The 70,112-nt window shown below is 48.4% G+C and overlaps 2 protein-coding genes across 2 annotated transcripts in view; both read left to right on the top strand.

The window, feature by feature from the left end:
- The window catches only part of PTGFRN (prostaglandin F2 receptor inhibitor), a 76,820-nt gene extending 57,783 nt beyond the window's left edge, over positions 1 to 19,037 (top strand). Inside the window, exons 7-9 of the mRNA XM_014947427.1 lie at positions 6,959 to 7,066; positions 13,815 to 14,120; positions 15,390 to 19,037. Of these exons, the coding sequence (XP_014802913.1) occupies positions 6,959 to 7,066; positions 13,815 to 14,120; positions 15,390 to 15,556 (581 nt within the window). The 3' untranslated portion in view covers positions 15,557 to 19,037. The remainder of the gene's footprint in view (positions 1 to 6,958; positions 7,067 to 13,814; positions 14,121 to 15,389) is intronic.
- Positions 19,038 to 30,642: 11,605 nt separating this feature from the next.
- CD101 (CD101 molecule) lies at positions 30,643 to 53,117 on the top strand. The gene is made up of 9 exons (XM_014947260.1): positions 30,643 to 30,801; positions 32,785 to 33,162; positions 33,849 to 34,265; positions 37,118 to 37,501; positions 38,299 to 38,682; positions 39,615 to 40,019; positions 44,618 to 45,025; positions 45,860 to 46,255; positions 48,790 to 53,117. The coding sequence occupies exons 1-9, from the start codon at positions 30,750 to 30,752 to the stop codon at positions 49,035 to 49,037; spliced, it is 3,072 nt and encodes a 1,023-aa protein (XP_014802746.1). The 5' UTR covers positions 30,643 to 30,749; the 3' UTR covers positions 49,038 to 53,117.
- The last annotated feature ends 16,995 nt before the right edge of the window (positions 53,118 to 70,112 follow it).

The raw sequence follows: 70,112 nt of genomic DNA, 5'->3' as shown, positions 1-70,112 counted from the left end.
CCATTCAAGGCAGAACTTGCTGGCCGCAAGCAGGTACCTCCTCTCTTCTTTCTCCACTTGCTGTTGCAGAGGGATGTATTTATTCCATTTGGTTAACAAGCTGAAATGTTAATGTAAAGACATTTGTTTGAAACTTCCTGAACAAAAACATGTAATGTCGATTTTGTCCACTGAATTATATAAACTGGAAGTTGTGGGTGGGGATGATGATGAGAAGCCTAGTATAGGTCGTTAATTCTCAAATAATCAATGGCAGATTGTTCTCTGCTGGATATATTTTAGGACCAGAAAGGATCTTGTGAATCCTCTGGTTTGGCCTTATGAATATAACACGGATTACTAGACTAATGTCATAAAATGAATGCCTGTTGCATGTCCAGTAGCTGTAAAGCAAGCTAATCTTACTTGGGGGGAAGGGGAAAGCTGTCCCATATGAAAACTTCAGTATTCTTCAGTGCTTCTTTTTGGTTTTCCCAGTCTAGAACAGAAGTTTGCTGTCTTTTTCAAGTTTTGCCCAGCAATGTGAGGGACGAGCAGCTGCCAGTGCTTGTCTTGAAATTTTCTCTTAAAAAAATTTCTCTTTCTCTTCTGCTGAAACTCAAATGCATCCTCTCGCCTCCTGAGCTATTGGATGATGTAGGTGTATACAGCCTTTCTTTCAGCCTGGAACACACCTGACTTCTGTTCCTTGCTCTTCTGAAGCCAGTCTAAGACTTGTGATCCTATCTACCCAGTCTGAAATCTCTTGCTTGTCTTCTGGTAACCTGAAGGTGTTGCTCCAGTGGCAATGCCTTTGCCCTGCAAGGGCTGGGCAGTGGATGAGAGGGGCATCTTTTCTTCATGCTCCCCTTTGCCTGCAGCCTTAGCCAAGCTGGGCAGCAAAGGTGGGAGTCAAATAGCTGGGAACTTGATTCAGATCTGAGTGCTTAACCTGATGCAGTTCTGTGTACCAGTATCTGGTTCAAATGGCTCCAGCTGGCCTGCGGCTGTCTTTTTAATGCTGAGGTACCTGGTTTATTCTGGCATCATAAATTCTTCTTCTGGCATTCATCCTTTAATTTTCTACCCCTTTTATCCTGAACCTGGCAACGCAGGTTAGTGTTTAGAGGGTCTTTGCCTGCTATAGACTCACAAGGATTTCCACAAAAGTCACTTATTTTCTTTTCCCTTGAGGGAAGCAGAGAAAAGGAAGCTTTTAATCTCCTATTGAAAAGTATGTTAAGAGAGAGAACCATTGGGAGCTTGGCTGTGCTCTGAGCTGGCTTCCCCCGTGCCATTCAGCAGAGGGCAGAAAGCTCTGGAGAGGCAAAAATAAGAGAGAACTTTAAGGGAAGTGACTCGATGAAATCTTCAACTCTGGATTACATCTGCATGTGAGCTCATTGCACAGTAATGTATTATCCTTCGCTTTGGAAGAAGCTGAGATAAACCGAGAGCTGCTGAAATATGAGCTGAGTATTGATGTTGAACTTGCAATTAAAATGAAACGATGCCCTGCAATGACCCTGAGAGATACTCAGTTTCAAAAAAGGAGACTAGAAAGATTCTTAAAGGGAAGAAACTTAATCATGGAAATGAATGAAGAGCAATACAGTAGAAACACTTTGGCAAGAAAGACTGGTATTTTCCAGCCACTGTTAATGGGCAGGAACATGCTTTGTCATTGTGTTCCTCTGTGCATTAATTTGTAGCTGGAAGTAGAAGCCACAGACTAAACTACTGGGGGCTTTTTCCAGTAACAGCTATTATGAGGCTTGGGGTAAAACTTAGGGAACAGCTCCATGAAGGAGCAGAGAGGGGGCAAGGGGCTGGAATAGTGTGGGTGAGGGAACTCATCTGGAGAAAGGCAGGTCATGGGATTCTCAGTTCAAGAATTAATGATTTGGTGCCAGGGTAGATATGAGTAATATTTTGGAAGACGAACTCGTGGGTTGCATCAGGTTTTTTTCCCCCATTGTGGTCTGTGGTGCTGGCTGATTGCAAGTAGGGAACCTGCATGCAGTGATTGCAGCCTCCCTGGTGATTAATGGACTGGGCACAAATTTATTGGGTGGAATGGCCTGCTTTGGATCTCTGTTGTCAGTCAGGTTACTTGACCTTTCTCTGCTCTACTTTACTTGTCTGGAAAATAAAGGTAACTCATGTCTGTGGGGAGACTCTACCTTATTTTTGCAGAGAAGTGTTGGCTAAAATGGTACAGATAAGACCAAAATGTCACCTAGGTAATTAGGATCTCTTCTGTTGTAAATCTAGATGTTAACTGGTTTTTGGTTATTCTCCCACCTTTTCCCTTTCTTTTTCTTGCAGATTTAAGGTGTTTGGGTTACTGAGCAGGGAAGGAAAGCAGGGAGAATGGGGTGACATCAGGTAAATAGGGCTCAGGATTTTTTATCTTTCTCCAATATGTCAATCCTTAAGCTAAGTAAATTAACTCAATAAACCTAAACTCCTCCTTTCCACCCTGCAGCCTGTTCAGTGTGAATGTGATTGAACACAAAGTAGTAAACCAAATTTGGTGCAGCTTTTTCCTTTCACTTATATAAGTGGAAAAAATTGCAATACGCTGTTTAGATGAAAACTATCACTATAGGATTTGGATCCTGGGTTGCATAAAACCAACACTTTGAGCATTGAGATCTACCATGAAAGGTTTTTATTAGTAAACGTCTACCCTCAGTCTTTTTCACTTTGTTTTCAAGCATTTAGAAGTCAAGAAATGCTCAGGAAACTCTTTTTATTCCTATCTTGACTGCAAATGCTTTTTGATATAAAATTATTATTTTAATAAAGAAGAAAACTTCTTTTAGGGGTTGTATCTGAGCTTACATATGGCCATACTATAGTGAAGAACAGATTTTGGCTTAATTCAAATCAAAGATTTCAGTAGAAGATGGCAATTTAGGGGAAGGTTGATGCTTAGCTCTTAGAATGGTGGTTTGTTTTGTAAATCTGTGCTCTTTAGTTTCCAGATTAGTTGAGGGAATGACACATCTTCAAACCTGAAGTTATTAAAATCAAATTATTTCTCAGTTTTCAAACTCCTGAGCAGCTTTCCTACACTTAACTTTGCTTTGTTCTTGATAAGCTTTACAGGTCATGCTTGAGCTGTCAACCCTGCAATTGAAACTAAATTCTGGTTTGTTTATTCTCCCAAGTGACCAGTAGGTGCCAATAACAGTATTTCAAACTGTTAAATACAGATGGCAAGGTGAGCAAAGCCACATTCTGTTATCTGTACAGTTCTATTTTTCTCAGTGTTAATGTAGCATGAACTCGGATCTCATCGAAGGAGAGTTCATGTCACCTCTCCAACCTTTCCTGTGACACTGCAAGCGCTTGAAAGTGGAAATGCAGAGACCCTGATAGTCAGTGTCAATGGGGAGTTGCCTGTTAGCATGTCTCCATCTCTAAGCTTAGGGTTGAGGGCTTTTTTTTGTGGGTGTGGTTTTTTTTTTTTTTTGTTTCTTGGAGGGTAAAAACTGAAGAAAAGCACTTGGGTTTTATGTGCCAAGGACTGCTTGATTGAGTCTAGATTCAGGGCTTCTTGAATACTGCAGTGTGGTGGCAATGGGGAGAAAAAACAACCCCAACAGGATCCAGAGTGTCACCAGAATACTTATTTAGAGAATGGTGGCATGCAGATGTCTTTTAATGAGGAATTAGAGCCATGTTGTCAGTTTCTGTGAATCTTTCTCAGGCTGTGTAGTGATGACTCAAGCGTACTCAGCTCTGACTCGTGTACCTTATGGTGGAGGGTAGGGTATTAAATGATCTTTGTGGTCCAGCCGAGGCCTAACAGATATCTGTTGAAAATAGGCTCCTGCCTTTTCAGATTTTGTAGTGGGGGAAAGAAAAAATAATCTTTGAAGACCATTTATTCTGTCCTTTCATGCCTGAGGCCCAGGGCATGGGGCATATGGGCAGAAGGCCTGAGATACTTCCAAAGAAGAAAGATGCTCATCCTAGGAGATTGCAACCACACAGTTTTCAAGATTGAATTAAGAAGCTTTCACTGTAAAGAAGCTTGCTTAGGTTTAAAATGTTAAAAAAAAATAATTGTTTTCCTGCTTCAGGTGGAGGGGGAAGAGCACAATCCCTGACACATCTCTCCACTCTCTGTTGAAATCCACTTCTAATGCAGGACAGTGATTTCTCCCTGGAAGTACAGATGGCAATTTGCAGGAGATGTACCCTAGTAGGGAAATAACCAAAGGGGAATAACTGCTTGTGGCTTACCACGGGGAAGTACGATCGTGAAATGACAGAGCAGATGCTGCCTAGCAGCCTTCTAACTGCCCAGAAAGCTTTGACTCTTTATGTGGGAGGCAGGGTAGGGATGTGCTTGGTGACCCAGAACTGAAGAGTATCTAGGGAGTGCTGCATTACCATGATACATGGCCTTTCCTGGCTGAGTGACCAGACAAGCTTAGCTTTTACCCTCGTGACATTCAATGGCCAGGAGTGCTCAGACTCCACTCTGCATTAGTGGTTTGTTGCCATGCCAGGGTTTGAAACCAGTGTCTGTTGAATGCAGTTGATGCCTGGACTTTCACCCTACCTTTCAGGAAACAACCTTTCAACAAATAAGGCCTGAAAAGTCCTGTCTATATGTACCCTCTGTCTTTCCTTGCTTTTACTCTGCCAGGGCAGGGGTAAGGCAGCCCATCCTTAGCCTGACAAAGTTGGGATGGTGCAGTTCATCTCCTTTGCTCGATCACTGCTAGCATCTAGCCAGGACAGAGCCTGTTTGCTGGAGTAAAACTTGTCCCGTATCCCTGACATGTCACCTCACCACTGGAATTTAGGGTAGACCCTGAGCTATAGACAGTACCAGGATTATTATGGTGCTGTTCTGCCTTTGATCAGTGCAGCAGAGGGTATGTGCTGGGAATGCAGGGGTGTTCCTGGCAGATTTTGACAGTCTCTTTGTGTTGCTGTGACAGTTCACACACAGCTTGAGACTTTTCTGGTTACAGTTGGCTGGAGTGCCCTGGTCCATGCTGCCTTTAGTCCCCTAGGATCTTGAACTTCTGTCTGCACAGCTGCAAAGAAAATGAGGGAAAATGTCTTGTTTTATCTGAAGATAAATAATCAAATAGGCTGCAAGGGGAATATCGTTGAGGGGTGTGTGTGTGAATATCAGGAAACGAGTTCACATAGTTAGAATAGAGGCTGAGGAATCAATCAGATTAATCTCTCCCTTTCCCCAGAAAAGCATCCCATCATGCTGCGTTTACGTTAGGGCTGTAGTCTGCTTGTGAAGTCACTTACCTGAACAGCTGAACTTCAAAATGTTCTGTGTCTCTTATTTCCTTAAATATGCTCGAGCAGAAACATAAAGGTCTTTTGGCTGGTAGTTCATATGTAACCTCTATATCATCTCCCCCACCAAGCAAGGATAAAATGGTGGTATAACTTGCAATCTTAAGTTTTAATAGAGAGGACTTAGTGTCAAAATAGGTACAAACCTCTTGTATTATATGTCTACATACTGCCCTTGTGTACAAAGTACAGCTGCTTCTGGGGCAGAGAAGAAGGCTGTAAGAAATTTATGGTATAACAAAGAGTAGTACATTGTGCCCAGTGGAAGTTGTGGGAGGAATTTTGGAGGCCACAGACCTAATTATTGCATTGTAATTGGAATTCATTTCTTTGTGTGCTGTGTAATCTTAATCTCTGCTGACTGCAACAAGTCAGGCCCTTGTAGTCTAGAACAGTTTCACCAAAAATGATAGCTCTAGCTTCATGACACATCCAAGTTTCTTTCCAGAACCTCAGTTTGGAAGTGATGTGATAAATGTGTGCAGTGTGGTGATTTATCAGCATAACTTCCCACAGAAACCTGTTGGGAGAGTAAGGGACAAGTGGGCTGTCTTGGATGATTTCCTTAAATGTTCTCTATCAAAAGCATTGTTTGCCACTGATCTTCAGTAGCATGTAAGAGTGGAAGAGGGCAGATCTTCTAACAGCTTTTCTTTCCTTCCATGCTTGTCGTTGGTGCTGCTGTCCCAGAGGTAGCTGAGCCAGGTAATGACAGCAGTTTAATGGAGTCCAGGGAGGGTTAAAAGGGTTACTTCTTAATCCGAGTCCCAAATTCCTTCTTGGGTTCCCTGGCCCCTTTCACCAGAACCATCCCGGAGGCCACCATTAGCATCAGCATTTATCCTGCTCCTGTCCTTTACCTTGTTTAGTAGAGAAATCACTAAGGGTATTTTGTTATATTCTTCAGTTTATGCCATGTGAAAGAGAGTACTAGCAACGTTTGCGTATTTGAGGAGTTGTATTTTTGTTAACTCCAGAGATGTAGGTGTTTTCAAAATTTGGGGAAGTTTTGTTTTTTAACTTAGGTACCTCAGAAGTCAAACACTGCATGTTGTCATGGTGTCTGATCATTTCATAACAGCGTGGTGGTTTTCAGAAATATCATCGCATTGCAACTGAAGGAGTTACTGTACTCTTGGGCTTTGAGACATATTTTACAGAAGTACAGAAGAAGCTATCTGTGGCAGAGCCTGAAGGAAAACCCACAGCAAAGTGTTATCAGATGCACTTCTTGTATTGTCTGTGTTTCAAAAATACTGGTTTGCACTAACTTGAATTCCTATTGACAGCCTCAGCCAAAAAGATCAGTGCTTGATTAGCCTGAAGACCTGAACTCTTATTCTCTTAGAGGAATCACCAGTGGAAGACCAGTTCCTTTTGTGCTGGGCAGTAGAAGGCAGACTTGGGCAGTTGCCTTTGTGTTGGGTGACAGGTCTGGCAGTTTGGGTACTTTGTCTTAGTGCAGGAATTAATGGCTAAAAATGGGTAATTATTTTGCAAAAACGTACACGCTTACTTACCCTACTTCAGAGCTCTGTCTCCACAAACTAGCAAAGAATACTTAAAACACATGCAAGAAAGCTTTTGGACACTGAAGAAAAGCCTGTCAGTAATAATTGTGGTTACTCTTTTCTAGGTCCTGTGTTTAATGTCTCGGTGCATTCTGACAACCCAACGATTTACCAGGGTGAACTGGCAGATTTGCTGTGTATCGTCACAACGGAAGGAATGGCACTTGAGCCAGGTATTTTAGCAAAATAATTCAATTATTCTACTTGTAATTCATTTCCCTTCACTAGGTAGAACAATACCAACAGTTACAACCCTATGTCCTTGAAGTGAGGCTGGAGAATTGAGAAGCAGCATTAAAATCCTGTAGAAATAATTAAATACAAGAGCATGTTTGGTTTACACAGCCCAATTTCAAACAAGAGTTTTTGTTTAACATTCTGAGGAGAGGGGGGAAAAAGGTGTTCTTAGTGCTAAACCCTCCTGTGCTCTGGGTAACAACTGACCCTACTGCTGGGAATCTCAGCCTAGAATCACTAGATGGGCCATGAAAATTATTCCTGTTTCCTTTAGTTGATAAGAAGGTCCTTTGGCAAAACCTGTTAGGAGGAAATGGTCATCTGTAAACAAATCTTGAAGTCACCTGTCCAGTCAGTTTCACATTTCAGAGCAAATTTAAGACTTAATGTAAATCTAAACATCACAATAATTGACTACTGCAGCATAAATGCCAAAATTTAATGTTTATTGCTGACGCCTTCAGAAGTGAGTCTGCTTTTTTATGTGAAAGAAGAAAGAAACACAGTACCTAATTGCTGTGAAAAGGATAGCGGACACTTTAAAGGCAAATTTTTTTGAAGAGCTGAAAAGTTCAGAGAATTGCGTAAAACCTAGCTGCCTGCCAAGGATTGCCTGAGCTGCTTTTCATCAAAATGCTGTGAGAATAACTGTGGTGGTTATTCCCAAAATTTGGATTTGGAGCGAGTTAAGTTTTAAATCTATAAATATGTAAGTAAATATAAATTTATAAATGCATATACCTAAATATAAAGGTGTCATGATTCATGCAAAACGTAGAAATCTGCATGTAAGCCACTACAAAAGAGGTGCTGTGCAGAAAATATTACTTATAATGTAGTAGCTGATGTGATGAAGTAGCAAGCTTAGTAAAGGCCCATCACTTTGAAATTCCAAGTTGTCTGTTCTATATTAAATCCGAGTGTAACGGGGAAGCAATTTGTTAGATTACAGCTGTGTGCTGCCTGTGGAAAAAAAAAATGATAGCAGTCTGTAAATTGTATTATTGAAATGCTTAGTAGGGAAGAAAAGCTGAGTAAACTTTATTGCTGTCAAAAGATTCATAGCCTGGGATACTGGACACAGTAAATAGTGACGTGTGCCTGTCCATACAGCTCAGTCTGTCCTGTGGTTTCTGCTCAGCAGGAACCCTCTTCTAAGCTGAGGTGTGTCCAAGCTCTTACAGGTATTGTTGTGAGACAGTACCCAAAGCAGCTGGCTTTCTTTGCGGAGCAATAATTGCTGGCAGGGAGCAGCTGCTGCTTCTGCTGGTGTTTGACAGCTAAAATAAGCTTGGGGCTGCTTTGTGAAAGAGGCCTCAGCATCCCTGACTCACTTAAAACTTGAAAAGAGGCCACTTAGTTAACAGTGAGGCTCTCCTGTCAGTGCTCTGCTGCAGTTGGGTTTGTGATGGTTTTTGTGTGTTCGGTAGCTTGAGGCTGGGAGAAGCACTGACGAGATAAGGATAGTCAAAGGGATCAAAGCAAAAAGGTCTCCTCTTCAAGGGGCTGCTCATCAGCACAATTAAGCTTTAACTGGGCAACTTCATCAGGGTTCATGGACGTCTGTTGAATTGATAGATGATGCCTGAAGTTGGAAATTAGGCTGCTTCCAGCAGTCATGAGCAGCCGGTGCAGTTCCAAATGTCAGCACTGTAATCTGTTCCATAGCTGGGTAATGTCATCTTGGACATGGCAGATCTCTGCCTCTGGTAAGTTTTTTGGTTTGTTTGGGGTGGGGTTTTTTTGAGTCTGTAATGGGGCAAATGAGGGCACAGGCAACAGATATGTCTAGAATGGAGTAAAATGTGGCATTGTGGCAGGTTTTGAGGGAACCTTTCAGTCCATGCTCTGAGCCTCCAGTTGCTGAACGAGCAGGATTTGGGGCCTAACCAGCCATGCTGTGTGAAGAAATCACATATGGGCCTTTCATAGGGACCTGAGAAGTTGGCCCCTCTCCAGTCCTTGCTGGTCCTCTGGATGAGACCGGCAGAAGAGCTGCAGGGAACAGCTGGAATCTATGCAACACCTGTAGGGTGTACAGACTTCCCTCGTCAAGTTTGTCATCTTGGCCTTGAGATTAAGGGGACTTAAAGCAGTGGGATAACAGAACAGGTTAGGTGAAGAAGGGCCTTACGGGCTCATATGGTAGCAAAAAGATGTAATAGTAATCTTATTTCCCTGTATCCCATCTCTGATCTCTCTCTATGCTGAGTCAGTATCACAATTTAATTCACAGCTGGAATGGAGAACTTGCTTTCTAAGAGTGACAAACATTAGACAGACTATGAAAATAACGGGCTGTCTCATTCCAGTGGGAAAATGAGGCACATTGTTGGGGAAAGCCTACACCAGGTAATCATAAGTGGAGCAAGAGCTGTCAGCATATCTAGAAAAAAAAAAAGATGACAGCAGTGCAGACATGGTCTTTCAGTTTGGGAATGTGATGAGAAAGGATGGCAGAGCAATTGCATTTGACTCTGTTCTGAGGGGCATGATGGCTTTCAAAAGCCATATACTTTCTGTTGTCAGACCTGCTGCAGAGCTGTGTTTTGGGCCCTCTTGCAAGCAGAGGAGGATCAGGGAATTTTATAGGATGTCTTGTTAAATGTGCATCCCAAACACTTTGAACACGTTTGGTTTGCAGGCCAGCTCTGCTCTTGGACCCATAGGCACTCAACTTTGTGAGCATGCACATGGATCACATGCTTCCTGTAACAAGTTTCAGGTGCCACTTCTCCCTCTTTGTATGCACAATCAGAAAAATACTTACAAGGAGCTAAGGAAAAGTTAAATGACCAATGATCTTTGTCAGTGCCCTTCTTTGTTGGAGTTAGATCAATCCATTTGTTTCTCTTAAGCATTGGACCCTTACGGGTTGGACCCTTGTTGGTAGAGGAGTTCACAATGCTTTGTGCTTATGTTTGTGTGTATCCACCCTGTGGGAAATTTTCAAAAGGGTGGAAAAGGTTTTGGCGTGACTGCTGCGTGCTTTAATTTCCTCTGCTTCTTTGAGACCCTGCTGAAATGGAGTGTGTATTACTAAGCTCGGTACATGGCAGCAGCTGCTCCATCTGAAGAAGTGTTCCTTTGCCTTAGCAGCTGTGGTTAGTGTTTTGAATTGATATGGGGGGAGTATGTGTGTGTCAGGGGGGAATATAGTAGTTCTTCTGTGCCCTGAAGATATAAAAGCTACTTCTGATATTTCTGTTGAATACACATATTCACAAACGATCTCTCTAGATTTTCCCAGATCACCCCTTCTTGAGCTATGTGCTTAGGGATTTAAAAGTACTACTTAACTCTGCCTGAAAGGAGATGTTTTTTTTATCTGCTCCAGACAGACCCAGTGGGCACTCTGGAGAATTTAACAAAACCAGCTTGTTTACCTCTTGTATGGCTTGAAGTGGTTTTCTGAGCTCTCTAGGAAGCCCTATTCAACCTCATTTAAATGTAGTAAACAAAAAGGGTCTCAAAATTGTGATTCAGCACTGTAACAAGATGTTGAGAGAGCTCCATTCTAAGCAGTGGAAGTGTATGGTTCCTAAGAGCTGGTCTAGAAATAGGATTCCCTGTTTTGAGGAGCGATTGGCCAGGGAAGCAAGTAAGACCCAGACAGCTTAGTCCTGTGTGTCAAATTGAAATGTGCATAAAGATGTGCTTTACATGTTGATGATCCTTACTAACTGAGGGCAGGAAGCATAGCACCACTATTACTCTGCTGGAAGAGCTCTAAAGCGTCCGGCTCCTAGTGCTCTGTGTTCCTTTATAAAAGCAGCTGAGTTGCATGGGCTGGGGGCACTGAGGTCCTTGATGGCCTTCCAGATTACAACATTGTGGAGCGTGGAAGGATCTTATGAAAACATTTGTAGGTTAAGTGTGAGTGTGGTTCTTGTGGTTGGATTGATGTTTGTGGTTTTTTTTCTAGACTGGGGACAAATATTGTGAGAGTGACTTGCTGACGTTGATGCAAGGCATGTGTGAAGTGGTACAGATGATTTTGGGAAGCCTAATGTGTTACCTGTTTTATGTCACTAAAACTACATATTTACCAGCACTTGGGAGCTGCTAGGCATGTTCATCATGGATCTTTAGAGAGTACCTGATTTATGTTCTGGTTTTGCTAAGTTTTCCTGTGATTCTATTGCATGAAAACCAGAGATAGATAGAAATGAATTGCACGAGTTTGCTGTATTAAGCTGTTTCAAGGAGGATAGTGACAAAGAGTACTCGGAGCCAAATCCTCCCTCTGACTGTCTGTAGTGAGTCACTAATTGCACACTGTGTATACTGACTAATAAAATATGTTGGCACAATATTGTTGTCCCATGTTGTAATCATAGAAGATAGATTCAGCTATTTCAAAGTGACAGCAAGTGCCTGCACTCATCTTTGTAAGTGGAGGGAAGGGAACCTCAAATTAACTGAGACTGAAAAGAAGGAATTCTTCAAAGGTAGCAAGTTGCCTGGGAATCTGAAAGCTAGATTATTTTTCTTAATATCTAAATTGATAGTTTAAACCTTTTTTTAGCAATTGCAATGGCGTATTCAGCGTAGTTGGACTTTAGCCTGGAAGGTGCCCATATGCTCCTGTGGTACCTGGAAGCACAAGAGCTAGTGGCAGTCTTGATGATCTTTGGAAGGAGCTGGTCGTTCCTGATGTGACTGCCTGTGGACCAGTGCTGTTACCGTATTTGGCATAAACAGGCAGCAGAGACAAAGGGTAGTTTATAGAAACAGAGCTCTCTCCAGTAGAGGCCCTGGTTCCCACAGACGGTTGGATGAGTACACAAAGCAGAGGTCAGAGTTTGGTTCTGTTAACCGAACATGTGTTTATGGTAATTGTTATTAACTCTGCTTTCAAGGGAAGCAGTCCGAGAGCTATGCCAAGTAACTAATAGTAGTCCTTGTAGCATGATAGGCAAGAGTGATTGTTGTGAGGACTGCTGGTCCAAAGGATCTGTGCTGACCCCCATGTAGGACTGGGAAACCTACTGCTGCTGTAGGGCTGCAAAACAGGCAAGGTGCTCTCTTGAGGTTCTGTGCTGTCATCCGGAACAGCTGGCCATGGCAGGCCAGGCAGGAAACTGGCTGGTCTCTCAAAACAGCTTGATAGGCCAGCTTCTGTGGTAGTAACATCTGCTTTTTCATCTTTTTGTTTTGATTTTGGAAGATGTGTGTAAAACCAGTGCACCTTACAGGGGAATTAATTATACCCTAACCGGTGGGTGGTTTTTGGCTGCAGTAAGGGGGAATGTTCAACCTGGCCAGCTGATGCTATACTTAAAGTAGCAGAGCTCAGGATGTCCCTTTACTTCACTTTACTTTAAAATAATATTTTAAGATTCTCTTCCCTCCTGAAGTGTTAGCTTGCCTGATAGAGGCTTAAAATCTGTCTTTACTCAGATTCTTTGCAGATATAAAGTACAACAGCAGATTTAGGGCTTTAATTTTTCCATGAGCCTGGAGATCAAATGTGGAAGTTGAGAAGAGCAAACTAAATTAGCCAAAAGATCAGTTTTAAATTTCAGGTTTCTAATACTGTATTTTTCAGATATCTCAGTACTAGCAAATAGAGGCTTGATACATTGCCAAAATCACTGGGACTGTCTTAGGTGTGAAAAGTCAAGCCCTGTGCACACATTCTACCAATACGCAAAACGCAGTACAGAAATAGTAACCCCTGTTTCCAGTTTGGGCCCGTCAGTTTGCTCACGTGCCAGGAAGGAAGACCTGTTGATGAAACAACTGAGCAGGCTTTCCTGTCTATACTCTAGGTCATGTCAGGTTTCAGACTCTGACAGGTGTTGCTGGGCTCACGTTAGCAAAGAATAGCAGTGATTTTTAAAGTAGATTCTCAGCTACATCAGCTTAGCAGGGTTAAGACTGAGATCTGCTAATGGGATCAATAGGATCTTGCATGAACATCAAAAGAGCTAGATGTGTTGATGAACTCTGACTACCTGTCAGCTATGTTAAATGTTAAAGGTGTTGTAAATGCATTTAATAGAGCATCTCCTTGGGTGGTAAAACTTGTACAAGGCGTGATGCCTGATGATGTGTGACAGTAACCCACAACTCTGGGGTAAAAAAAAATGTCAGGTGTTGCTCCTGAGTACTTTGTATTTTTGTAGATAATTTTTTGTGCTCTGTGTAGAACCTCTGTATTCATTTCAGCAGATAAATGTAAGGAAGGAGTCTTTGGGAAAGAGACTTCTGACTTTGTGGTTGTGTAGGCCCTGCATGAAGATAGTGATAGCAAATAACTCTCTGCTAGCAAATACCGAGCTCTTCCAATCCCTTTTCAATGTAGGTTCAGTGTAGTTGTAGAACTTATGATGACATTAGGCCTGCTTGATGAAAACATAGGTCAGAGATAAAATACAAATTTCAGAATGGCAGACAGGAAAGCAAGAAATCTCCGCTTTGTTGTCCCTATAGTAAGTCACCCTTTCTGTGCAGCTGCCTTCTTCATGCCAGTGGATTTCAGAAGTTTGCTGTTTGAATCCTCTTAGAAAGGACATGTTCAGGGTACTCTTCTCTTCTTAACTTCTTTTTTTTTCTTCCGCTGTCAGACAAGTGTTGGCTGTGCTACTTGCAGATGAACCTTTCTGCTGACAAGTGGCACTATTAATACTCCTCAGACCTCACCAACATGTCCAAATTCTTCTTTGTCCATAAATGCAGATGATATGTCCTTTGATGTCTCCTGGTTTGCTGTGCGCTCCTTTGCGTTGGACAGAGAGCCTGTCTTGCTGGCCTCGCTGGACCGGAGAGGGATTGTCACACAAAGCAGGAGAAATGGGAGCAGTGATCTCAGCCTGGAGAGAATCAGCCCGCTGGAATTCCGGCTCCGCGTGCATGGCTGTGAGGACCATGACTTTGGGAACCACTACTGCGTAGTGACCCCGTGGGTGCGATCTGCCACTGGTGTATGGCAGCGGGAACCCGACATCAAAGCCAAACCCATCTTTCTGTCTGTGAAAATGGACGGTAAGAGATTGCAACACGTGTTATGCAATATTTTTTTTAAAACACCTTGTTATGTCTTACTGTGACAAATATTCCCCATGGCTATTTTTAAAGGTGTCTGTGATAATCTCATTAGATTTTGTTATCCTTTTCTAGTGTTTGCAACTTCTGATTCCAGATTCTGTAGACTGGTTAGGCCTGAACAGATCATACTCATAAGACTGGAGTGTTCTCTTTTCTGATGTCTCTTGATGATGTTTTGCATAGCTGGGGCACCTTTCAGTCAAGGCATAGTATTCTCTCCAAGTGTTAACTCTTCTGCTGCCTGCAGGAGGAAGCCTTGGTTTGCAGATGGGGTGTGCTGAAGTAGAGTTGTGTTGTGGTTAATACCAAATCTGAGATCAGAAAGTCAGAGCTCTGACTCCTTCCTCCCTCTCCTAACCACAAGACGTGCTGCTCCCTGCACTTAATGCCTTGTCTGCTTTCCAGCCTGTGTTGCAAGTGTTGCTAGACTTCATCAGAAGCAAGTTGCGTGCTAGTTGCTGCATTCAGCATGTAGCTAAGGAGGAAAATTAATGCAGGAGGGGTTTTGAACTAATTGCTTTATTCTCAGTATTTCCAGGAAAGGTCATATAGGGAAGTTCCATGAACTTGAAAGGAATCAGGTTTTGTTCTCCCTACTGTGCAGATGACTATTTTAACTATACTTTCCAAACTCCTTATAGTTCTTGACGCTGCCTTTTAACTGAGCAGTGGGTGCCTGTGAATTAAATCTCTTGTTTGGGTACCAACTTTAAGGGTTGATTAGGCAGGGTTGCCAAGAGGCAGTGAATATACTGTATGGTTAGTCCTAATTGAGCAAAGTATAAAGCGGTCCACTCCTTGCCATTTGGAAACATATGACAAAGAATGCAGCAGCAGCCTGCTGGCGATGGGGGAAACTTTGCAAGGCTTCTGTTTGGAGTAACCAGGTAATGGAATACTTCTTGGAACTAGCTCTACTTTGCTGTCTCACTCCGAGGTTCCTTCTGGTGCTTCCAGCCTCCCTGAGGCTTTGAAATGGTGGAGGAAGAATTAGGATGATGGGTTAAGAGAGTCCAGTAAGAGACTAATTTTCCAAACCTCAAAAAACAGAAATCAAAAAGGAAAATTACTGTAATTTCTCCTGAAATTATTCAGTCACGAGCAGATTCATTATGTGGGATTTCTTCCTTTTTTTAGGCAAAAACAAATAAAGGGGCGCTCTGAATTTCTCAGTGATATCTAATGACTTTGCCTTCCTTTTTTCAGTTTTGAATGCTTTCAAGTATCCCCTGTTGATTGGCATCGGTCTGGCCACTGTCATTGGACTCTTATCCTGCCTTATTGGCTACTGCAGCTCCCGTTGGTGCTGCAAGAAGGAAGTGCAGGAAACAAGACGAGAGCGTCGCCGGCTGATGTCGATGGAGATGGACTGAGCGCGGGAGCCAGACACACTTGCATTTCAGGAGGGACTCACGGGACTCTCGGACTGTACTGATACACTCGCTCACAGGCCCAGACAAGACAGTGTGTTTCTTCTCTGATTTCAGCCTGGACCTCAAGCTTCTCCTTGTTACACATCATGTCCTGAGAGCATTCAGGCCATATTTAGCAACTCGGAGTTCTCTTTTTCCAGCAGCACTTTCTGCATAGGGATCATGTCCTTCTAATGTGCAAACTGTTGAACGTTCTTTCAGCAGGGCCCTGTGACAAAATTCACTAAGTTTTTTGTTTGTTTGTTTGGTGGTTCCCCCTCCCCACCCCCTTCTTGGTTTTGAAAAGATGTCCCTGTATCAAAGCATGATGGGCAACGTGATGGGTGGGAAAGGGACTGGTAGAAGTGTTAGACTTTAAGTGTATTAACCAATCTACTGTTTCCCTCTACCTCCGTCACACCATCCTCTTCCCTTTCTCTGTCCATCTTGGTATCTCACAGCCTTCTTTGTATTGGACTTGAAGGCTGGAGAAGGTTCTTCTGTGGGTGCCTCATGAGACTGTTCCAGCAAAGAATCGGTTTGTGGTTGTCAGCATGCCTTCTCTTCCCTGACTTTCAAAGGATTTGCAGTTAACTCCAAAATGTAACTTGCCTGGAGGTCTTTGAGACACTTTTTATAAACTTTTTAAATTTTATTTTCAGTGCTCAAAGCTCTTAGCTGTGCTGAATAGAGGCTAACTTGGCAACCCTGAAGAGTCAATCCTCAGACAAGCATTTGTTGGATGTCTGTTTATGGCCACCTTCTCTCCCACCCTTCCTCCTTCTTTTCCCCCCACTACAGCTGCTTATGTTGTGCCTGAGACCCTGTTCTGCTTGTAGCAGGGGGGCATGTGGTGTCTAGGGACAATGTCCGGCCTTCTGCTGGCCTCAGCAGAGAGGCAGACCTTTCCCCACTGGTGATGGTGTGACTTATGGAAAAAAAATTAAAACCGAGATGGATCTTTGTCTGCAGTTGGCCAACTGATCATGTTTAGAGAAGTCTTGCAAACTATGTATTGCCAAATGCACAGACCAGACTCCAGTGCTGCTTTTGCCAGTCACTCAGTGGTAACCCTTGAACCTGTGAGTAGAGTCTGAGATCAGCAGTAGCTGAAGTACAGTTCAAGGTAGGAATAGAAGCAAGCCCAGTAGGGCAGCAGGACTTTTCCTTCAGGTTCCAATGATCCTGGGCTTGTATACTGGCCTGCAGCAGGGCTTTCCCCATGGGTTTGAGACCTATTCCTAGGTGCTGTAGTATAGAAGTCCTGCTTTGGTCTTCCACATACACTGAGCTGCCTCCTGACTGGGCCTTTTCCAGGCAGTTCTGTCTTCCCAGTGCAGCTGGTGTTCTAAGCAATAAAAGTCAGAATAAAGATACTGTGTATAAACAAACAAGGAAGTAGGACTGTACCACAACCTGAGGTCACAGCCAGGGTTTGGCATGCATCAAGAAGGGTGAGAAATGTAGAGTTGAGGCCCAGGGCTCAATCAATTCCGGATAAATTTTTTTTGTTTTAAGATAAAAGGAAAGATGCTAAAGGAGAGCATCCATGAAAGGCAGTGGCTGTGATGTGCTACTGCCATTACAGACCACGTGTTATGTATTCAATCTGCTTCATGAATAGCTCATCCCACTGCACGTTCCAGGGGAGCTGCAGATATTGTATCTGTGCTATGAAGGTTTCATTTTACATTAGTGTTTGTGGAACCTTGCACTCAACACTCACTGTTTCAAAATCAGGTTGGTTTTTTTTTTTTGCGGTAAGTTTTCTTTGTGCTGGGTATGTTGGTTTTTTTTCCTGTCTTGCATTGTGACCTTTGTTCTGAGGCTGACGTGAGGTTTTTTTCTAGAACGTTGTTCTGCTTCCTGCGTGCAAACACGCATGCAGTCACGTGTGTACATATGTATGCATAGAGGTGTCCAATGATTTTTGGAAGCTGAATCTGAGACATCTTCAAAATGGACTTGATTTACCAAGTTGGGGCTTGCAACTTATTTGACTGTCTAAAACATTTCATGTAGTGTTCCAGACCTGGGACACCCAAAACCTATAAACCTCTGGAAGACTTTGGCCTGAACATTCACAGCAATTTTTTTCTGGCCTGATGTGTTCCTTTTTGGAAGAGCTCTGAAAAAGCCTATGTTGCAGGCAGACGTAGCAGCCTCTGTTGAGGGAACAGGGCAGAAGCAGTTTGTAGCTTCTGCTGTGAAAGCTCAGAAATCCGTAGCAATGCTTTCCAAAGGAAGAGAATTGAGGAAAGGATTCCCATGGATATTACTTTGACAGCAAGAATTTTTCTTCCTCTCCTATCTGCTTGCTGTAGTGAAATCTTGCTTTTTTTTCCTTGGATGCTATGAAACACAATTGTGGTGTTCGGGATGCTGGCTGTCCTTCCCACACTGATGTAGCAGCTTCTTTCCTGCATTAACATCTGCTTTCTTCACGGAAGGCCTGTGACATTGGGGCATCTTGGGAGGGGTGGTAGTGGTGGTGAAGTTTGAAGCACCGAATCTCAGTCACTTTCTGTCCTTGCAGACTGACTCCTTTTTTCTGTGCTCTTGGTTAAGTTTTAAGGAAAGAGGGTCATGACTGTAATGCAATAATTAGGGAATGAACAAGCAGGGAACTGCCCGCTCTTCCCAAGCACACAACATAGCACACTTTCTCCCTGCTGGAAAAAACTCAGGGTTATTCTGGTCAGAGCTCCCTGCCCTATGTCCTCAGCTAATGCTGGCCTTCCTTCATGGCTCACAACAAACCATCTTTGTCATTCCAAGTGAAGCAAGTTTGCTGCTAGCTTGTACTGCTGCCAGCCCTTTGGAAGGCAATGCTGCATCCCCTTCCACCCTATATTTGCTGTAGTTGGAAGGCTAGAAGCTGAGGGGCTAGATTTAACCCCCCAGCTTTCCTTCTACTTGTGCCAATTTTTTATTATCCCCTTTTTTAAAAATAGAGTGGGAATCTTATCGCTAACAAAAAGAAAATATCTAGGTCACTTTTCATGTTTTTTATTATTATTATTTCCTGTGTGACCGGGGTTTGTGTGAGTGGAGGTGTGTGTGCATCTGGTTGTGTCTTAAACCTGCAGAGTATCAGGAGAGTAAGCTGCCTGAGACGCAGCACAAGCATCCATATCCTCCCTGCGGCTACCTGTGGTATTGTCAAAGTATCCTAAGGGCTCCCCTTGATCTTCCTCTGTTGGCATTGCCACATCTCCTGGTTAAGCTGGTAAATTCCTCCAGGCACTTGGAATTTTGATCCAGGACAAGCTTGAACATAAATAGCAGAAGGGCAAGATATTTTCTTTCTTTTGTTTTAATTTCAAAGTTATAAAATAAAGTGTTTGGCACAATTCTGGAATGCAGGTACCGAATAGTTCTAACGATGCTGTGTAAAATGTTTCTTTTTATGTTTAAAATAAAGAGCGAGCCTTTTTGATTACTTCTGTGCTGTGGGTCTGGATGTTTGAGCTATGGGCAGTCCTTTCCTTCTGCCTTGCATTTATGCAGACACCGTTGTTGAGGCAAGAGTATCAAATGTAAACCTTACAGTCCTGTTTACAGCACTGTCTACTCTGTAAAATAAGCATGAGCCCTATTTTACAGTAAGTTTTAAATACTTGCCTACATTGATGTGATGACTTGGGGAACATAATTGTTTCCTGATTCTACGCTGTTTCTATACTGCTGTAAGTCAACCTTTCTGTTGAGGGGGGGTTCCTTTTGATTACCTAGGGTCAGGAGTCACAGTTAGTGTGTTTGATATCTGCTGTGAAACCTGGGCATTAGATGTTGAGTCTTTGAACCCTTCCGGAGACTTCTAATTTTCAACTTACCAGGGGGAAAATCAGTAGTGTTGGAAGTAAACTTCTTGCTTTCCTTGCTAATGGCTTTATTTAGGATTCACCCCACCAATCCCTAGCCACCACATAAGGACACCATGATAGGTGACTTGCTTTTCAACAAGAAGTTGCTTAATGCAGAAGTGGGTTTGGGATGCCAAGACAGACTTTGGCAAGGGTGGTTTGTTTTCAAACTGGTGCATGCTCTGTCCGAAATGGCTGCAGTGCAGGCCGGTTGACAGCAAAGTATATACCTTTGGCTTCTTTTCAGATGGTGGTGTTGCAGCTGGCATGGAAAGATATCTTCTGTAGAGTGTGTTTACAGGAAGCTGGGAGGTGGCATCAAGCTGTAAGTTCCTAAGAGGTGGCAGAGACCATCAGATGAGATAAAGAAATGTCATAATTGGGCTCTGATTCCTCAGCAGTGCCTTTGGCAGCTGCAGATGTTTAACACATACGTGCCCACGAGTGATGAGTGGCATGCTGTGGGACAGCAGCTGTTGGCCTCTAGCTGTGCAGGTTGCAGCTTACTGGTAAGTTTGGATTAGCTTTATGAAATCCTCTTGCCTCCCTCAGCCTCTGGGATGACCTGGATCTTAATACAGTTCTTGAAAGGGCGCTAGGATTTTATAATAAAGAAGAAAATAAAGCCAAACTTGAAGTCTGGAGGATGAAGGGGGATACTTGCAAGTAACTGCCTGGGTGTTGCAGTAAATGATGGGAGTTACCATGTCTCCAGCCGTGTGTCTCAGGCACAGTCTCTATCTGCTGTGTATTCAACTCGGCTACCTGCACGTAGAGGTACCTGGCTGCCTAGTGTCATAGGGACAGCCTGGAAGCACTTCTGTGCCAGAGCTGGGTGCTTAGTTGCTTCTAAGATAGCACCAGGCTTAGGCAATGTGCTTGGCTGTGTTTGTTTCCAGGCCAGTCCTGAAATCTCCACTGGGTTTAATGTGACTGGAGTGTAGAGTAGGATGCAAGAGAAGACCTGCCTCCTCTTTGTCACGTGAAGGTGAAGCTGGTCATCCAAATCCTTGAAGGAAATGTATGGCTCTTGCCTTTTGAGTGGCACTTAGTACATTTCTATGGTTGCAGGGGACTGAGGTCTGTACAGCAGGTATCAGGAGAGATTGTGTTTCAGGAAAGAGCCTTTAGCAACTGATCCAAGCTATGGGACATGCTGACTGAAGGAAAAGCTCACTCTTGTGTGATGTAAATATTCCTTAAATACAGCACATAGCCTTCTATCAGACAGCCTTTGCCAAGGATCTCTTTCTGTTACTGAGGAAAACAGCATTAGGTGGTAGCCAGCAGGTGATTGATACTGAGTGCTCCAGGGGAATGCCTGGGTTATTGAGGAAGCCAGGTTCTGTGGATTTCCAGGTCCCTCAGGAGAGCTGCCACAAAGACAAGCTGTTCTCCCCTCGCTGGCAGCTGAGCTGCATTCCATGAAGTACCAGAAGTGTAAGTGCACGTCTGCTTCTGTCTCTGCCAAGGGGGTAGAAAGGCAGGACTTTCCAAAGCAGACTTTGTGAAAGCAAGTTAGTATTATATCATACTTTGTTCAAGGGGGATTTTATAAACTCCAGCACGTACTGGGCCTTAGGCTAGACCACAGACTTAGTCTGAGTGCACCTCTGCTGGCTTTAGAAGTGAATAGAAGTGAATTCAGATAGATGGACATGAAGTTCTATTTCTTGTTGGCAACTCCACCTGGCTTATGCCCTCTGGTTGTCAAAGATACTAAGTACGCAAGTTTCCTAAAGGATGGGGCTAGAGAGAAGGGAGGATGCTTCTAGAGCTCTTCCAACAGGGCTAGCAATGGGAACATACCAGTTACTGGGCATCCAAGGACAGGACCAGTGTTGTCTTTGTGGCTATTGTTCCCCCTGTGCTGACTTCAGCTCTACAAAGGTCTTGGGCATGGTGTGCAGCGGTTGGGATGTTAGGGCTATGGTAAATAGGGAAAATATCTATGCTGCTTAGTATCTGCCTGTATATATGAAGCTGTGTGGGGCTACAGCCAAATGCAGGTTCTGAATGCAAGTACTGTAGTACTAACCTCCCCTTTCATCTTCAGGTACATCCTCTTTTTTTCTCTCCCCAGCTTTGTTTGTTCATTTCCTTCATGTTCTGTTCCCTCTGCCTTCCTGCTTTCATTTCCCATTCTTTCCTTCAGGAGGCTCTTCTTGCCTTTGCCGTCTAGACCGATGTTTGTCTCTGCATCTCTAAAGGACCATGCTCTTTTGTGTTCATCTGAGAGGGAGCTGGGGTATGTTGTTGCGGTGCATCCTTGAATTATCTGCTGAGAGCTCAAGCTGCAGAACTCCAGCCCAGTGCCCAGTACAGATCATCTGCAAGGCTGGCACCAGACACAAATGCCGTCAGATGTTTTAGAGTCTCTTTCCTCATGAGGTCTCCTGACAATATGCAAGGAAACAAAGCATCTCTGATGGGGAAATGAGTCCAAAGAGACATTCGGATTTCCTTTGTTCAAAGCAAGAGGGACAGATTTTCTTTCTAAATAAGATGGTTTGGGCCTGCTTTCTCCCGAGTGGCTGCTTGGTATCATAACACAAATGCTGCTCAGTGTCTGTGAGTTCCAGAAAAGTGACCACTGTGCTTGAACAGTGTACCTAGTATGAATTAAAGTCATATTTCAAATATTTTAAGGTAACTATGATAGTATTCATCTTTAAAACCTGGGCTAGCCATTCTGGACTAAAGAAACGGATACCTAAAGAATGCAATTTATCTGACCTACTTGAGACATGCATTTTAGAATAAGGAGAATCTGAAGGTACCTATTTCTCACCATTAGCTGTACAGGAAAGTGGAGCTCACCTAAGTCGTGAGAATTAGGCAAGATAAATGTAAGAAAAGTATTGGCCAGGCAGGTAGGAGCTAAGAGAGATGAGCTAGTGGCAGCTCCCCCTAATGATGGGCAGGGGAAGAAGGGAGGAAGGCATGGCAGACAGCCATAGTCATTATTCAACCAAGAGATGAATGATGGGCCCTCAAGATCTCTGTAATGACCCTTCTCACATAACTTATGTTTTTGTGGAAACAGTTCCAGGGTGCACTTTAATCTCAATTTTGGTGCTTGTATAATATCTCTGACTTTGCATAAGAATAGTCTTTGGATTACAGTTGTCAGGATAGATCCAATCCACTCTAATTGTGGTTTATGTCCTTGCGCAGGTTCCTAGGCTTCAGTCATGCAGTGTGACTAGTGGAGTCAACCAAGTCTCATACTGAGGTCACTGGTATGCTGTCTAATGTCCTGTCCCTCTGAAACTTCTAGTAGCTGTACCAGGCTTCTTGAAGTATTTATTTAGAGCAAAATCATTGCCATAAGGTGAGTTTTCCAGCAATGAAAAGGATAATGTCTCCTACTTTATTGGGTATTTGGCCTTCTTCCACAGTGACAAACCTTACCAGCTGTTTTCTGTCACTGCCCATTCTCTTCCTCCCAGCACCCCGTCACTGTGGGCTGACAAGCATAGCCTCTTCCCCTAGCTCAGAAGTGTCTCTGATGTTTCAGGGAGAGCCCCTTCAGAAGCTGAGCTCTGAGGACCCAGCCTGGCAGAAGTATACATTTTTGTTAGAAATAAGATGTTAAGGGCCTTTTGAAGCTGATGGCTTTTTTTGCAGCCTTTCAGGTGCATGCTGAGGTGTCCTTCCTTTGTGCCATTATCTTTTTCTTTCTGTCTTCCTTTCTGTCTCCCAGTCCCCTGCATTCACCCAGAAAGGTCTTTTGTAAGTTGCTATTCATTAACTTCCCCTTCCTCGACCTGATTGTGTACACCATTAACAAGATGACTTTCAGGACCCTTGGGTTTGGCATTGCTGTGTTTAAACCCTCCCTTACTTTATGTCAGCGGTGGTAGCAGCATGTCATTTGAGTGTCACCTTTTCCCAACTTGACTGAGACCCACATTTCAGTAATGAGAGATGTTCTCCACGTCTCTGGGAGTAGCAGGGGAGGTGCTACAGGTTCTCTTAGGTGGAAGGTGTCAGGCAAAAGTAAGATAATGGCTGCTGTGTTGCAGTACTGGGTGCATCCTTTATCAAGCCCTTCGGCAGCAACACAGAAGGAGGAGCTGCTTTCACACTGAGACTGACAATCCAAGCACAAAGAAGTGAGATCTAGTTTGTACATTTGCAACTCTTCCTGATGTCTCTGTTTAATCACAGCTGTGTATCCTGCAGGCTTTCCCTGGAGTTCTCTACAGCTTCTGCCTTTTGTTTGAAGGAAATTTGTTTGGCTTAGTGTAAATATAACTTAGCCTTTCTGTGGCTATAGCCAAGACATCCTCCTTTAGTGCAAACGGAGGATACCAGCAGCAACAGCATCAATACTGCCTACACTGTGTTCTGCTGTTCTGCTCTTGGGATGCTTGTGCAGCAATGAGGGCAACATGAGGTGGTGTTGTCCAGAGTGCTCTACCCAAACCGATGCTGAGGAGGGTAAAAAGGTGGCATATAGGACCAGAACACCTACTGCACAGCTGTCTGGTACCTAAACACGTGCAGACCACTAAACAGCATGTTAATGCTACATTTTGAGTCAAGGGCCCACACTGGCAACCCCTCAGGCCCCGAGCTGAATTTCTTTGGACGCCTGCGTATGTATACTTGGAAAGAAGCTTTTTATTCTCAGAAGAAGGATGCGTTAGGCACTTAAAGAGGAACTGAAGTTGGCTGTTCTGGGATTTTAAAAAGGGCTGCTCTGGCCCAGCTATCAGACCTTGTGAAACTGCTGCTTTTCCTGTGATCTCAGAGGAGTGGGAAAGAGGGAATTGTTTCAGGTAGATGAGGAAAGGCTTTGATGCTAGGTGAGCTGTAAGTGTAGTTCTGCCGTTGCTGCCTTGCTTTATTGCTCCAGGAGCATAGCTGGGTGTCACTCCCATGCTCTTCTTAGTGGTGGGGTGTCCACACTCTGCCTGTACGGGCAGAGCCTTAGAGTCCTGACTGGTAAGGGTGGGACTTTGTGTCTGCTTACATGTCAGGTCTTCCCTGGGTAGCCCTTTTGCTGCTCCGTGAGACCTACAGCCTCTCTTCAGCCCGAGCCCTGCAGTTTGCTGCCAGAAAAGGGCCTTGTAGACCCTCTGCCCACCTTTAGTACTGGGAAACACATGTTTTGTGCATCTTCCATTCAGGCCTGTTAGGACAGCAGCTCCCTACTGTAGTCACTGCTGCAGTGGGTTTTGGCAGCTGGAACTGTCATTTTTCCCAGCTTAGATGTATTTAACAATTGGCTGCAGCAATGGCTGTTTAATTCCCTTGCTAACATTTCCAGGGCAGCTATTTTATTTTTTTTTTTAAACCCTCTTGCTTCTGGAAATCCTGTAATCAAATCCAAGCGCTGTCAATCTAATTAGTTTTGAAGTGCGGCATCTCCATAACTTGGAGACCTAAATAAGCAGCTTAATGTTAAAACCTAGCTTCTCTCCCAACACATAATGCTGTTCTGTATTCCCCCACAGAAGTTCCTCCTGAACAACAGCCCGCTGCGATTGCTTTCCCTCTTTCCCTCTCTTAACCTCTCTCCTCTCTTCCCTGGCCTCTGTCCTTGCTGCGTCCCACGGGGAACTGGAACAACTGGGCACAACCCTCTGCTGCTCTGCTTCAGTCTTCCACGGTGCTGCTGGCTGAGAAGATGCTGATGCTGCTTTGAAGTTCCAGGGGGGCAGGTAGCAGCTCGGGGAGCTGAGCAGGGCAGGGGGGCTGTGCCTGCCGGCTGCTCCGTGATGCGATGGGGCCCTGCCTGTGCTGCAGCGGGGGATCTCCAGGATTTACTGAGGGCAGGCTGCACTGCCCCAGAGACAAGCCCCACAGCCAGAGGAGTCGTGGCCTGGTGCAGTGGAGGAGGAAGAAAGGGCAGCTGCTGAGCAGTGCCTCTTTGAGGTGCCACATGAACTGGCAGGGAGGAGATGAATTAGGTCCCTCAGCGCAGCATCCCTCCTGGTTCCCAGTGGCATGTTGTGCCCCTCCCTGAGCTTTCTGCTGCCTGCAGCAAAGGGGGAATCATAGAATCATAAGGGGTTGGAAGGGACCTCTGGAGATCATCAAGTCCACCCCCCTCCCCACCAGACGGGTGAGATGTCCAGGAGATTTACATCAGAAATGCACTGTTGGCCCAAACTGCAAAGACTGGTGTAGAGAGGTCAGGCTTTTCACCCCTTTTTTGTAGAAGATTAAACAAAAAAAAACAAAGGGGAAGGGGGAGGCGCTAAAGAGCACCTTTTATTAGAATTAGATACATGAGGCTGTGGTTCAGGCTCTGCTCATGTCCTGCTGGCAGAGCAGGTTCAGAACAAGTGTGTTTGCTTGCTGCTGCCACAGGGAAGCAGGAATAACCCATCCCACTTTCCTGAAGGCTTTTGGTGTCTCTGCAGTGCCCTGGCCAATTCTGTTCTTCTTTGATTTTTTTTGCAGTAGAAATGATGATGCAAACACGAGCAAATGCCAGTTCACCAAAGAAGAGCTGTGGGCGTTTTCCTCCTAGGCCAGCCCTGGCTGCTCACTACCGAGAGCAGATAGCGTGCTAGAAAGCTGCAGTTGCACAGGACGGGTGTTCCTCTGCTTCCCAGCCTGGTCTGCTCATAGATTTCAATTGCACTTTTTTTTTTTAATTACTTGTTTCAGCTCCTGTGCCAATGGTATTGTGCATTTCGGTGCAGAACAATCACAACGGCCTTTCCGTGCTGCTGTGGGTTTTGCTCATGAAGACCAAGTCCCACAAAGGCTCAGGACACGCAGGCTTTGAGTAACAGAAGCCGTCCTTCCTAACACCACAAGAAAAGGTCACCATTTTCCTCACCTTTGCTAGGCTTCCCCCTGTTTTTGTGGCTGTCTGGTTTCCCTGGGACTGGTGGGCAGTTTGGTTCTGCAGCATGTCAGCGGGGAGATGGTTATCCACCAAGATTTCGCTGTGCTCCGTCAGCCCAAGGTGAAAGCCCATGTAGCTGCAAGAGGAGCTCCCAGCAAAGCGAGCCCGGCTCTGGCAGCAGCTGGAGGATTTGGGTATTTGTGCTTTGTCAGGAGGTTTCTGCCCACAAGAGTGTGCCTGGGGGATCGTAGCTGAGCTGGCTGGCCTTGGGGAAGCCAGGCAGCTGGCCGGCTCCTGCTCTGTAATTGGGGGAAGTAACCAGCTGCCTTTGATGTCTGAGCCGGGCTGAGAAAACCTGATGGCAGACTTCAAAGTCTGTTGCGCCAGCTCCCCCGATTATCTGTAGGCTTCTGGCGCGTCCCCCAAGACTGCCAGCTTATCCCAGCTAATGCTGTGCTCTTCCCTGCATCCCCCCTGCTGCCTGCCTCCAGCCCCTCACGAGGCTGCAGCCTCCATCCCTCTCTGTCCTTCTGCCCCTCCCCAGTCCTGGTGGGTATGTGGCAATGGCATTTTGTGGCAGGGGACTTATCTCCTGAGATCTGTGAAGTAAAAGCAGAGGAGGCATTTTTGGAGAGCTTGCACCCCTGGGCTGTATTCCCCCTCTCCGTTTGTTCACAAGAGCAGCCTGAAGTGCAGGGAGCTCTCTGCAGCTGCCCTTTGCAAGGTGCCAAGGTGTTTACAGCTAAGCAGGCACCGTGTGCCTTTCCCCTCCAAAAAGCCTCTGGGGAACAGGGCTCCCATCCACACTGCTCCAGGGCAGGTCACACAAGCTAAAGGATTAGGAGGGAATGGGAAGAGAGGGCTGTGTTGTCTTTGTCCCCTTCATCCTCTCTGCTGGGACCTTGCTGCCTCAAGTTAGTCTAGTTCCTTTGCCACCTGTGCTTCAGTGCTCAGGGAGCCCTAGGGTGCTCATCTGTGTGAGTAGAGATGTGGAGGGTAGGACATTGCTGAGGGCTGGCTCAGACGGGGATGAGGAGATGGTAGAGCCATGGGGTTGAGCAGAGTCCTCAGAGCTTGTGCTTGTCCCAGAGCAGTTTGCTTTCTCCTGGGGTGTTGCATAGCAATGCCAAAAGCTCATGGAGGAACTTTCCCTTTTAAGAGTTGGTGGGTTTTTTGTTTTCCCAGAGCAAGCAAACAACCTTAGCAGTGGCTGAAAACCCTTCCTGTGCAAAGCTGGATTTGCCCAAGACGTGGTTTGAGGTCTGGTTTCCTTTGGAAGGTGGAGTTCATTGCTACTCTTCAGAAAAGGGGGTAGACTGTGACTTCTGCTGTGCTGAGTGGAAGCCAGCAATGAATGTGATGGCTGTGGGCAGAAGAAACCACAGCTGCCCTATCCCCAGGCACCCAAATGGGGTGAAGGAGCTCATGGGGACCACATATCCAGACGGGGGACCTGGGCTGTAGTCTATCCCCTATGCTTGTGTAATTGCTTTTGAGTCTCAACAGTGTGTTCCCCCTTAAAACCAACACTGACCATGGGGTCATCTCCTTCATTCTCAATAGCTTCCTCTATAGCATACCTACCCTGCTGTGGCAGTGATCCTGCCTTATCCCCATTCCTGAGGCTTCTTGCAGTATGCAAGGCAAGAGTCTCATCAGCACTTGTCTGAGGGGTTTCCAGGTCACCATAGATATTGCCAATTGCTGCTGTGCTCTTTTAGGTAGAGTCTAACTTCACCCTGGCTGCACTGGGCTTGGTAAAACTTCCGATGTTGCATTTTTGGTGGTGTTTTTCTGGAAAGCTTTGCCCTAAAGCAGCTGAGGAGCACCTAAAAAGGGTGCCTGCAAAGGGATTAAGTGAGGCAAGAGGAAGGAGAAATGGGTGTGGAGGCATGCAGGCACCTGCGTGAAAGCTAAGGCAATCTGACCTCCAGCCTTGTGATCTGGAGTGGGAGATGGTGGTACCCTGCTTGGGTGTGCTGAGAGGTGGCCTTGCTGCTCAGTTGCTGGTGGTAGTCAGGCTGCGCTGAGGACTAGAGGTCAATAGCATTTAATCCGCACGGCCCTGGTGCAGCACTTCAGCTCACCAGCTGAGGTGCATGGGCACATGCAGAGGAGGCAATTCCTCTGCTCCTTATGGGAACGGGCAGGGATCCTCTGTGCTATCAAAGAAGCATATTTCCCCCTCACTTCTCATCTGGTGTCATCCCTAGGAAAATAGGGTAAGTTGATCTTTCTCCCGGTGGATTTGGCTTCCCTGATGTGGTTGCTAATGGTAATACTGTCTTTATAAAGGGTTCTCTGATCCTCTTCCTTTACCCTGCGTTGTGTGGTTAATAGCCCTGCTGTATGTCTGGTTGCAATGATTTCCCAGGGAGGAAGATGGTAAGTTTTAGACTGCACAGCCCCAGGAAGAGGGAGCTGTTGGTTTTGTCCATGGAGCATCATCATTGCCTGTGATAGGGCTGGGCCGGGCAATCCTATTCTCCCCGGTTTCTCTATTGCAAATGTAAACAGCGACTCATGCATCATTAGAGCTGCAAGCTCTGAGTTAAACTGTCCCCGTGTGTGTGGTTATCTGCACACTGACTGTCGGAAGCTCACTGAGGTTGAACTCAGAGTTTCCTTTCCATTTACTCTGTCGCTGTAGCAGAGATGCTTTTTCCCTCCTCCAAAGCGGTAAGCGGGTAGGCTTCCTGTCAGCAGGATCATCCCTGGGGCACTGCAGGCAGTGGGGTTGTTTTTTGGAAAGCAAACCCCTTCATCCCTTCTGAGATGGGTTTCATCCTGGAGCAGGGAACAGAAGCCTACCATGCGTTATGGCTTTGTGAGTGGCTGTGTCCTACTGCCGTGGGACACGGGCCCTCCTCCCCAACAGGCGTGCTGGGGTATTCCACCACTTGCCAGCCTCTGCCCTGTCTGCTCACCTCCTCCATGGAGGCAGCATGTGGGTTTCAGCCCCGCGCTGCACCCTCTTTGCCCAAAACAGGTGCTGCTCCTCTGCTCTTCTCTTTCCTTGCAGTGGGTGGTGGAGGAGAGGTGAGATCCTGCAGGGACCTCTCTCCCTGCTGCAGCAGCCTGTATTTGCCTTTCTGGAGAGCTGCGTGCGCAGGCTGACGAGGAGCTGGCTAACGGAGGCGTGAGCCTCTGCCTCTATCTCCTGGCCCCGCAGGCTGTCACATGAATCAGTTTATTAAACGGGGGAAGGAGGGATCTTGTGTTTGTTTTGCTTCATTACATGAATCCCGTTCCCTCAAGGAGTCCCATGGGAGCAAGCAAAAGGACTTGCTTTACGGTTGCTTTTTGCTTGTGAATCCCTGAGCTCATTTAGCTGTTCAGTCGATGCCCTGAGCACCGTGGCTCAGGGGTAAATGCTGTGTGCCACCATCCTTCCTGGGGAGGGGGGATAAAAATCAAAACAAAACCAAAACCGTTAAAACAACCCTCTCCTCTTCTCCCCCCGCCCCCCACAAATGCCCAAACAAATCCTTTCAGAGAGTGTCTCAGGTTTGAGCCCCTCACTAGTGTTTGGCTGCATGCCCAAGGTGTGCCCCACCAGCCTCCCACCATGTCCCTGATAGCTGCCAGCAGGAGCAGCAGCATGCCCCAGGCCACATGCTGCCCATGGTGGCACCTGGAGCAACCGCAGCACTTGCCTCTGGGGCTGTGGCTAGTGGTCAGCTGGTCCTAACCCTCCCAGTGGGGCTCCCTGAGGGTGGTGCTGGTCCAGGGGGCCCCATGTGTGGGTACCTGCCCATGAGATCTGCTTACAGGAGATCACTCCTGGCTGATTTCTGGCTGCACGGGGATCCTTTGAGAGCCTACAAGCCACCTGGGCTGGCTGTTAAGTTGGAGGGTATCCTGCCTGTGTATCAGATGGGCTGGGGGGGTGCCGTGGGGGAGACACCCCACTTGGGGTGCCCCACGGCTCCCTGAGGCAGAGTTTGGTCAGCGATCCTTGGAGAGTGCTGTACCAGCCCAGCTTCTACCTGAGGCATCGTGCTGCTGCCTGCAGCTATGGGAAATAAATAAGGGGGGTGGGAGGGATCTCCAGCCCTAGAAATCTGCCCCCATCCCTCCCTGGGGTCTGGCCCCTTGCCCCCTCTGTTAGCAGGGAGCAAGCTACTCCGTGCAACAAAGTGGGAGTTGTGAGGCAGAGGGTTAGCCTGTGGGCTGCCGTGGGACAGCAAAGCCACAGCCAGTAGTGCTGGGCACCTGGCACGCATGCAGGGGCAGGAGGGGCCTTGTGCCCCTTACCTAAGCAGTGTGGGGCTTAGGGTGCTGGCTGTCACCTCCCAGAGGCGTGTTACTTTGCACCCTGCTCCCCAACCTCTGCTAGCCGTTTCCAGCAGAGGAAACCATCACTGTCAGGCAGCTTCCTCCCAGCCACTTTCAAAACAGCGGGGTGGCTGTCGCCATTGCCCACGAGAGCCTTCCACCACCCCCCTGGCAGAGGACCCAAGCAGAGCCATTTCCCATGGAGCTGATGCGGTGCCCGGCAGCTGCCTTCCTCCTCTTCCTTCTCCCGGGTAAGTACCCTGCACTGTGGTGGGGTCCTTCCTGGGGCAGGTGAGGGGAAAGTAAAGCACCCCCCCATTGTGGATGGAACTTTGCGGGTAGGTGGTTCTGCGGGCCACCTTGCTGGGGCTGCGGGGCCAGGACTGTCCCGCTGCAGCCACCACTGCTCTGGCTTGGTGGCAGTGGGAAGAGGTGTGGTGGCATGTTCTCCTTTCGGCACTGTGATTTTACTCCAAAGCAACAGCCTGGACCCTGGCAGGGTTTCAATGAGGGGATGTGCACACCCTTGTGTGAATACTGGGGGCGCAGAGGGGATTACCTTACCACCCCTTCCCTTAAGAGAGGTTTTCTGAGGGTTACTTAGGCTGTGGTGCCACCAGCTCTCTACCCTGACCCAGCCTCAATGATCGGTTTTTGACTCGGTGCCCACGTCCTGTGGGCGTTTTGCTCAGTGTGCGTGATGGGCACCGGAATAGAGAGAGTGTCGCTACTGGGAGCTCTGTGGGAGGGAAGGGTGCATGGGTGGCATCACCTCCCTAAACTCCCTGCAGGCAGAAAAGGGGGGACCCCTTGATGCCTCCCAGTGCCCCTTGTCTTTGGAGGAGCTCTTGCTGGTCCCTTCTCCCATGCCTTCCTCAGTTTCTGTCCATGGAGTACCTCTGTAACACTCAGCCTGTTAGTTCTCTCTGCTGTCCCATGTCCCTTGGCTTCTGTGCTGTGTCTCCTTCTCTGGCAGGGTCAGCTCTGGTGCCTGCTTCCTTCCCCTCCCAGCTTGTGCAGGACTTGAGTGCTTGGTCCTCTTAATTTGAATCCACCACAAGCTTCCTCCGGTGATCTCATCCTGGTTGCTGCTCCCTCTGAACAGCTGGCTGAGAGATGCTCTCCAGCCATGCTACAGGCTTGACCGCCCTCTGGGCCACGATGGTCTAGTCTCAGCCATGTCACCCAGTGTGCTAGAGGACAAGAAAATTCAGTGGTCTGTTGTTACAGGAACTTGTTCTTAAAATTGCAAGAGATGCAAAGTCTTTGGACTTTGTGCTTCAAAGAATGAGGCTGCACAGCAGTTCTTTTCAGTGTTACATGTTACGGTCCTGTGCACGCCCAGACCCACTGCTGGTTTGGGTGTGCAGCCCTTGGGTAGTGTATACCCCTGCAAACACTGCGTGTGCCGACTGTTTGCCGGCAGGTTTGAGCACAGGCCAACGGGTGCAATGATCGGTTTTTGACTCGGTGCCCACGTCCTGTGGGCGTTTTGCTCAGTGTGCGTGATGGGCACCGGAATAGAGAGAGTGTCGCTACTGGGAGCTCTGTGGGAGGGAAGGGTGCATGGGTGGCATCACCTCCCTAAACTCCCTGCAGGCAGAAAAGGGGGGACCCCTTGATGCCTCCCAGTGCCCCTTGTCTTTGGAGGAGCTCTTGCTGGTCCCTTCTCCCATGCCTTCCTCAGTTTCTGTCCATGGAGTACCTCTGTAACACTCAGCCTGTTAGTTCTCTCTGCTGTCCCATGTCCCTTGGCTTCTGTGCTGTGTCTCCTTCTCTGGCAGGGTCAGCTCTGGTGCCTGCTTCCTTCCCCTCCCAGCTTGTGCAGGACTTGAGTGCTTGGTCCTCTTAATTTGAATCCACCACAAGCTTCCTCCGGTGATCTCATCCTGGTTGCTGCTCCCTCTGAACAGCTGGCTGAGAGATGCTCTCCAGCCATGCTACAGGCTTGACCGCCCTCTGGGCCACGATGGTCTAGTCTCAGCCATGTCACCCAGTGTGCTAGAGGACAAGAAAATTCAGTGGTCTGTTGTTACAGGAACTTGTTCTTAAAATTGCAAGAGATGCAAAGTCTTTGGACTTTGTGCTTCAAAGAATGAGGCTGCACAGCAGTTCTTTTCAGTGTTACATGTTACGGTCCTGTGCACGCCCAGACCCACTGCTGGTTTGGGTGTGCAGCCCTTGGGTAGTGTATACCCCTGCAAACACTGCGTGTGCCGACTGTTTGCCGGCAGGTTTGAGCACAGGCCAACGGGTGGTGACAGTGCAGGAAGGGCCCCTCTACCGCACGGAGGGGTCCCACGTCACGCTGTGGTGCAAGGTGAGCGGCTACCAGGGCCCATCAGAGCAGAACTTCCAGTGGTCCATCTATGTGCCCTCGGCCCCCGAGCGGGAGGTGCAGATCATCAGCACCGTCGACCCCTCCTTCCCCTACGCCATCTACACCCAGCGTGTGCACAGCCGGGGCATCTACGTGGAGCGGGTGCAGGGGGACGCCGTCCTGCTGCACATCACCGACCTGCAGGACAAGGATGCCGGGGAGTATGAGTGCCACACGCCCAACACTGACGAGAGGTACTTTGGGAGTTACAGCGCCAAGACGAACCTCTCAGGTGAGTCCTGAAGGAGAGCCCTCTCCCTGCCAGGCAGGGGTGCGGGCAGGCTGCCACTGCCCCCCAGTTTGTGCTGGGTAGAACTGCTCATCTCTTGGTCCCTGACAGAGGGGCAGCTGGGGAAAGGGGAAATTAATGGAGCTGGGAGGGCACAAATTTTCCTTTTTCCTCTCCTCACCGTGGGTTTCCTATCCTATCCCCAGGTGGCCAAGGGTAAGATGCCCAGAGGTCCCTCAGCAGGTTGCTTTGACTGTTGCCTCCCAGCCAGGGCAAGGGAAGGGAGAGGAAGCTTTTGCCGTCCCGTGGCCTAAGTTTGATTTTTGTTCTTGATGCAGCCACGGCATTTCACAGCTAAATGGGCAGGAGTTTTCAGGCTCTACGCATTACCTGTTGGTGCCCTCTCAGGTCAGGGTGTGGGATGTGACCTGAGCAGGATGTCAGTAGTTTGTCTGAAGAGGCTACTGCAGAGATTTGCTGTGCTTTCTTCCCTGCTGAGGTTTTAATCATTTCATATTTTGGTGTAGACAGGAAGCCCTGTCAATCAGCTACAAAAGATAATTCTCCCACACTGTCAGATCCCTCAGGGCCTGACTGAAGTTTCATAATGACCAGCAGGTTGCCCATCAAGGCCAAGAATTTATTTTTCCTGTGCTCTGCTGCTCTCTGTGTTTCTCCCCTCTGCTCAGTGATTGCAGACACTCTCTCGGCTTCCATGGCGCCCCAGGTTCTCACCCATGCTGAAGGAGAGACAGTAGAGCTCACCTGCGAGGTGTCCAAGTCCACAACCCAGCACACCCATCTCTCTGTTGGCTGGTACCGTGTTCAGGGAGCAGGAGAGAGCCACGCTGAGGAGATCCTCACCCTCTCCAAGGACTTTGTCCTGAGGCCAGGACCCTCTTACACGCAGAGGTTTCTGGTGGGGGACGTGCGGCTGAACAAGATTGGGAACACCACATACAAGCTCTCCATCGGGGGAGTGGGGCCATCTGACCAGGGTCAGCTGTACTGTGAGGCAGCCGAGTGGATTGAAGATCCTGATGAGACATGGAAGGACATCTCTCGCAAGCAAACAGAGAGGACGTCACTGAAGGTCATAAGCCAGGGTAAGGTCCTTCCAAACTCACATGTTGGCTCCAACTCCTTTATGCATTCACGGCTCTATAGCAGCAGCCTTCCGTGGCCTTTGCCTGCCTCTGCCACAGCCCAGGGACTCACTGGTGAGTCTGGCCGCCTCCACCAGGCGCTGCGAGGGGCCGGCTGGTGTCAGGGCCGTGGCAACCCCTGGTTTGGGAGCTGTTGGTGCTTCTCACTTTGGAGGTTCGTGCAGCTGAATCTCCAGTGCTGGCAGCGATCACACAGCCTTGTGGGCCCACACAAGATGTTAGTAGAGAGCAATGTGTGCCCGCAGCAGCCTGGCTCCTCGGCAGTGTTCATATCCAGTGTATAGAAAACTGTATTGCTTGAGGGTCTCGTGGCCTCAAAAACTGAAGTAGACAAGAGTCATCTCATCTGCCTGTCCTGGTGCCTCGGCCACGGGCACCAAGGGACACGGGGTATGCTGTGTATGCTGCATGGCTCTTGAGTCTGCTGGCTTCCAGAGCAACTGGTGTTGCTGTTTATTAGCCCATCCCTATGTCCCCTCGTAGTAGTTCATATATGGCAGGCAGTAATGGGACGGTGGGCCACGCTGTGCTTTGAAATGGCTGCACAAAGTTCCTGGCCTTATGCTCTGGGAAGACATAGTATTAGGTATTTAGAAAGAGGAGACGTAGACCTGCTAACAGGTATGAGATGAATTAAAATAGGACAGTTTGAAAACCAGCCTCTTGCTGGTGCTGCCCATCTTCCCCCACTCCACTCTGTGTCTGCCAGGTGTCTCCCATTCCCTCTGCCCAGCAGCTTCCTGTGGCTCCTGGCATCTGCTCTGCATCGCCTTGCCCGGGGCCGGTGGGAAAACCCTTCTCTCCCCACTGCCCTGGGATGGTTACAATGCTGTGCGTTTGCTGTCGCTCATCTGAGCACCCTGCCTGCCATCCCTCCTGCCACAAGCCCTTTGGCTGCTATCCCTCGCCCTGCTCTTCCCCTAGCTGCGTGTGGGTAGCTGTGCTCAGAGGAAGGGAAAAATCTCTCTTTCCCACCAGTAAGTTTTGCCTCAAAGCAGCCAAGACAAGGCTGCATCTGATTGATGCTCTTTAATGTATGCAGAAGTATGTAGTAAAATGGGAGCAAGTTTCTCACTGCAAACCTGCCTGGGGAGATGGTATACCCCATCTTCATGCCTCAGGGCGGGTGGAGGAGGCTGCAGAGCTGGGGTGGTGAGGTGTCTCACGGGAGGGTGGTGAGTCAGAGCAGGAAACCAAAGAAACGGATGGGTAAGGACCCAGCACCCTGTGTGCAGCTCGGGGGGCAGGGTATCAGGGGGAGGAAAGGGCAGTCTCCCACTGTCAGAGCCTGGTTTCCTGAAACCTGGGTGACTGGCAAAGCCTTTATTCCCCTTGTTTGTGTGCTGTTTGCAGCGATGGCTGTCCATGTCTGCTCTTGCCTGGCAAGCTATGGCAGTCAGTGCACTTTCCTGCGTCTGCTTGTTTAAGAAGGTTCATCATCACCAGTAGTGTGTGGCTTTGGGTACCAGTGGCACAGAATCGTTTAGAAAGAGAGGAAACTTGTCAGAGTTTAATATCTGCCCTGTGGTAGCCATTACGGGTAGAAGGGAGGTGATGGTGGTAAGGGGACAATATGGTGGTTGTATTAGAGCTGCTGGTACTATGGGGGAGGAACAGGGGTGGGTGTACGAGCCCTCCATTGCATCTGCAGGGCTGGGGTCTTCCTCCAGCACCCCGTGGGAGAGCCCAGGCTGTGGGGCTGAGCACCCTGTCACGCTGGGAGCGGTGACTGCTCTGACGATGGCCATCTGCTCCATCGGTTTCTATAAACTTTCCAGCAAATATTTGGGAATGCCAAACATATCTGGGATTCCTGTTTAAACACTGCTTCATAAACAGTTTGCAAATTCACAGGGTGATCTGCTTTCAATAAATTGTTTGAGCCCTTGCAGTGGCAGTCTGGGAGCTGCTCTGTTTTACCTCCAAAGTTGCCCTCGTTGTTAGACATGAGGGGCACCACAGTGATGCAAGGAGATGGAGTGGTGTGAGCCAGCCAGCCTGCCTGCACAGGGAGTTGGGGCTCAGCCCTACCTCCTGATTTTTGGCTGTGCCACTGCTGTGTGGGGTCATGGCGCAGGGTTTTGAGGCACCCTGTGGGTCTTTGCCTGCAGCCACTCTCCAGCCAGGCTGATGACCTCCACCTGCTCTTGCTTTCCTTCAACCTCCCCGTGCTGTGACAAGTCTTGACATTTCTGCTTTCTGTAGGAATTAACCTGAAGCCTCTCTAACTTGGAGAGGGTCTCTTGCCCACATCCTGCAACAGCCAGTGAGGGCTGCAGCATGTGGGACCAGCAGCATCAGATTTGGATAAGCAACTTGAATGCCAGCCCTCTATGCACCTTCTCCCACTACAGACAGCAGAGTTAGAAACACCACTGAGTGATAAAACCCCTTTGTGCCCCTTTCTGGCTTAAGGGATATTTGTTACATGAAGCAGAACAGCTCCAGGAGCTGCCCTCAGTTCAGGTGCCTGAGCTGAGCAGAGGGTGGCTGTGGCCCAAGGCCATCCCAGTATGTGCTCTGCTCTGGAGGGGTTGGCTGTTCCAAAGCAGGTAGCTCAGCTCCTCAGGGCTCTGGTGTTCCCTCCACCTGCGACTGCTGGTTAGTGCTTGGAGCTGGCAGTGGTCACCCCATGGGCTAAATTTTCCATCATAATCACTGTTCTAAGGAAAGAAAATGTGTCAATAGATAATTCCCTCCCATATCCCTCTGCACAGTCATAGATGCTGCCAGGTGAGAGGGAAGCATGGGCAGGGCCACCCAGCACCCTCTTTGCTTTTGATTGCCCACAGGTAGAGACCTATCCGTGAACATCGCTGCTGCTGAAGGCTCCCTTTCTGAAGGTGATACCTTGCAGCTAAGTTGCACGGTGGGAGCCCAGAAGAGCAGCAGCAGGCACTTCCAAGTGCTTTGGCTCCTCAATGGCATGGAAATGGCCAAGGTTGACCCCCATGGGGTATTGATTTGGGAGGACAAATATGAGGAGAGAGCCAAGATGGGACAGCTCCGAGCATTCAAGCACAGCAACACGGTTTATGTCCTCACCATCTATGAGGTGGGGCTGAAGGACAACGGTACGTACCGCTGCTCTGTTTCGGAGGTGAAGACTCCTGGAGACTTTCACAGCATCCAAACCAATCTGTCATCAGGCATCCAAGTCAACGTGAAGCCAATAGGTTAGTAAATATTGCTGCTCTTCTGGGTAAAGCTTGCAGTGATCCCTGACTGGGGAACGCTTCAAGTCTGGCCACATCTTGGCAGAGGCAACACACCTGCTGTTTGCAGCAAGAGCACAAATGTGCCATAGATTTTGGCAGATAATAATGGGAGAAGCACTTGCTCTGGCAAACATTAGCATGACAGTTGCAGCAGCTGTCAACAAAGTGTAAACCTTCAGCTCAGTTTCTTTGCAAAAAGTTTTGTGGCAAACGGGTAGAGTTCTGTGTCCTCCTGTGTCTTGGGTACAGATGATTGTGAACAACACCCCTTGCTACTCCTTAGGATCACAGGATGACCCAGCAGAACAGGTGCTTCTGGATGGGAGGGATCATTGCTATTTCCATCAGGGTGCTCTCCCTGTTTTGGTGGGGTGACTTGTGAGAAACCGCTCTAAGAAAGATGTGTAGGAGACTCTTGGTTTCCTTGTCATAGTTAGATGATGTCCATTCTGATGTAGCAGGAGCTGCCTGTTGGGACTCTGTTTCTTAAATATTTATGTATCCATGTCCCAGGAAAGACATTAAAGAATCAAAAAAATAAACCACACACACACACACACAAAGAACCAAAAACTAACCACAAAGCCCTCTCCAGAGTATAAAAAAAAAAAAAAGCTGGTTGAAAATTTCAGAGAAGTCCTTTCCTATTCCAATGTCGAGATTTATCTTGACTCTCCATTTAATGCTGCAGTATCTCTGGCTTTCTCTGAGGAGCACCACAATGTCCTCTCCCATGCAGTAACTGTTGTTTGCAGAGAGACGCATGCGCCTGTCCGTGTCCACCAGCACGCCGCAGGTCGTGGTGGGAGATGCCTTGATCTTCCTTTGCAAGGTGCAAGGAGCAACTGGCCGTGTGTCTGTACGGTGGTGGCACCTACCACCACAGCACCCAGGTCCCCGAATGCCGGTGGCCACCATGGGGCAGGATGGCACCCTGAGCCTGGGCAGTGCCTACCAGGATGTCAGGACTCGTGGGAGCCTCCGGCTCGAGAAAGCGAGCTCCAGTGCTTTCACCCTGGTGATTCCCAACACGCTGGATGAGAGTGACAGCGGGCGGTATGGGTGCGAAGTGACGGAGTGGTCCCAAGGCCGGAGCTGGACAGAGGCAGGAGAGACGTCAGTGACAGTCAGCTCCATGGGTGAGTTGGGCCACCCCTATTTTGGGGCTTTCAGGCTGGACACACTGGAGGCCAGGCTGGAGAAGTGGGTGGATGCATGTGGGTAAGACAGAGGTCTGCTGTGTCCTGAGCTCCACTGCTGCTGCAGGGTGACCTGAGGCTGATCCCTTGGACCTGGAGTACTGCAATTTCCCCATTTCTAGCAGGCTGCTTGAGTCCTCCAAGAGATGTTCTGGGAGAGACAAGTGGGACAAAACAGCTGAAATAGCTGGAGACCTGAAAGGCAGTGGCTTGCTTGGCAGATCTTTCTGTCTGTCTCCTTAAATTAAAATACAAAATATCTGTTCTAACAGCGTAATTACTTATAGTAATTAAGATCAACCAAGGCACTTTCTGAATTGTATGGTGGCCTTTGTCAGAGATACACCTCTTGCGCTGGCATCTGATTGCTTCTCCTGGCCTCCTGTCTGAACACGGAGCCGCTGGCTTCCCCAGAGCACAATGCCCGTGTTTTTTCTTCTTTTGATTGCTGGAATGGGTGCCTTTATGGAGAGGCAGCTTTTGGCTGTGATTTAGAGTGGTTTTCCTTTCTTACTGCTGGGCCGGGTGCCTGAGAGCAGTGGTCGGGCCACAGGAGTTTGTTAGGCTTTTGTGGAGGGTGGAAAGAAGCAGCAAAGCAGGCAGCAGCATCAGGCAGAGGATCTGTGGGGAGCCTGGAAAAGAGGAAGCTCAGGGTTGCCCGGAGGGGGCTGAGGGGTGGGAGAGCAGGGGGGGCAAGGCAGGAGAGTGGGCTGTGGGGCTGGAAGAGCCCAGCACAACTGAGGGGAGAGCAGCAGAGGATCAGCGAGCGCTGGCTGCTGTGGGGCTGGGGGGACGGTGCTGCGTGGGAAGGGTGGTGGCCAGGTGGCACAGGATTTCCATCCCTCCACCAAGGGCTCTCTCCTCCCGAGCAGGTCTCAGTCTGCAGGCCACCCTGAGAAGCCGAATTGCCACCGTCAGATACGGGCAGAGTTTTGAGCTCGTCTGCCAAGTGAGCGCCAGCTACACCTTCGAGGAGGTGCCAGTGTCTGTGGGGTGGCTCTTCCAGCCCAGCCCACCCACTGGCCACTACCACAAGGTGGTCTGGGTCTTTGCTAATGGCAGCACAGTCTGGGGGACAGCGCAGCCACACTTCCAGGGGAAAGCCCAGCTGACGAAGGCTGCCACCTCCTTCAGGCTGCACATCCACAATGCCGCCGCTGCCGATGAGGGGACATACCAGTGTGAGGTGGAGGTCTGGAGGAGGAACGCTCTACCTCTGGGGCAACCAGCAGCCACCACCAGGTCCAACGCTGTGGGGATAAAGGTCGTGCTGCCAGGTAAGCAGTGTCACAAGTGCTTCTTCAGCAGAGGTCTCTCTTTATGCAACATTACATTCATCAAACATCCAGGGCAACATGGGCCACTGATGACTGGGGTGTTACCAGTGGGGTTACCTCCTAGGGCTGCATGTGTTGTGGTGTCTGTGTCCCCCTGACTATATACACCCTTGGTGTATTTGAGGTGTGCTGAAAAGGTCCCAGTGCTCTGTGCTGGGCTGGGAGCCAGCACGGAGCCGCAAGGTGCTGGGGGCTCTGGGTTGGAGGCATCTCCTCCCTGGCATGCCTGGGCTGCGCAGCCGGGGTCCCTGCTCTGGGTTCCCTTTTATGGCCTCCTCTGCAGGCAGGGTCCGTGCTGCTGCTGTGCCTGCCAGCATCATGCAGGCAACATCATCCTCTTATGGAAGAGAGATGTTGCAAATACACGGCAGCTCCCCAGCCAGCCTGCTGTGCTCCTGCTCCCCCACCACCCCTGGCAGCAGCATGGGGTCGGCTTGCCCTGCTCCCAGCTTGGGGATGCTGGAGGAATTGAAGGCGTTGGACTGGGAAAAACCTCTGAGCCTGTAGAGGCAGGCATGATAATACTGGGATTTGGGTCTTTTTCCTTCCTCGTGTTTGTTCTGCCACCAAAGGAGAGTTCTTGTTCTTGTTTTCACGTATTAAGTACTCCTTCCTCTAATTCTTTGGGTTTTGGGATCACAACCCGGTGAGCTGGAATTATGCATTTTCCGTGTTTTTCAGCTGATAGGTTTGCTGTAGCGTACACGGATACATTTCCTTCCCTGTTCAGGCTCGTTTCCATGGTGCTCTCCCTCCCGTTCTGCTGCTGCTCTTCCCTCGTGGAGCTGGGTGCTGTGGTGCTCTGTGTTACACCTGAGCTAAAGGCAGCGGTGGGCCGGGGGTCTGCAGGGTGGTACTGAGCCCAGGGGTGACAACCAGCAGCATCTGCAAGTGTACAATAGTAGTGTAAACGGCATTAAGATGAGCAGGTGTAGTTATAGAGTGTCTACACAGAGAAGACAGCAGCCACGGAGCAGTGAGGTATTACGAGGTTTGGCTCCAGACATATTGCAGCTGTGACTGGGTACTGCGGCGCTGTAAGGGTGGTGGGAACTGGGAGGGAGTGATGCACAGCAGGAGGTGGCTGCTGGCTCTGGTACTGTCTCTCTCAGAAAGGCAGCATGAGCCAACGAAGGATATTTGGGAAGGTGGAGAAGTAGGTCCGGGAAGGATGCCGGCTTGAGCAGCAATGGGATGAGGTGAAGCTGAAGAAAATGAAGCTGCAAATCAGGAAAACCACCAGCTTGTTTCTTCACGCCTGCAGAGATACTGGAATTCTTGACTTTTGCTTCAGCACTTTGTTTACTACAAAGCACCTAAAGCACCCTAGTCCGTGCTTCGGGAGTTTAAATGCCACTTCAGATGGGAGGGACATGTGTGAAGGGTCATAACAGGAGGGAAAGGAAGATAAGTCTTTGCCATTTCTGACTTATTAGGTAGCTCAGCATCTGATTCTTGGTGGAATCTCATAATTAGTGCTCTGGGCAGGTGGATGGAGACCCAGCCATGCTACACTTTGCTGCCCAGCCCTATGCTCATCAGCCTCTTGGCGCAGCAGCCCATGGTGGTTTCTCCCAGCTCTGGAATGAGTCGCAGGGGGCTTTGCACCAGCCGTCTCTCTGTCCATCTGGCCCCACGTGGGTCACTGCAACAGCCGTGCCCTTCTGTGTGCTCCACTGCTCCCCAGCCGGGCAGAAAGCACGGCATCAGCAGGCAGGGTTCACAGAGAGATGGGCAGCGAGAGGCTCGGCTTGTTTAATTAAATTGAAATTGAAAGGGAAAAGAGCACCACGTCTTTCTGTGCCAAAGGAAGTGGCAGGCAGCTGCTCTGCCCTTTTCGGTAATTGATCTTTAGCAGAAGCGAGAGGAGACTTGGAGTTGAAAGAAAGGGGCTTTGCAGCAAGTGTTCTGCTTCCTCTCAAGGTGATCTTCTCGGCGAGCGTAACAGCAATTTTTCTCATCAAAACCAAGTGCTCACAGCAGCAGCTCAGAGAGTGGCTCCTCTCTGAGCTTTAGTAGCTTTTGCTCCTCTGGAATATTTTCTCCCCAGTGGGCGTCAGGCTGGGCCATATTCAAGTGAGAAGCCACCCTGGGCAGTTCGCTGTCTCCTGTGCTGGCAGCCTCTCTGGCTTTGGGGAAAGTCCTTGGTTTTACCCGCTGACTCTGATTTGCAGCAGCGCTGCTGGGATGAGCTCGCTTGGAGGGAGGTGCAGGGTTTGGTCCAGCATGGCCCCACAGCTGACTTCTCAGGAGCTCCTTTTTGCTGTGAAAGGAGCCAAGCTGCTTGTGATGAGTGGTGGGGCTGCTCTGCTGGTGCGCTCTCCCCGGCAGCTGCAGCTGGGGAAGGCACATCCATTCAGCTGATGTGGGAAGGTAGTCCCCAGTGTCCACCACCTCCCCTGGTCCTGCCCGCTCCTCTCCTGTGGCCTTTGAAGCAGGAGCAAAGTTTCCAGTTAAAATACCTGTGAGTATCTTTTTTTTTTTCTTTCCCTTTGGCAGAGTTCACTTTTGGCTCCCTGAATAAAGGCCCTGGATTTCAGCAGGCTGGCTGAGTGACGTTCTCTGTACTAAGCAGCTGAATTTAGGAATTGTAGCGTGGTTTGAATTGGAAGGGACCTTAAAGATCATCTAGTTCTAACTCCTCGGCCGTGGGCGGGAAACCAAGTGTCTTATTTTTTCCAGTGTGATCAGTTAACCTGTCACAGAAACATGGGATAGCTGAGGTTGACAGGGACCTCTGGAGGTCATCAGGTCCAACCCTCTGCTGAAGCAGGGCCAGCTACTTCCCTAGGACCACGTCCCAGATGGCTTTTGAACATTATCAAGTTGGGAGACTGTCCCTCTCTGAAGATTTGTGCTTCCTTAGAGCTGACTATGAGCTGGATGCACTTTTAACTACTGAAGTTGGAAGACACCGACTTGTATCTGGTTCCAAAGTACACCTGAGTCTGCTTGGTCACTGCTGAAATCCTCACCAGTGAGGTGAGGCAGTAAGCAGATATTGGGACTTATGGGTCTGCAAGTCCTGCTGTGGAGGAAACTGTCTACCTTTTCACCAAAAGGTATCTCCACAGTGAGGAGAGAAGAGGGAGGAAACGCAATAGGGTGCAAAGAGAAAAAAGCAGCATTAAGTGGATGTGAGGTGGGAGATTTTTGTTGGAAAACTTGAGAGGGAGGCAGAGGCCATGTGCAGAAGTGTCAAGGGCCATCAGATGGGCTATTTTGCACAAAAGAGGCAGTGATAGACTCTGAAAGGAACTGCTTGAGGTTTGAGAAGAAATGTTTGAAGGAAGAGGGAAATGCGTGGGCTTTCTCCTGTGGTGTCCCTCTTCCCCATTGCCCTCAGCAGGAGAAGCCGCAGCTCCTTCCTGATCCATGGGCTCTTTCCATAACCAGCTTCTGATGCATCCCTCAGGGAGATGCTGCGGAGGAGAGTGCCCTACTGAGCCTGTGGCTGAGGGCAGGGGGCTGAGACATTCTGTGGGGCATCTCAGTGTGTCCTCTGCAGCCCGTCCCTGAGCCAGTGTCTGGGGAATGAGCTTAAGGGAGCTTGATTGCCCCCAGCCTCTGTGGCACAGGGTGTCCCACTGTTCAGCTCATACATAAGGAAAATACTAAGAATGGAAACTCAGCCTACGGTCCCTTAAAGCCCTGGTGGTGTCTTATGTTGAGTGATTTCTGTCTACCCACAAGTAGACAGACAGTACATCTGTGTGTACGGCTTCACCAGCCCCATCTGACAGAGGTGGTGTCTCAGCGCGGAGGGGAGAGCTGAGGGGAACCACAGGCAGTCAGAGGCCCTTCAAAGAGACTGGTTCACAGCCTTTCTGCTGCTGGGGCAGAAGGAAAGGCAGCAGCAATGGGTGATGTGCAGTGGGAAGGGGTCCCTCAAAGCAGGAGCAGCACAGGCCCAGCGGGAGCAACTGTGTGCCCTTCCACGGGGGCAGAGGTGCAGGCAGCACCGCAGCTCTCCTCTCCTGAACTGCTCAGTGCTAAACTGAACAATTGCTGGGTATAATCACCATGGATGTTCGGGGCCGTGTTACGTGGCTTCCAGTTAATAACCACAGCAAACATCTGTGGTCACGACTGTTAGTGAAATGACGCAGGTTCTGTAGTCTCTCTGAGATATGACGCTTTTTCACAGTCCCCAAAGCTGTGGGTTGGTTTTGTTGCTTATGTGTGAGCCTGCTGATAGAAGTGGTGGTAGATAGACACCTTTGCTTCAGACAGAGGCTTGGCCTCCAAAGCTGCAACACGGCATCTGCCTCCCTCCCCCGCAGGCGCATCCTCTGCTACTCCCCTGACCTGCAGTACCCACTGATTCCCTGCCACAGTTCAAATAAGGGTGGGTGGATTTGCTGCGTCCCTCCTTCCCCCACCCACCCTGCTCCAGCATCTCCTAATAGGTCTTTCTCCTCCCCCTATTCCTCCCTCCTCTTTTGGTGGGTCTCTCAGGCCAGCCATATTCCTCTCCTTGCCACAATTCCTCTATTGCCAGCTGCAGAGGCCGTGATTATTTTGTTTCTCCATTCTAGAAAGCAAGCTTCAGATAGCTGCAAAAGGGAGGTCTATGGAGATTGCTGGTGGTGCTGACACAACCGTTGAGTGCAGGATCGTGTCTGCCCTGAATAATTCTCAGTTGGCCATTACCTGGTACGTCTTACCTCCTCCTCCGGCAGACACTACCCCCCTGCAAATCCTAAGGAGCGACTACAGCAGCATACAGGAATATGGGGCTGAATTCAGCTCTCCTGCACAGAAGTCCCGGTTCCTGAGCCAGAGAGTGTCCAACAATGTTTTCTGGCTGCGGATACTCTCTGCGAACCCCGGGGACCAAGGCCAGTACTACTGTGTGGTGGAGGAATGGCTCTGGCTGGTGGATGGCTGGTACAAACTTGGAGAACGAGCATCAGGAAGGACCACGCTGGAGTTCAAGCTCCCAGGTGAGCTGGCAGTTCTCTCTTGTATAGGTGCTGCTGGACCAGGTTGGATCAATTTAGGACCTCTCTAGCAGGGCTTAGGAGAAGCAGCAGCTCCTGCATTGGAGGTGCAGAAGGTGTCAGTGCCTCTCAAAGGGAAACAGGAAATTGGGAGGATGTGGTAAATCCTCCTAAACCAACTAAGCTGCTATTTTTGCCATTGGCAGGTGATATCTAATGTTTCATAACAAAGTGAACTGTGGCATTTTCTTTTCCCTTCAACACATGGGGCAATTGGTTGGTTGTACAGTGCTGTGACTAGAGAAGAAGCCCTTTCCTGATACTCCTGACCATTCTGAATCAAGACACTCAGTTTTCCTTGCCCTGCAGGGGTACCCTTACCCTTACCATTGCTGCTGAGAACAAGGCTGAAGGCTCAGCTGCTCCCACCTTGGGCCCTGCACCGCTGGGGTGCACAGTAGGTCTCCCTGGCTTAGTTCTTCCCTCTCTCAAACTCACTTGGCTTGTGGGTTGCAGCCCTAAGTAAAAATGATCAGAGAATTCCAGTATCCTAAATAGCTTTTGGTCCGAAGGATACCCTATCACTTATTTGGAGGGGTTGGGAAGTATTTCAGCAGAGGGTTGTGAAGAGAGGGCAAAGATGATAGGGGAGGGAAAAATCTCCCTAGGGAGAATGAGTCCCAGGAGCGAGGGCCCTGTGGGTATCCTGCAGAGGGGGCCACCCCAATCGCCCACACTTTGCTCCAGGTCCTTTCTGTCAGACTGCGGGCGCAGGCAGGAGCATTTCTATGGCAGTGCAGTACCACAACATCTCTCTCTGCTTACGTCCTACCCCAGAGCGCGAACTGCAGCTGGAGAAAACCAACTACAGCGTCTCGGCGAGGGAGGGCGAGGAGGTGACGCTGCGCTGCCTGCTGCAGGGTGCCCGCCTGCCCACCACCCACCTCTCCGCCACCTGGTTCCGGGGGAAGGAGAGCGGCCGTGTCAGTCCCCTGCTCACCCTCCACCGTGACGGTGCCATCGAGTACCCAGAGGAGAGCCTGGCGAGGAGGCTGCACCTCCGCCGCCTCACCGCTGGCAACTTCAGCCTGACGCTGCTCAGCGTGGAGCAGGATGATGCCGGGGTGTATCGCTGCCAGGTGCAGGAGTGGCAGCAGCAGGGCGAGGGGAAGGACTGGGCTCTGCAGGCCTTGGCGCACTCTGGGTACACCCAGCTCACCACCACCCCGCCAGGTAACGCTGCTGGGTGTGAGGGCCGGCTCACCCCATAGCGGTTCCCCATTAGCTGTGCTTGGGGGGATGGCGTGTGGGGATAATGACAGCTCTCTGCGGGCGATGCCAGCTGCAATGGCAGGGGTGCAGCATGGCCAGGAGGACTTGCAGGAGCCCTGAGGAAAAGAACTTGGGGGTGCTGATGGACGAGAAGCTGGACATGAGCAGGCAGTGTGCACTTGCAGCCCAGAAGGCCAATCACATCCTGGGACGCATCAAAAGAAGTGTTGCCAGCAGGTCTAAAGACCACTGTGCTCTGGTGAGACCTCACCTGGAGTATTGTGTGCAGGTCTGGAGCCCTGAATATAAGAAGGACATGGACCTGATGGAGCGGGTCCAGAGGAGGGCCACTAAAATGATCAGGGGGTTGGAGCACCTCTGCTACGAGGACAGGCTGAGGGAGCTGGGGTTGTTCAGCCTGGAGAAGAGGAGGCTCTGGGGACACCTAATAGCAGCCTTCCAGTACCTGAAGGGGGCCTACAAAAAGGCTGGGGAGAGCCTGTTACAAAGGCTGTCAATGACAGAACAAGGGGTAATGGCTTTAAACTGGAGAAAAGCAGATTTAGATTAGACATTAGGAGTAAGTTCTTTACTATGAGTGGAGCACTGGAACAGGTTGCCCAGGGAGGTGGTTGAGGCCCCATCCCTGGAGATATTCAAGGTGAGGCTCAACGAGGCCCTGGGCAACCTGGTCTAGTTGGGGGTGTCCCTGCTGACTGCGGGGAGGCTGAACTAGATGACCTTGAAGGTCCCTTCTGACCCAGATGATTCTATGATTCTATGACTTGCTAAGGGGTTGCAGAGGAGATCAGTGGTGGGGTGATCACCAGACTTGTGCTGGGAGCCAGGGAAGCCCTTTGAGGGATGCATGCTGTGGGCCTGATGGGAGAGGCAATAAGATCCCATTCCTAGCCCATTGGTCTGCCAGGGTTGAAACCCAGGTGCTTGGCATTGTAGACACTGGAGGTGGTAGTCAGATGAGATTCCAAGAACTCTAGCTGTGAGGCACATGGTCCGAAGTGTACTGTTGAGTGCACTTGTGTCTGCAGCACTTTGCTGGCTTGTGGGAGTCCCTGCAGGACCTTTGCAGGTACAACTCTTGCTCTCAGTCATGCCAATGGGGCCAGAATGCTGACTGGTTTTGGGGAAAAAAATAATCTTGGTGTGGTTTTTCTGGCAAGTCCATCTCCAGTGAGGTTTCTAAAAGAACAGCCTTTGTCCTCCTGGGGTGAGTTGGGGTGCATACTGAGTGCAAAAATTAAGCTAGATTCTGCACAAAGAATTTTAAATAAAAAAATCTAAAAAAAAACTAAAAAAGCAAAGGGTTCAGTCAGGCACACGCAGTTGTTTGGTTTTTTTTTTTTTTTTAAGGAGGTAACAGGTAGGAAAAAAGTATCCTCTTGTTGCCTCTCCGGGGGAATAGGAAGCTTGGATGACCCATGTGAAGGAAAAAACTGATTTCACTGTTCATATTGTGTTGCACCCAGCTGAGAGAATATGGCAGTTCTTGTGTCTTCAGGCCTGGAGTTGCCATGCCCGAAGCCAGCCTGGGTGCCCACATGTGGTTAGAGCTTCTGCAGCAATTTCCAGTGTTGACTGATGTGGAAGAGCTGAGGGGGGACCCTGTAGAGCCCTCCCTTGTGCCTGCTACTGGCACAGGCAGGCACAGAGCCTACTCACATGACTCTGCACCTACAGCAAAACTCATCTGGGTTTAGTTGCACAGGGAGGGACTGACAGCACTTCATTCCCCATGCTGTTATGTTCCTGCTGTTGTCCATCAAGGCTCCCTCTAGCACTTAGATTTCTCCTTCATCAGCTACCTGTCTCTTGCTGCCCATTACTGGTGGAGTAACCATTGTTAAAATTGCTCAGTAACTGCTGGAAAATTCTCCTCCAATTTTCGTATAAGTGTTTTTGCCAAGTGGTTTTCATGTTTTTCATAAAATCCAAGAGGTGTGAGTTGTTTGGGTTTCTTTGTTTGTTGGTTGGGTTTTTTTGTTGTTATTGTTGTTCTTGGGTGTTTTTGTGTGTGTGTTTCTCCAGTGATGCAGGTATCTCAAAATGCCCCTCTGGCTCATGAATTTCAATGTTTCAGAGTTTTCCGAGAGGTTCAGTGGTGCAGTCTCTGACAGATATCTACCTCACCCTGGTGTCACTGGTGTCAGTAGGGACCCAGGAGGTGAAGGGTATGTGACTTTTCCTTGCTGAGCCCAGTCTGGAATGGGTTAGCTGAAGAGTCGTGCTGTTTGTGTTGGGATGTTTCAGCTGAATGAGCTGGGGCCCTACCTGACCTCCCAAAACAAGAAATTGAGGCAAATTATCTGGTTTCTCTCGCCCTTCTCCTTGGGTAACCTATATGAATTCTTAAAAATTGGTAGCTGTTGAAGATTGAGGGAAGAGTGACAAGAAGATAACCCACAGAAACAGTAGGAGAGAGAAACTCAAACTAGCTTGGAGCCTCACTTAATTTTTTTTTTTCTTTTTTCCTTCAGAGTCCACTGTTTTGTCTAGGATCTGCTCATCCCCACCACTGCTGAACTTCATGCTATATTTACCGCTGGTTCTGATCCTTCTCCTGATCCTTGCTGTCTTCTGCTGGTACTTCAAGTTCCAAAAAAACAAGAAGGGCAACATCACAGGAGACCAGCTGATGGAACTGCAAGGGGATGGAGAGGTCAAGAAAAGTGAGCTGGGCTATAATGGCAGATGTAATTTGCAGGAGCAGAGCTGGACCAGCTGAGGAGGACTGAGTACTTGCAGAAGGACTTTTCATTTTTTTTGTAGTAGCTTTTTGCAATTGTATGTTTACTTTCAGTGGAATGAAGTGGCTTTGAATTACTAAGCAGATAGGGCTTTCTTAAAAGGCGTCCCTGTCTCTTAGGTTAGGTACCCACCCATTTCACACTCTGTTCATTGTGATATACTTGAGGTCCTTGCAGTATGTGTCTCCCACTGTTGATGGAAGTGGTGTTATTCCTCTGCAGGTATAAGGGGAAAACCAGCTGTTTCCACTGCAACACAAAAGTATCAAATTGCTACTCATTTTAGGTGACTTGACAAAATCTATGTGGTGTACAGGCCTAGCAGGGGTACCACAGCCATCCACAAAAAAGAATCCTGTTGACCCAATGAGGGACTTGCATGGAGTCTTGTATCCTAGAAGGAAAAAGTGGACACCAAGCCATCTTGGAGACAAGTGTACAAAGACTTTCCAGCTCCTTCCTTTGCTGGGACGGTTGTAGTTGAGACAGCATCCAGCTGCTCATGCCTGGGCTGTCTGGATCAGGAAGCTGCGTGGCTGTGACCTGGTATTACACACCTCCAGGTTGTACCATATAACAAAAAAAAAAGCCGTGTGTCTGCTTATGGGGCAGCTTCTCTACGCTCTGGGATCCTGCTCAGGCTCATTTTTTCAAAGCTGAGGAGCTCTGCTACCTGAAGACTGGCTGGCTGGTACATCAGAGGAAAGGAGATGTTCAATCCAGTCCCCGTAAATCCAGGGATCCTCAACCCCTAATAGTGCAAAGTGGGATGTGGTCCCAGTGAGCTGTAAGGTCAGGTGTCAGGGTGACACTCAAAGCACTGTCCTCAGACAAAAGCAGCCATATGGAAATCATGGCAGATGTTTATGAACTTACTTCTTTTGTCCAGAGGGAGGTTGGAGACAGCACATCCCGTCTAGGTGATCTGTTCAAGTCCTTCACTTTCCTTACAATTAGAAAAGCTGCCTGCCCTGTATCCCGAGGAACTGGGAGGTTGTTCAGTCCCTTTCTCCTTGAAAAAGCACTTTTTATATGAGTCTGAAGACTACTGATCTTGTCTCCCTGCTCAGTTGCCTCTGCCTGTACCGACTGGCTCAGCCTTTCCCTGTGAGTTATGTTTCCTGGACCTCGTGCAGCTTTTTCCTTTTGCCCCGACCCCAGCTGTCTCTCCTGTGGCGTGAGCGCTCGGAGCCGCACGTGGGGCTCTCTGCAGAGAGGCTTCCCCCCTGCCTTGCGGGTTATGTCCTGTTTACACATCCCAGCAAGATGTTTGGTGTTCTGTGTGCGTGTGACAGCGCGGCGCTGCTTGCGCTTGGCGTGCGCTTGGCAGGCTCCTCTCCTGCAGACTTGCTGTCTAGCAAGTTGTTCCTCCGCTGTGTGCTCAGGCTGTTGACTTTTCCTATCTCATTGAAGCACCGTTTGCAGGGGTGTGTTGAACAGCTTTCTGCACCAGTTTGTAAAAGATCCCGCTGTCTGTTTGTCTTAATTCTGTCTTGGTAATGCGTTAACTCATGGACCAGTTTCAGTCTGTTTTGACAGAGAAAACAGATGCTCCCAGGACATTAAACTCCCACAAGTTTCATGAAAAGTGGTAGCTGGATGAAGGAGAGGAGGCAGACGAGTTGTCCCTCTAAGGGAAGGCTGCAGTACGAGTTGCCTGACAGCCAGCCCTGAGCCAGCTGTACACTGGCTGCCTGGCACCCAGCTCATAATTAGGGGATACAGAAGGGACAGAGTATGGGAAAGGAAAGAAGGAACCATTTTTGACCACGAACATTAGCAACTACTCTGTGTACATAGTTTATCTGCCAATTTTGTGCTGACCCTCTGTGGTTTCGTTTGGATTGTTTCCTTAGCTTGCCCATAAAGTACCTTGGGAGCTATACTTCACAAGCCTTGGTAAAGTCAAGAATATAGGATGCCTACTGCTTATCCCTTCTCACAAGGCTTGCAGCCTTCTTGCAGGGGAGATTAGATAGGTCTGACATGCTCTGTTCTTGTTTAAAATAAAACAAAATAAAAAGTTTCCCTTTTTTTTTCTTGCCGCCTTCTAGGTGCTTTTAAGTCCTTTGTCCCTGTGTTTTCCAGAGGATTGCAGTTAAGAAGATGCAGGGTGTTAAGTTTCTCCTTCTTTTTAAAAACAATTTCACCCTTTTCTCGTCACTTGGTGTCTCACACCTCCTCAGGTGTTACTGCAGAAAACCACTAACAGGCGGCTTGGCAGCCCATTCTACATGTGTCTTAGGATGAACCTTGTCAAAAACCTAACCTATTTAAGTTGCTACTCATTACCAAAGTGCTGGGGTGGTGGTGTGGGACACCCTCTATGCTGCTGTGTGTGAGTCAGTCTCCATAAGCTCTGTGAGCCCTTTGCGTGACCTGGCTGGGTTTGGTCCATCCCCCAAGAACATGCTGGCCCCTTGCTTGGCCACCTTGGGGTATTCTGTTGCAGGTCTGCAGAGGCATCTTTGCTGCCATCTGATCTTCACATAAAAAGCTGCAGACTCTACTGCAACATGAGATTTTTGTGTCTGGTGGACTGAGGGAAGAAGGTGGGGCAGAGAGAGAGGGGTTTCTCTGTCAACAGGGCACTTACTTCTTCTGTCCTGTTTTTGCTCAGTTAACCAGAGGCCTACGTGAGTAGCAGCTTTCTATTCATGCAGGTTTAGAGGTTTTAGTTTAAGTTTGTAAAGTGTGCCTAAGGCCTTGATAAAAGGGTCTGCAAGAAGAATGTGTGTTTTTACAGTGGTGGGGATTTTTCCTCTTTATTTTTCCTGTGTCTTTCCTGGATCACTGCCAAGCCTTTCGGCTGTATTTTTTAAGATGTACTTTTTTCCATGACTGAACTCAGAAAGAGTTGTAACTTATCACAGCAAAAGCTCCAAAACTGTCCTATTTTTAAAGAGAACATTTCACTCGGTTGAGGTGAATGTGTGAGAGGGAAAGACATGTGTATGGTGGGTCAGGGAATGGTGTTACTGGGGCTATTGGCCACCTTTACCCACCCCCATGCCACCCTTTTTTCAAGTCCAGCCTCTGATGTAAATTAGAACAGCTGATAAAGTAAATATTTAGCTTTTATAGCCCCATGGGGGAGCACAGTGCAACAGGACAGACCCTGCAGCACAGCAGTGCCCCTGTTGTGCTCCATCCCCAAGATGTGCCCTTGTCCAGGGAACATCCTGTGTGAGGGCAGCATGTGGTGAGAACATCCAGAGTCCTTTCATAGGCTTTAAAGCAGCTTGAAGGGGCCACAGGGCAACGTAGAGCTGGGTCCAAGAGGAGTTAATCCAATGGGAAATGCTTGCACAGGGCTATAGGAACACAAGAGCTGTGTTGTGGGCAGACCCTCACTGTTCAGAAGATGGATGATGTGAGAGTGGGAAGATAACCCCTGCCTCATGTTGCCTTCCTGGGATGCAGGGCACCTTTGGGCAGGAACAAGTCTCAGTGACTGCTGGGGTGGCTCGCCCAACATGCAGTGGGACAAAGGATCGCAGCAGTGCCTCTCTCACCTTGCACTGAGGACCTTTCACTGCAAGGCTCGTCTACCCTGAGAGGAGGGAAGGGTGGGTGATGAGTTAGCTGCTGTGCAGGAGCAGTGGGAATTGGCTTGCATGGAAGGAGATAGTTTGCATCCTCTGGCAGCTGATGGCTCATGGTTTCCTGGCCTGCCCTCCTCCCTGGGAGCAGAGGGCACAGCAGCAGCGTGCTGTCCTGTACTGCCAGGGCAAGGTTGTTGAGGAAGGTTGCCAAACTTTCAAGAAATGCTTCCAAGTAAATGACTTGGAGTTCTCCTGGCATGTCCGCTTTCAAGCAGCATCTCTTCATTCCTTCCTATTAACTCTGAGCTGGTTTTGAAATTTGACATTGTTTTCTTCCTATGATAAAATACTTAAAGACTGGAAATAAAAGATGAAGTTTTGATATGTGCTTTAGTCTCACTTGATGCTGTATCCATTCTAGTTGTTTCCTGCAGCCCCTGTTTGTTTTGTGTGTCCTTCGGCTTTGGCCTTTAGCACCTAGGGCAAAAAGTGGAACCACTCTTAGGAAGCTAAATCTTCCTGAACCACTAAGAAACTGCTGCATTGTTGAACTACTGCTATTTTTTTGGTCCTTACCCAGTCCTCCTCCTCCCTCCTCTTTTCTTGCAGCAGATAATATGGGATTAAGTCCTGTTGCACAGGGCAGGAAAAGGCAGCCCTTGCCCTAGAGCAATGGTTTCCAAGGAGGCAGCAGTACAAACCACAGGGCACAAGGTGGGAAGGATGTGCGAGAGGTAGAGTGGTGTCTGTCTCACTTTGCTATGGCAGCAAGCAGGAGGGACCAGCACAGTGTCCTTTCAGCCAGCTGCACTTGCCAGCAAAGAGGCTGGTTGTGGTGGTGTGGGACTGACAAGATTAACAGCCCCCTACCTGCCTGGGCATTAAAAAAAAAATTAAAAAAAAATCCTTTCATGGACATCGTTTAAACCAAACAGAAGTGTGTTTTCCTAGCAGCTCCTATTTAGAAATGTAAACTGGAAAGTGAGGTCCAGACACTACTTGCTTCTGCAATCCAGACAGGAAATAGAATACTATAAGAACAAATTTGAACATGTGCTCGCCTGCTCTTTCTTGCTTTCATTCATTTATTATAATTTTTTTTTCTATAAGTTTCTAAGGACAGTTGTATGTTTATAAGTGGCGTTGGCAGGGATCTGAGCCCTCCTCTCCAGCCAGTACCAGAGAGCTCTCCAGAGATGTGTGGGCACGGCTCTCTACTGCCATTGCAAACCACTCGCTTCCATTAGCAGCTTTATTTAAAAAGAATAATCAGAGCAAGGGGTATTTTGTCATTTAATGGACACTGTGCTCATTCCCCTTGCGGGCACAGGGTGCAGGTTGTGTGCCTGGGCTGCTGGACAAAGCCAGGGGAGAGGGAAGGGAGCTGATCCTCTGGCATCCCCGGATCCTGCCCTCATGATGGCTGCCATCCTCAGACCCCTCCTTGGGGACCATCATGAAAGCAAAGCATGGTGGGGATGGCTGCAAAGCAGGGGTTGACCTGGTCTCTGGCCTCTTGCGTGCTGTTTGTACCTGCTGCTGTAGGGGTGGGGGGAGCATTAATCGACAGTCCCAGAAACCAAGTGTGAAAATTCACTGGTGGGGGAAAACCCCATTGGTTTTATCACTATTTTAAGCATGAGGGAATGAATGGGTGAATGCTGGGAGCAGTGTGGCAAACCATGAGGGGCTATGACTCCTCGCAGCCCCCTCGTGGGATGCTAATAGGGAGGAGAGCCCCACTGTCCCATTTGAAAGAGAAGGGCCATGACCAATCGCTGTTAAATGTGGCTGTAATGCCTCACGCGGAGGCCGCCGGATAAAAGGCAGAGGCAGCCTGAACTGTAAAGACGTTTCATTTCCCTGGTAATGAGGGAGACACACTGTGGCAATGAAACCGGGGAGAGAGAGACCATGAGATGCTAATTTCTGTTCCCGCTGCCGCTGCTGCTTTGATCTGAAGCAAATGCCTGTTTTAAATTGCAAACGGATGCAAGTCAGATATCATCCAGCCAGTGGCTTACAGGCTTAATGAAGTGGGACGTACGCTTCTGCCTGATAATGTTAGGAGAGGCAGGCTATTCAGAGGGGAATTACTGAAGGTCTAAAGAGACAGGGAGAAAGGATGGGGGATGTCACGGGGTAACTCACCACCAGCAGCGTGGCACAAAGTCCCCTCTCTTCTGTCCTTGGGAAGCTATGCCTCTGGTAAGACCCTAGCCCCTCTGTGCCTAGAGAGAAAGCTACTAATATACTGTCCTATTAAGCATCTATGTTTTAAAGCATGCATCCTGTACAGGCAAATCAAGGTCATCCTTGCGCTTTCACTGAATTTCACTGAATTTCACTGAATTTCACTGAATTTCACTGAATTTCACTGAATTTCACTGAATTTCACTGAATTTCACTGAATTTCACTGAATTTCACTGAATTTATAGAGTTGGAAGAGACCATAGAGATCATCTAGTCCACCTCCCCTGCTGAAGCAGGATTGCCTAGAGCTAGAGCATGTTACTCAGGACTACATCCAGGCGGGTTTTGAAAATCTCCAAAGAAGGGGACTCCACAACCTCCCTGGGCAGCCTGTTCCAGGGTTCCGTCACCCTCACCGTGAAGAAGTTTCTCCTCATATTTGAGTGGAACCTCTTATGTTCCAACTTGTGCCCGTTGCCCCTCGTCCTCTCGGTGGGAACCACTGAAAAGAGTCTGGCTCCCTCCTCCTTCAACCCTCCCTTGAGATACTTGTAGGCGTTGATAAGGTCTCCCCTCAGCCTTCTCTTCTCCAGACTAAAGAGTCCCAGCTCTCTCAGTCTCTCCTCATAAGGGAGATGCTCCAATCCCTGAATCATCTTTGTAGCCCTACGCTGGACTCTTTCTAGTAGTTCCCTGTCCCTCTTGAACTGGGGAGCCCAGAACTGGACACAGTACTCCAGTTGTGGCCTCACCAGTGCAGAGTAGAGGGGGAGAATGACTTCCCTTGACCTGCTGGCTACACTCTTCCCTATACAACCCAAGATCCCCTTGGCCTTCCTGGCCGCAAGAGCACACTGTTTACTCATTGCCATTTTACTGTCCACCAGGACCCCTAGATCTTTCTCTTCAGTAGTTGCCTCTAGAGGCTCCACCCCTAACCTGTATTGGTGCCTGACATTCTTCTTCCCCAGGTGCAGGACCCTACACTTTTCCCTGTTGAACCTCATGAGGTTCTTCTTTGCCCAGCCCTCCAGCCTGTCCAAGTCTCGCTGGATGGCAGCACAGCCCTCCGGGGTGTCAGCCACTCCTCCCAGTTTGGTATCATCAGCAAACTTGCTGAGGATACACTCTGTCCCCTCGTCCAGGTCACTGATGAATATATTAAACAGCACGGGTCCAAGTATTGACCCCTGGGGGACTCCACTGGTTACAGGCTTCCAACTTGAACCTGCTCCATTAATAATTACCCTTTGGGTCCTGTCACACAGCCAGTTCTCAATCCACCTCCCTGTCCCCTCATCCAGCCCATACTGCCTCAGTTTCCCAATGAGGATGTTATGGGAGACAGTGTCAAAAGCCTTGCTGAAGTCAAGGTAGATGACATCTGCTGCCCTCCCCTCATCCAACCAACCGGTTATGGCATCATAGAAGGCTATCAGATTGGTCATACATGATTTACCCTTGGTAAACCCGTGTTGCCCACTTCCAATAACCCCCCACTCTTCAACTTGTTTGGAGATAACCTCTAGTATGAGTCTCTCCATCACCTTCCCAGGGACAGAGGTGAGACTAACTGGTCTGTAGTTCCCAGGGTCCTCCTTCTTGCCCTTTGTGAAGACTGGAGTGATGTTGGCCTTCCTCCAGTCCTCAGGCACCTCTCCTGTTCTCCACGACTTCTCAAAGATGATCGAGATGGGCTCTGAGCTGACCATTATCATTCAGAAGCAAGAGCCTGATTGAAAATAGCCAGGTGTTCATAACATCCACATGATGTTCAGAGCAGCCAAGATGGCAAACAAGATGTTGTGAGTTATCAGGAAAGAAATACAGACTGAGATAGAGAGCATCGTTTTGCTGCTGTGTGCACCTGTGGTGCACCCAGACCTTCTCTGCAGAAGGTTTCTCCACCCCCAGAGGGTCCAGTACACCTGGCAAGGGTGCAGGAAGGGTTGGCAGTGACTGATGAAAGCCATGACTTGGCTTCCAGATGGGGAATGGCTGAACCACTGTGGGCCTGTCAGTCTGGGGGAGATGACCCCAGGCTGTGTGAGAAGCCTCAAATGGCAAGGAAGAGATTGACAGCAGTTGGGCTTTTCTTCTCTCCCTGCATGAGAGCAGTGGGACACAGAAGAAGCTAGCCGGCAGCAGCCTCCAAACAGAAGGAATGGAAAGGAGCAAGGTTTTCAAACAACATGCAGTTAAATTGGAAAACTCTTTGTTATGGGATGTTGTGCTACAATTTTGTGTTTTCCAGGAGAAAAGATCAAGAGGGGAATCTACTGAGCATTGCTAACCATAGCCATCCTGGTAAGTCCTGAGCTTTGGTTTGGTAGGGATTTGGGGAAATGTCACATAGGACTGCTCTGCTTTAGGCCTGTGCTTTTGGCCATCGCTCAGAGAAAGCGAGGAGGTACATAGTCTGACTGTTCAGACTTTGTAAATGTTCTTGTTCTGTGTTTACTTTGTAGCTGTACATATAACTGTATAAGATACAACAAAGTCACATACCCACTCATATTTTGTTTTCCTTTTATACTGTCTATCAGGGCTTTTTTTTTTTTCTTTTGTCCCCTAAAAGTGCTTCTAAAAGCATTAGAATTCTCTTGCAGTAGAGTAAATCATATTAAGCTATAGGCCACCAGGCAAGATGAAGATTTTAGATTATCCTTTCTTTTTTTTCCATTCAAGGTCTTCATACCGTCACAATAGCATAGTTGAGAATTTTCTCTGCTTAACAAATGAGGGAACTTAGACACAGTAGTTTGCTGTGAAACAGGCAAAGAAATCAGAAATCTGCTTTTTTAGAACATCTCTAGAGAGGGAGACAAGAGGAAAGACTGATTCCAAAAGTCAGAATCAAAGGGAAAAAATCTCTCTGCTGGACCCAAAATAAGTTTCCATGGAAACAGATTTTTCTGAAAATGAATTACTGCAGTCTGAAATGAAGATTGTGGATCTAATTCTGCAAAATATTTAAGCATGTTCTTTGCTTATCCCTATTCAGCTCAGGATGCAAGCATATGATTTCCATGGAGGCTTATGTGCTTTATTTGATGGAAGTAGAAATAAGGACAAGCCGTGTTGAATTGGGATCCAAGCTTTCTTGTGCTTCTTTGCCACCAACAAACTTGCAACTTTTATGATAGCACGTGTTGTTTTGCTGCTAAAAGTACAGACCCCAGTGCATAGACCCGGGTGTTTCAGTCTGGGAGTTCAGCACAAAGTTCCAGCAGATTCTTCCCACTAATGCGGAGTGGAGTCAGCAGAGTGTTTATATTGCTGGGTACTTTATTGTTTTGTTAATTAACTCTTTTTCTATTTACATGCAGTCTTAAATTTACATGGGATATTTATTTTGTAAATGAACGCTGTGGTGATTATCAGATAATTAACTTGAGAATTGATAGCATAAGAGGTTGTGATTTGTTCCTAATCTATCTATTGTGCACCTCTATTTATGGCCTATAGACATTTTAAAGACGGCATAGGTTTTTAATATCTTGCATGCTAATTGCTTTTATTGTGACTGTGTTGCTGGTAAATGATTGGTTTTAGTTGAAGCTATTTAAGGCTGTTTTGTGGTGGTTTTGGTCCCCCTCTGTTGTGACTTTATGCTCAGCCAAATGAATAAGACAAATAAGGTCTGACTCAGAGTTTTATTCCCATTTGGCATACTTGGAATAGATGCAGCTTTTGTGTAGCCAAGCTGTGGCTACTCTTCTTCCCACAAACTTTCCATGTTCTTATTCCCTCTTTATTTCACATTAGCTTTCAACTTTTTATTTGCGGAGGTGTCTATTTGTAGACCCCTTCCCAAGCATTTCCCAGAAGCACTAGGGAGCCCCACATAATGAATTTAAGCCTGTTGCTAATAGTACTTTGAGGGTCTCTTCAGACGCTGAATAACAAATAACCCGTGTGGAAATTGCATCTAGTTTCTTGTTCCCTCCCCTGAGCCCCTGTGCATGTTCCAGCCAAACTAAACTCTCAAGGCACTTATACAATCCATCCTAATGTGATATTAGACATGGAAACCGTTGACTTGCTGTGGAGTCTGTATGAACGATCTACCCTGCCTGTCACCCATCAGGCCACCAGTGCTGTCACATGCAGTTGGGGTGGTGATGGTCACTGATGGTGAAGCTGGTGCTGGAGCCTGGGTGGTCAGCAGAGGGGCAGTTTCAGCCTCACTGCTGGGCTTTGCTTTTCCCTTACAGCTGGAAACTATTCTTTCTCAAAACTTTCTCTGACAGGGAGATGGAAGACATGCTTCATCTCCCAGAGATTCAGTTGTTTCTTAGTGCTTGATGAGAGCCACACTTGCTTTGCAGGCATCCTCCCCCTGTTCCTCCCTGGTTTGGGACAGTTTTTTTGTTTTGTCAATGCCTGCCATGCCCTTACTATCAAATCACACACTAGCGATGGCAGCAGTTATGTGTCTCCTTTGGTGGTGGTTTTCAGTTCCAAGATTTTCAAGGTGTGAGGAAAGGATGCTGTCAAAGGGAATTACACCCCTCCAGCAAAACTAATGAGGGGAGCTGCAGGGGCCTGAAGGACAGTCTTTCTCCTTAGATGCTTTCAAATCCCTGAGGAGGCCTGTGACCTATGTCAGTGTACGAAGTGTTGAATGGATCTGCATGGGAGGAGCAACTTATGTCACTCTTTTGCTTCCTCCTCAGGTCTGAGCAGGGCCTCTGATCTCAGATGCCCAGCAGTGATGGCCACCCAGCCCCTGGCTGGTGGTGCCCACTTCCCAGCACATCTTACCCAGATTCCCCCTGGGAGGCATCCCAGACCTACAAACCATGCTGTGGTGCTAGGCACACCTTCTTCCATGCTGCAGGCGTGCACTGGAGGCTGGGGGGGAGTAGATCCTCATGTGGGCCATCTCTGCTGGTCTCCTGGCCAGGCACACTTCCCTTCTGAGCTTGCAAAGCCTGCTATTTGCATGCCAAATTGAAGTCATGAGAATGAATAAAAACAACCTATTTTTAATCCAGTGTGATATCTCTTACTCTTGGCTATTTTTTTTCATAATTGGTTCTGTTTTCTGCTAATGATTTGAAATTTAGCATCTATTCCTGCCTCAGAGTGTTACTTTGATAACTGGTGTTAAGGAAGAAGATTAAGACTGTTGTTAGCAGTGGAGGCTGCAGGACATATGGGTGCTGCAGACCTGTTAGTGACAGACAGAAAGTTGTTTTGAGGCAGTGGGACAGATTGTCTGGGAATCCTGGCTTAGCAGCAATGAAAGGCTGATGAGGTAAGTAGTGCTGGGAAAATCCTGTTAGGGAAGGAAAAGAGCAGACTGGAACTGAGTGATCACAGGATGCAGTATTGACTGTGCGGTCTCTCTACAAAATTGAACTCACTTTTGGCACAGAAATGGGAGTCTTATTTCTCTCCCTATTGCACTTGCTTCATTAGCAGGCTTGTAAGGCGCTCTGAGCTTTCCGGCATTTCATAAAGGATTAGGACCAAAAACTTGCCCTGAACATTTGAAGCAGTTGGATCGGGTTTGGACCAGACGTTTCCACCTCCATCTCATTTGCAGATACTGTGGAGTGGGATCCAAAACAGTATCCCCAGATCTGGCCCTTGTTGATGTGACAAGTATATAACTTGATGTGAGAGTACGTAACCTCATATACTCTGGAGCAGAAATGTTCCTTGCCAAACTGGAGGGGAGCAATTTCTGAATTCAGGCAGGGCAGCACAGGCAACAGAGATGTGTACACACATGTATGGAGAAACCTGTGTGTACCTACCAGCACTGTCTCTCCAATGCTGGGAGCTGCCGGTAGCTGGAGTCTGTTTCCATGTTGGGCATGTTTTGCAGCATTCCTAAAGCACTTCCCTGGCTCTGTATCATCAGTGGGTGATGTTCTTGTTTCCTGTTCTTGTACAATAGGTAGATTAGCTGTGATTTATTTGCACACTTGGTGATGTGCGTGCTCTTGTGTGTGTAGTTGTGTGAACTCATGGTGAAGGGTGATTGCTGAGCAGCACAAGTAGATGGATTAGGACATAAAACTAAGAGGCGTTTGGATCCACTGACTGAATGGTTATGTGAGTAGGATATCCAAAATCCTTCAGGTTCCTAAATACAGCCTCTCCCGTTCCTTGCACCCTTCTAATCAGGCAGCAGCAGCAAAGTGGCAGACTTGTCTCCCTTTTTATTCTCTGCTTTCGCAGGAGATATGGGGATGAGCAATGGAACGAATCCTCCTGCAGAAGAAAAGAAGCAGCAAGGGGTCTGCAAGCAGAGACAACGCTTCTCCTGTCAAGTGCAGATCCTGTCTGGGGACAGTATGGTCATGATTACCCCTTGTAAGAGCCAGGGGAGGGGACTCTGTGGGGAGGGATGGCTGAAAGCAGTGTCCCTGGGTAGCAGGGGAGCTGGCCTGGAGGGGGATTGCACAGGGGCCAGGAGATGCAAAGACCTGGAGGGAGGATGGGGTCTGGAGATGAGTCTTGTAGAACAAGGTTGGAATTGTCTTTGAGAGACCATCTGGTCCAACCTTTTGTGGGAAAGGGAGCTTAGATGAGATTATCTGGCACCCTGTCTGGTTGTGTCTTGAAAACCTCCAGTGATGTGTACTCCACCATGTCCCTGGGAAGGAATGTGTTCCAGTGACTGATCGGTCTGACTTGAAAAATTTCTTTCTTATATCAAGATGAAATCTCTCCTGGGGCAAGTTGTACCTGTTGCCCCTTGTCCTCTCCATGTGACTCCTCATGAAGAGAGAGCCTCTGTCCAATTTGTACCACCCTTAGGTACAGTAAAACTGGTGACATCACCTCTGGGCCTTTTCTCCTCCAGGGAGAAGAGACCTGACTCCTTCAGTCTTTCCTCATAGGGCAGATTTTCCAGCCTTTTGATCATTTTTGTGGCCCTCCTTTGGTTCCTCTCCAGTCTGTCTGCATCTTTTTTGAATTGTGGACACAGACAAGCGCTGAGGAGAGTGGGATGATCACATCTCTGTCTCTGCTGGTAATGTCCCTGTGGATGCAGCCCAGGATCTGATTTGCTTTCATTACTGTAGAGGTGCACTGATGACTTATGTTCAGCTTGTCTACCAGGACGCCCTGGTCCTTGTGTCCCTCCATACAACAGAAGTCAGGATGACACCCTAGGGGGTGGATGGTTCGTCTGCAGGAAATTTGTTTCTGCAAGGGGTACTACTCAACATGTCTGGCTGCCGCACTGCAATGCTTTGCTTTTCCCCCCAGGGAAAGCGGAGCTGGCCACGTGGGTGGCAACCAGCTGGCCACGCCAACCGGGCATGGGTGACAGGACTTGTTTGCACACTGAGGGTGGACAGAATAGTTGCAACATCAGTCAGGAAGCTTTTGATGCAACAGGAACCCCAGGGTGCTGAGACACATGCCCCCCCATCCCCTCCCCCCACCGCTGCAACTTCTCCTTTCTCATGGGAAACACTGAGGCCTGGGGCCTCCAGCTGTGGCTCCTTGCAGATCTGCTGCCCACCACCATGGGCCCTCTAAGTACACACCTCCCAGGCAAGGCTCTGTCCAGCTGGCACAGGCATTTGGAAAATATTTTCCTGATGCTTGTCTGGAAACTACTTATGTCTATTTCTGTAAAATGTCATTTTTCTTTTCTAGATCCCACTCTTCCACATCTGTGTGTTGCAGAGTTGACCGTCAGCATCTTGAGTCTCCATATGGAGCCATCGCTCCCCTGCCTGCCTGGCTATTTTTTAGCTTTTCATGCCTCATGGGAATGAGCTGAACAAGAGCCTTCCTCTTTCCCTTGCTGCAACTCAGCACTCTGCCAGCCACAGCAAAACTGCGAGCATCTTGTCAACTTTTTGCTACCCTTGGTAAAAAACTTTGAACCTCTGTGAAAATCTAGCAGCTGCGTGAGCTACAGACTCAGCAAGGTGAGCAACGTCTGGTGGTAGGCGAATCTAGCTGGAAAGACAGCCCGGAAAATGAGAAGGGATGTAGAGAGCTGTGGAAATTTGGGTGCATCCCACAGTATCCGGCAGGCTAGAGTTGGATCGGAAGCTGCCCTTCTCTCCTGGAGACAGAGGGGCAGCAGAGCCCATCAGACATCTGTCATCTGGTGGAAGCAACCTATGAGCTTTTCAGCTAGGTTTTGGGGAGTTCAGCCTGCCCCATCCCCCACACAAAGAGGTATGATGGTGGGCAGCAGAGTGTCAGACTCACACCTGAAGCCTGTTAGCTGATATCAGCTCCATTGGATGTTGAATCCTGTCTTTTTCTTTGAAATCCAACTCTGGTTTTGAACAAGCCTCTGGTTTTGAATTGTGTTCAGGAGGAGGTGAAGAAGGGTGACTTGCAGACCTGTGACATTGGCCCCAGAACCATGGCCTACAGAGCAGTAAGGAGTAATCCATAGAAGCGAGGGCCTTTGTGGGGTTTCTAGTTAAGAGATGGACAAGAAGACTGCAGGGTGATTTATAAGAAAGCAAAATTAAAACCATCATTTTTCTGCTTCAAATCACCAAACCATGGCAAAAATGGAAGAAATCATCATGGTCTTTTGGTTTGGTGGTTGAAACCAACATTATTATCAGCAGAATCCTGCCCACACCTTTGTGGTCTGATGAGGTTTGTATCTGAAAATCAGTATTCCCTCCAGCCTTGTAAGCAGTTGCTAGAGAGAAAGAAGTATTCTGCTGGCCTTGCGAGGGGCTCTGCCTGGGAGAGCATCTGCTCGGCTTTGAGCTCGGAGAAGGTGGCGGTGGTCAGAAGGGGCATGGTGTGAGACACAGGCTCTCTCCCGCCTTGGCAGCTGTGATGTGCCGTGCCGGCAGGCAAAGTGCAGCTAACCACTTCCATGGGGGGCCACCGGCTCGGTCTCTGGTGACGTGACTTGCAGCCGCCACCTGCCAGATGACAGCTCAGTACTGTGGTTGTTTTCCCCACCCTGTTACCAGGCCACACGTCACACTTCTCTCAGTCACCTCTTCAAGGCTTTTACAGAGGCCCAGCAGCTTGTGGGTTGGCATTAGACTTGCTGCCTGCATGTCATCTGGCCCCTGGTGAGGGAACCCATGAGGGACCCCATCCTTGGGCTTGGATGGTGGCAGGAGATGCCTTGCCTGCCCCTCTTCAGCTCCTTTCAGGGTGGTGTAGGAGAGTGAGGTGGCCTGGTTAGGTGCTGTGTCGCCGGGGAGACCTCATAGTAGCCTACCAATATCTGAAGGGAGCCTACAGGAGAGCTGGCGAGGGGCTCCTTGTCAGGAAGTGTAGTGACAGGACAAGGGGTAATGGTTTTAAATTGGAAGAGGGGAGATTTAGATGAGATATTAGGAAGAAATCCTTTACTGTGAGGGTGGTAAACAGATTGCTCAGGGAAGTCGTGGATGCCCCATCCCTGAAAGTGTTAAAGGCCAGGCTAGATGGGGCTTTGAGCAACCTGCTCTAGTGGTGGCATGGAAGTGGGGTTGGAACTTGATGATCTCTAAGGTCCCTTCCAACTCTAACCATTCTATGATTCTATGATTAATCACATTGCAGAGCTGCTCCCAGTGGCTGGTCTGTCTGATGCCTTGGAGGGAGTGGGGACTGAACATGGTGGTATGCGCTGGAGGGGGCTACATGTGGGACTTGGAGTCAGGAAGGCCACCAGAGCATTTTGGCTGACCTCAGTCATGACAGAACTTTTCACCTGGATATCTTGTGTTAGGTCTGAATAATGTTGTGGTAATGAAGAAGTTAAGGGGGAAAGACTCCAGCCCTCCTCTTGGAGTGAACTACAGTGGATAATTATCTTCCCAGCCAAGCGCACGTGTTTTTTTTTTCCTGATAGGGCTTGTTTTACTCCTAACTTTCAGCCTAACTCTTCTTTTACCTTTCTCCAGTGAATTATTGAAGACTCTGCAGAAGGTACTTGCTTAAAGCATCTCACGAGTGTTTTTGGACAGCCCAGACTAAACCCTTCATTGGACAGCATTTTCCCCAGTCTTAGAAGATCCAAACGGGTTTAAGTGGACAGAAACCTAGAGAAACAAAAGCATTGATTTCTCAAGTAACCCACACTGGAAGGCCTGCTTATATATTTCAAGATTGTTTGAGTCAATTACTTAAAAGAGAGCAATTAAGGAAGCTAAAGATGTTCTTGAAAGGTTGAATAATTCCTTCACGTTAGTTTCCACTACAAAGGTGGTTCTGGAGGTGCTTACTCAGACCTTGCTCTATTCTGGATCAAGATGAGATAGCATCAGAGAACTGAAAGAGGAGGAGCTGGAACAACCAGATTGTATTATTGTCAATAAGCTGCCAAGTCACAATGGCATACAGGTAAGAGGTCTTGGGGAACAGAAGGATGAAAGGGCTGCATCTTGAAAAGAAATATTTCTTCTCTTTTTGAAGGGAAAAAAAAAAACAACCCACACACAAAGAACTCTGAAAGAAAAAGCAGTGTTTGATAAGGATGGAGAATGTTGTACGCACATTTTTAACGGCTCTTGGGATGATCCGGAGAATTATAGGCCTGTTTGACATGCATGCAAATGAATGCAATAGCTAGCAAATTAGGAGAATTGGCCGTGAAGCTTACACGGGTAAGACTGCTCGGAGGTGCAACCTGCAGAGATTCTGCAAAAGGAAACCGCGTTTCCTGAACTCTTGCAAGTCTTTGAACAAACCAGTGAATTAGCTGAGAAAGAAGAACTGTCTGACATAATTTATTTAGCTTTTTTTTTTCAGCAGGTTCTTTGCAAGGGCACATTCAAGACATGGCTGCAGACATCCAGCTAACAGTGGAGGAAGTGGCTTATTGCTACGGCTCCAACACCAGTGAGGAGGTGGGAGAGCCGGTGGTCAGTGATGGTATGGGGGATGAGGTGCAAGTGCAGCACTTACATCAGCCATGGCACTGTAACCTCTGGGGCCAGGGAGAAACATGCTGAAGCTGCAGTGAAGCTTAGGTCACTCAAGAAGGAGGAGGAAAGGTGGGTGGAACACCTGAAGGGGGAAGCAATGAATTCACTTGGAGGGCAGAGGGAAAAAGGGTTGTCAGGGAGGGGTACCTATGCCAAGGATGGTGCAAGGAAAAGATACTGAAGGGTGAGAGTCATTGTCTCCTGAGCATTGCATGTTTACGTCCCTGATACTAAAGACCTGTGTGTGTAGGACACCAGCAGGCTGGCAGCTGGGACGAAGCTGCTTTACTGGGTCATTTCAGGGGTCTATGTTAGACCAGTCCCAGGGGAAATGCTGAAAGAAATCCAGAATAGTTGACTATCCAAGAAGGGAGTAGGCAGGGAGAAGAGAGGAACCCCCTCTTGGTAACATCCGAGTCGATAACCTCCAGGCATAGAGGACCATGCTCTTGCTGAGCCACTGAAGCACATCTGATCAATAACTCAAACTCCCGACTTGCACATTAGCAGAGTCAATTATCAGCTCTGCTCTCTGCTTCCTTGATTATTATTTCAGCATGTAGCAGCTGCTTCGCAAGCGTTATGGCCCATCACGCTCTGAAGGGACTGAGTTAAATGCAGATTATTGACCGATGAGGCCATAAGAATGTACTGTAAAATATACAGTCATGTTCACCCATAAATCCCCAGCGAGAGTGCTTTTTAAAGAAATTCCTTTTGCAGTGGGAGTGCTCTGGGTCACTGTCAAGGCCCTGAAAAATGGTTTTTCCACCTGATTCCTGCCAGCTCCTCTGTGGTGGTGTTCTCTCTTGGCGTTGCATCTTCATGTGAATGAGTGGTTCTCCCTCCCTTGAGCTGCTCATCAGGACACCTGGCATTCAACAGGGACACTTGGGTGACAGTTGATTCTGCACATGGGCAAGGTGAACTGTATTTAATGCTTCTGCTCTGGCCCTGGGTTTTCTGCTGCTCCTGAGCTTCTCAAGTTGCTTGAAGTTCCTCAGTTTTGGCTGAGGTTGTGGGCTTATGGTTTGAGGCAGCCTAAACTCTGATGAACATGAGCAGACTAAGTGGTGAGCTGTTTGGACATCAGCTCATGACAGCTTTCCCCTCTCTGCCAGTCTGATATACTACTGCTCACCATCAGCTGTGTGGTTCATGGAGGCAGCAAGGAGTGGATAGGTTGCTTTGTTTTGCAGATGTCCTTGGCTTCAGTACCTAAACCTATTTCAAGGGAAGGGGTGCATGTCTTTATGGTTATGAATTGGGAATGCTGTGCATCTACACTGAAAATGTCTCTCTGTTTAAGATGCTGGTATCTGGGCCAACCGTGATGAGGTGCTCAGCAGCTCATTAGCTTGGTGGTGCCTTTTGTCTGAAACCTTAGAGGAGCCTGGCCTCATCCTGGGCAGGTTATTGGTCATTGCAAATATAGTGCACACTGACAGGTTGTGTATAAATGCTCCAGTACCTAGGTGTTGGAGGAGATCACTGGTTTTGATCACTGGCCCCCAAGCTAAGACATGGCGTTTTAGCCCAGGCAGTGAAGTTTCATGCCCTTGAAGCTGGGTCCCTGCTGCTGGCAGCCCACTGAGGCTTCCTTAGTGCTTCTAAGGATTTCTTGATCTGCTTCTCCACAGGGTACTCCCCTTCCAAGGACAGGAGATTTCACATGCTTGAGCTGGAGCCCTAAGAGATGGCTAATTTAGAGCTTAATACATTACAGAATTTGGGGGTGTTTTTTTTTTTTTTTAATGTAGTTTTGACATGATTCTAGGATGGGTGTTTTCCCTAAGCTTTCTCAATTGCAGTGTCCTGGTCACAGTTCTGGTTGCCAGTGTTTTAAAACTGTCGGAGCAATTGAGATCCTTGGGGCCAGGCCCTCAGTAGTTCCCGGGTAGGCCTGAATCTACCGGGGTGGTGCCGGATGTAGGGTGTAGGGGCATCCTGCTGGTCACAACACCTGGGACCTCCTGCTGAGTCCCAGCTACTGCAGCATCTTCGTGTCATGCAGATAAAACCACTGCAACAAGGAAGGGGAGAGAGAGCACTCCCCACTGTAGCAGGGACGCCACAGCGACTTTTCCTGGGGGTGAAGAATAAGCTTTCTGTTGTCTTCTACCCTGGTGTTTACTGCTGCGAGAGCTTCCTGTCCTTCAGAAAGGACCACAATGGTCTTTTTACTTTCAAGGGGGAAGGAGACAAATGTTGTGAGGGCAGCTAACGAGGGTGCCAAGGCGGCTGAGTGCTGGACTTGGACGTCTTGCTGGCCCAACCAGAATTTGGATGGGGGGTGGGTGGCAGCATTTTGTTTCTCCCCCTCCTGACTAGCCTATCAAGTAATGTCTCATGCTGCTCAGCAGCTCTCACTGAGGTTACCTACCACCGGACATGCGATGTTTTAGGCTTGAAGGCTAAATATAATGTTTGGGGGTGGGTGTTGGGAGGGCTCATCATCTGTGGCCGGGAGGCTGACGGTCATACACACTCTGTGTTCATGTCTCACCCCAGCTACCCATAAAGACGTGAACACAGCTGTACTGCTTGGTCCATGTCCTGTCCCTTCTCCCACCCACACCCCACAGCATGTTGTCCACCACCGTAAGCTTTGTCCCAGGCAGAGCCGTGCACAGCAGCACACAGTAGGGCCACAAATGTGCAGCTGGTGGTGTGATCTTATTGCAACCCCTCCATGTCTTTGAGTGGAGTGAATTTCTGGGTGTTTGCTTTCTTTAGCTCCTTTCTCATCTCATTTTTTGTTCCTGGGGGTTGTTTGCCTGTTAACACACATGCTCGCCGTCAGCTGTGTCACACACATTTAATTTCATTGTCAGGGTAAATCTCTCATATCTTTTCTGCCAGGCTAAAGCTTTTATATCAGCACTGCATAAATTTATTCCCTTTCCCACTCTCTTCCACACCCTGCATATGCTTGAAACACCTTTGTTTAAATATCAGCCTCCAAAGAGTGGTTTGCTGATGATGGAGTTGGCCTCCTTATCAAGGACATCATTGCAGGGGGACCAAAGTCATCAAGGAGGGACAAAAACTTTTAAAGAGCATCCAGGAAAGGATCATTGTGAAGTGGCCTCTGTCCCTTCAAAAGCCTTAGGTAAGTGGAAAACCCAATGAGCTACTGAACTTTTTTTCTTGCTTGTCATTGTCGTAGAAGTCTAGGCAGCCTGGAGTCTCGTAACTGCCTCATGCAACCCATCTGGAGATCCAGATAAAACCTCCAGCACTTGTTATGTATGCACTGATGTTCACTGCTGCCTTTGCCTACTCTAGAAATGTCAGGCTACACATGATCAGTCCCGTGGTGTGGTATGAAACCTCTACACAAACTGCAAGCAACTGAAACCACACCACACCAGCATAGGCTGTTCATGCGACACTTCCAGTCCAGCAGCAGTTTTCAGAATGGCTTTCTCTCACTTCCCTTAAAAACTTCCATATGCATGGGCTAGACCTGTAGCTGGCATCTGGTTAAACTTGATGGGTGCATGCCAGATCTACACCAGCTTATACACTGGTCTTCAGCTTGTGTCCTCCCACAGCTCCCCGGATGTGTCTCTGGTCCCTTTGGGCATATCCTTGGCTTCAGCCTGGGCTGATTGCCTGAATACCAAGGCAGGTGTGGAATTAGGTGTGGTTATATTGTCTCTTTCAGGGATGCAGGTTAGGCTGCTGTAGCCCTAACTGTGTCCTTTGATGTCCGAGGGATGTGAAAAGATTTCAGTTTTTGGAGAGGAGGAGGCTGGTAGGGAATACAAACGAGGCTTGCTAAACCACAGAGGCAGTGAACAGGGAGTTGTTGTTCACCCAGCCCTGCAGCACAGCCACTGTGCAACACTCGCTGAAACTCCTACACCTCTTTGGAAAAAAGCTACAGGAGGAAGCATGTCTTCATGCAGCAGGTTCTGGATGCCTGGCCCCTGCTGCCCCCCTGGGGCAGGCAGGCTCGGGCAGGGTGAGAGGCATTTGAGGAGACAGCAGGCTTGGGAGGGGGGTACTCAAAGGGATGGGAAATGCCCCCTCACACACTTGGCTCCACGATAATGAGTGATGTGGAAGGATGATAGAGACGGATCCCAGGAGTTGTTGACCCTGTGTGCTCTCTCCCATGGCCATGGTGGGAGAACAGGCTAGACAGCCCATCACTGTGTCCTGCACAGGCATTTCCTAGGTCTCTAATCCCAAGAATTAAAGCTTTGAGAGAAATCTCCCTCTCTCCGAGCAAAACTGAGGATTTGGAAGCTGACAGGTAATACCGACAGAGGGAATTATCAGGAGGTTAAACATGCGAAATCGCACTGGTGTCCTCGTTTTTTCTGCTCCTGGTTTCTTCACTGTGGCTATGTTCACACTCAAGAGTGTCCTGCTGGGTGCTGCCTTATCTTGTCTTTCTGCAACATGGAGGTCGTGGTTTGTGAC

Source organism: Calidris pugnax, unplaced genomic scaffold (assembly GCF_001431845.1).
Source record: "Calidris pugnax isolate Ruff unplaced genomic scaffold, ASM143184v1 scaffold95, whole genome shotgun sequence".
Lineage (NCBI taxonomy): Eukaryota > Metazoa > Chordata > Aves > Charadriiformes > Scolopacidae > Calidris > Calidris pugnax.
Note: the sequence above shows the minus strand (reverse complement) of the source record. Positions and strands in the feature narration are given on the sequence as shown.

Bases quoted from the DNA above. Each gene is read 5' to 3' on its own strand.
- CD101 (XM_014947260.1), top strand. From the start codon at position 30,750: ATGGAGCTGATGCGGTGCCCGGCAGCTGCCTTCCTCCTCTTCCTTCTC. The intron at 30,802-32,784 runs GTAAGTACCCTG...GTTTGCCGGCAG, and splicing joins CCTCCTCTTCCTTCTCCCGG to GTTTGAGCACAGGCCAACGG. The intron at 38,683-39,614 runs GTGAGTTGGGCC...CCTCCCGAGCAG, and splicing joins AGTGACAGTCAGCTCCATGG to GTCTCAGTCTGCAGGCCACC.